The sequence below is a fragment of the Staurois parvus genome, unplaced genomic scaffold (genome assembly GCF_062004578.1).
Source record: "Staurois parvus isolate SC_StPar_1 unplaced genomic scaffold, SC_StPar_1.0 ptg000624l, whole genome shotgun sequence".
Classification (NCBI taxonomy): Eukaryota; Metazoa; Chordata; class Amphibia; order Anura; family Ranidae; genus Staurois; species Staurois parvus.
Window position 1 is genome coordinate 1,886,713 of NW_028318420.1, and position 62,331 is coordinate 1,949,043.

At 41.4% G+C, this 62,331-nt stretch overlaps 1 long non-coding RNA gene across 1 annotated transcript; it reads left to right on the top strand.

The window, feature by feature from the left end:
- The first annotated feature begins 49,802 nt into the window (after positions 1-49,802).
- On the top strand, positions 49,803-60,222 carry LOC149449372 (uncharacterized). The gene is made up of 3 exons (XR_016315415.1): positions 49,803-49,931; positions 50,571-50,639; positions 60,015-60,222. It is a non-coding gene; the product is annotated as an uncharacterized LOC149449372 (long non-coding RNA).
- The last annotated feature ends 2,109 nt before the right edge of the window (positions 60,223-62,331 follow it).

Genomic DNA, 62,331 nt, shown 5'->3' on the forward strand with positions numbered 1-62,331 from the left:
ACGACATGGAGTGTTATCTACCATTAACAGTCTATATGATCCACTTGGATTTGCAGCTCCTGTGATCATCCAAGGTAAGACTCTGCTCAGAGAGTTAACCACAGATACGTGTGATTGGGATTCGCCACTTCCCTCAGGGAAAGAAGCACTATGGATAGCATGGAGAAACTCTCTACAGGCATTATCTAACTTACATATCTATAGGCCATATGCCCACTTCTCCCCTGCAGAAGTTCAGTCTAGGCAGCTGTGCATATTTTGTGATGCTTCGGTAAAAGCAATCGCTGCAGTCGCTTACCTTAAAACTATAAACATTAAAGGTCAAGTCCAAATTGGCTTTGTAATGGGCAAGGCAAAACTGGCACCAAGCCCTGAGATTACCATACCAAGACTGGAACTTTGTGCCGCTGTTCTGGCAGTAGAGCTGGCAGATCTCATTGTGTCAGAAATAGATATAAAACTTGTCAGTACAATGTTTCATACAGACAGCAAAGTAGTATTGGGCTACATTTACAATGAGACTAGGAGATTCTATGTCTATGTTCATAACAGAGTTCAAAGAATTAGGAGGTCAACACAGCCTACCCAGTGGTGCTATGTACCAACTGACCTCAACCCAGCAGACCATGCTACAAGAGCTGTTCCAGCAGCTCACCTTAAAGATACTACGTGGTTTACAGGGCCACCATTCCTCTACAAACCTGTACTTGACACCCTGGAGAAATACTCATTTCAGCTATTAGAACCAAATGCTGATGCAGAGATTCGTCCTCATATTTCTGTACTCACCACAAGAGTTTCTCACAAAGAGCTTGGATCCAAACGATTCAACAAGTTTTCTACGTGGAAATCACTGAACAGAGCTATAGCCGGCTTGATCCACATAGCCAGATCCTTTAGTGCCACACCTACAGGATCAGATCACTGCAAAGGTTGGCATTACTGTCACAAGGCCCATACAGTGGATGAGCTCACACAGGCCAGAGACGTTATCATCCGTTGTATCCAACAAGAGGTTTATACTCAAGAATTTGAACTCATCCAAAATCAAAAGAGTGTTCCTAAAGACAGTTCCCTCAAGAGGCTTGACCCCTTCATAGATGCTAATGGACTGTTGAGAGTTGGGGGACGTATTTCAAATGCAAAGTTCGAGAGTAAAGAATGTAATCCCATAATACTTCCAAGCAATCACATTGCATCTTTACTTGTACAACACTACCATGAGAAGACTAAACATCAGGGACGTTTGTTCACTGAAGGAGCTTTACGTACAGCTGGATTTTGGGTAGTGGGAGCGAAAAGACTTGTGAGTTGTCTTATTTTCAAATGTGTCACTTGCAAAAAACTACGTGGTATGTTTCAGTCACAGAAGATGGCTAACCTCCCTGCGGACCGACTCAGTATAGAACCTCCCTTTACTAATGTTGGTCTTGACGTGTTTGGTCCCTGGTCTGTCACCACACGGCACACTAGAGGAGGCCAGGCAAACAGCAAACGCTGGGCAGTTATATTTACATGCATGAGTATCAGGGCTGTGCATATAGAAGTTATCGAGTCTTTAGACACATCCAGCTTTATAAATGCTCTCAGACGTTTCATCTCCATCAGAGGCCCAGTTAAACTAATCCGCTCTGATAGAGGTACCAACTTCGTTGGGGCCTGCAAAGAACTGCATATCCCCTCAAACATTGACAGTGACCATGTAGAGAGATATCTTGCCGCCCAAGACTGTAAATGGACATTCAACCCCCCACATGCGTCTCACATGGGAGGCTCTTGGGAGCGTATGATTGGCATAGCTCGCCGGATCCTTGATTCTGTTTTTCTACAGCTGGGAACTTCGAGGCTCACCCATGAAACCCTCTCAACCTTCATGGCCGAAGTAGTGGCGATCATGAACGCCAGACCTTTGACTTCAATATCCAGTGATCCAGAAGATCCCTTCTTGCTCACCCCTTCCATTCTTCTCACCCAAAAAGTCGGTACAGCATCGGCTCCTCCTGGAGAATTTAGTGCTAAAGACTTGTACAAGTGTCAGTGGAGACGAGTGCAGACTCTAGCAGATACCTTCTGGGATAAATGGAGAAAACAATACATCTCTACTCTACAAGTCCGGAATAAATGGCAAACCAGCAAACCCAATATGGAGGTTGGTAATGTTGTTCTTGTCAAAGACTCTCAGTCAAGAAGAAATGACTGGCCTTTGGGACTGATAACCAAGGTGTTCCCAAGTGAAGATGGGAAAGTCAGAAAAGTGGAGGTCAAGGTCTGCAGACAACAGGAGCCCAAACTCTTCCTCAGACCCGTTACTGAACTGGTTTTGTTGCTCTCTCCAGGGGTGATTTAATGTGGTATCCTTTAGATACCAGACGGGGAGTGTCATGCCTTCAGCAATTTGTTCTTTGTTAATTAGGCATTATTAGTATGCCTTATCAGTTTGTAATTCTCTGTTCATTGTGTAACTGCTCCATCTAGTGGCTGTTTGTATACACTGCATCTTTTCACAGTAGAAGTTTGACCCATTTCAGCTTCCATAGCTTGTAGCCTATTAACTCTGATTACATCATCAGCCATGCTCATAGCAGCCATTTCCTCATCACAGACTCCATTCCTGTGGTATGCTGGTAGGATCCAGCCCTCACATTCAGGTTCACAATAGCATCGTCGGTACGTCTACACACATGTCTATATCTTATGCATCTGTGTTTTATGTAACCTACATGTCTTACATGTGTTTATATGTGCATTGCCTTACTGTAATGTATAATATGCTTTGTCACATGGCAGACAGTGTTACTAAGCGCCTTATTTTCTGTTCCTCAGTTTCACCTCTTATATCTTTGCAATAAAGACAAAGTTGGACGTTGCTTCTTTGTCAACTCATTGCCGAGAAAGGTTTAGCTGTCTGTCAAGCTATGTACCTTCACACATAAGGAGGACAGAACACCAGCTGTAGTAGCTAATGCCTGTTGTTCGTGTGTGATGAAAGGAGCAAGTTGTGAGCGGAGCCCTGGGTTCTTGTTCATGTTCTGGTTATAAAGCATCCAACACTGCTGCTCACTGTAGCCCACTGTTGTAAATTACTGATACTGTCTGTAACCTTCTCTTTGTGTCCTATACACATTCCCTACAATTTGCAAAAATATCTCCCTATACAACCTGCACATTCTGTTCCTACCATGGTTTTTTCTACAATCAGAAATAATACCTTTCTGTACTGCCTGATCCCTTAGCCACAGGGAACAACGAGGAATGCTGTAAATAGGCTATGATTGATCCTATGGAGGTCCCAAAGCTCCCAGAAACATTTTGGGAATCCAAACTCTCAAAAACGTTGAAATCGGAATTTGGGTTTGGCTATCAGAATCAGTAAAATCTGACCTGAATTTAAGATTTAGATTTCAGTATCCTTTCTAATTATGGGTATCTTGTACTTTTACCATATGTTAAAAATAACTGCAGACATACCCAAGCAATAACATCTTCTACTGGGAAAACAGTGTTGTACACATAGTAGAAAACTGCTAAGCAATGCTGAACCAAAAACGTGCAGCAGGACGAATATGCAGTTATTGGTTTACTGGAAAAATATTTGATATTGCAAGTATAAACTTCTGTTTTCTAGTTTTGCTACTTACAGAGTAAGGAACTAGCTCTCCTAATGTCCATATTTCAGTTGCATACTTATAGAAGAATACATTTTCTATAATTGCTTTTTGTGATAATGGCAAAAATGCTTTATATTAACATCAATGCTTAGTATTTAATTACCATACCAAGTTGTTGTTACTAATTTTAGTAATCACTTTTTTTTCAAACCACATATCAGCATATGTCTATTTCAGAATTTTGTATGTACTAAAAAACTCAGTTCCCAAAGATTATTGCACAGGTTTATGCTTCTAAAAATATATCTTCCTGCTGACTAGTATCAGCAGTGAGTTACTATCTATTCAGAGTAGGAAAAATAGTTAAAATATTGATTGATGAGATACCAATTTGTGAGAAATATGGGCTTTTATTAGTTAATTGTTCTTTTCATGTGGAAAAATGATTCAACTTCAATGCATTTTAATTTTTTTTCAATTGAATTTTTTTATTTGCAAATTATTATTATTATTATACAGGATTTATATAGCACCAACAGTTTGTGCAGCGCTTTACAACATAAGGGCAGACAGTACAATTACAATACAAATGAATACAGGAGGGATCAGAGAGCCCTGCTCATTAGAGCTTACAATCTAAGATGATCATGATAGAAAATAATGAACACGTAAAAAACTCAATTTGTGAGAAATAGGGGCTTTTTATTTAATTTGTTAATTTCATGTGGGAAAATGATTCCACATCAATGCATTTTTTTCTAATTGAATTTTTTGATTTGCAAATGATCGTGACAGAAAATAATGAACACGTAAAATAACTCAAGCATTTTTGTAAATTTACACTATTGTGAATGCATGATACTTTGTACATAGCCAGAAATATATTGAGTCTCATGCTGTTTTCTTTGGCACTATTTATTGCTCTGGAAAAGGGTCATATCCATTTTTTATCGAGCTGCTATGAGACTGAAGGTGATAGAGCCACTCATATTCCTCCTGGCATGAAAAAAAGCACCAGAAGATGAAGTAGGAACTCATTTGCTTTGCTTTGCTGCTCAGGGAATTTACAGTACCTAAAAAAAATCAACTTGTTTCACCTGTTGCAATAGAATCCTACATTTCAAATATTACCATGTATTTACCCCCATTTCATATCAGATTTAATTTAAATTCTGTAAGTGCTAAATGTTTACAGGTGTACAAAATTAAATTCATTTACATTTTCCACATAGGAAGAAACAAATTGTGAACATTCCATATTGAGCTAAAGTACATTCAAAATACTGATTGTGTATATGTACTGTATATAGCCTTTGCATCAAAGTAGATCTAAACCCAATCATTAAAATACAGTATCATAAAAGATTTAACATGTTAATGTAATTTACAAAAGTATTTTGATATTTTTAAATTTGCAGATTTCAATAAAATATCATATTGGGGGTTATTTACTAAAACTGGAGAGTGCAAAATATGGTGCAGCTCTGCACAGAAAACAATCAGCTTCCAGGTTTTATTGACAATGTTTGACAAAGTTAGAAGCCAGTTACCACCAGATTCTGTGTGCACCAGTTTTAAGTCTTGTACACACGATGAGAATACCGGGCGAATGATCATCCAGGTTTTTTTGCATTCTAGTCTCATATCAAAAATAAAGAGGTTAATAAAGTGAAAAAAAATTTTGTACGACAGAATACAACTTCGGAAGTGATGTAATGTATTCTTTCCTTTCTGAGCATACGTGGTCTTGGCCTTCCAATTTTTTTTCATTTGAATACTGTACCGATTAAATAAAAATCAATCTTTCTGGTATTGTACAAGAAAAACTTTTGTGTTTCAGATAGTTTTTCATGAACCATCTGATTAACATATGAATTGCTTCAAAGGTGGTATTTTTCGGTACGATATTCTGATCGTGTGTACTAGGCATTAGTAAATTGTGATCCTGCCATGAAAGTCATTGTTCAGGCACTTTTGTTATGGAGTGACAACTCTGTATCCCTGTCTCCAAATTGTGCTCTTGCATTGTCTTCCTGTTACATGAGCTTCTGATGGAGATTACATGTGGTCATTTCAACATACATTATGCAGGCATGGTCCACTGCTGTTGCCTTGGTAGATTCCATGCAGTTATGGCTAGAATGCAAGCATGTAGATCAGCGGTTCTCAACCTGTGGGTCGCGACCCCTTTGGGGGTCGAACGACACTTTCACAGGGGTCGCCTAAGACCATCGGAAAACACATATTTCCGATGGTCTTAGGAACCGAGACACCGCTCCTCTATCCGTCTCCAGGTGTGGGCGGGATGACATGCCGTCCCTGTCATCTGGACACACCCCCGGGATCAATCCTCGCCGGTGATTGGCCGCCGGAACTGTAGCTCAGGAGAGGCACACAGGCGGCCAATCAGGAGGTGGAGCTTGGAGAGGAGAAGCCGAGCGGCACCGCGAAGATCGAGCGAGTGAAGAGGAGGAGAGCGGCCGGAGAAGGAAGACATCTGACCGGTAAGTGTCTGTACCATGGGAGAGGGAGGGAGCGAGCGAGCCCAGGCTGGAGCAGGGGTCAGCAAGGTAAGTATCATTGGTGTCAGTGGGAGGAATAGTGCCCCATTATTGGTGTCACTAATACCAATGATGGGGCACTATTCCTCCCCCCACTGACACCAACGATGGGGCACTATTCCTCCCCCCACTGACACCAACGATGGGGCATTATACCTCCCCCCACTGACACCAACGATAGGGCACTATTCCTCCCCCCACTGACACCAACGATGGGGCACTATTCCTCCCCCCACTGACACCAATGATGGGGCACTATTCCTCCCCCCACTGACACCAACGATGGGGCACTATTCCTCCCACTGACACCAACGATGGGGCACTATTCCTCCCACTGATACCAACGATGGGGCACTATTCCTCCCACTGACACCAATGTTGGGGCACTATTGCTCCCCCTGATACCAACGATGGGGCACTATTCCTCCCACTGACACCAACGATGGGGCACTATTCCTCCCACTGACACCAACGATGGGGCACTATTCCTCCCACTGATACCAATGATGGGGCACTATTACTCCCACTAACACCAGTGTTGGGGCACTATTCCTCCCACTGATACCAGTGATGGGACACTTTTCCTCCCACTGACATCAGTGATGGGACACTATTCCTCCCACTGACACCAGTGATGGGGCACTATTCCTCCCACTGACACCAATGATGGGGCACTATTCCCCCCACTGACACCAATGATGGGGCACTATTACTCCCACTGACACCAATGATGGGGCACTATTCCCCCCACTGACACCAATGATGGGGCACTATTCCTCCCACTGACACCAATGATGGGGCACTATTCCTCCCACTGACGCCAATGATGGGGCACTGTTCCTCCCACTGACACCAATGATGGGGCACTATTCCTCCCACTGACACCAATGATGGGGCACTATTCCTCCCACTGACACCAATGATGGGGCACTATTCCTCCCACTGACACCTATGATGGGGCACTATTCCTCCCACTGACACCAATGATGGGGCACTATTCCTACCACTGACACCAATGATGGGGCACTATTCCTACCACTGATACCAATGATGGGGCACTATTCCTCCCATTGACATCAGTGATGGGACATTATTCCTCCCACTGACACCAATGACGTGGCACTACTCCTCCCACTGCAAAATTACAGTTATGAAGTAGCAACGAAAATAATTTTATGGTTGGGGGTCACCACAACATGAGGAACTGTATTAAGGGGTCGCGGCATTAGAAAGGTTGAGAACCACTGATGTAGATAATAAATGTTTTTTGATTGTAATATGTTGTTACCGTTGTAATCCATTTGCTTTAACTACAGCCCATTAATTAATATTGGCACCTTATAATGAGTGTTGTAGCAAAGTCATCATGTATTGTCCCACCCAACCCTTGAGTCGCTTAGAAGAGGCTATGATCTTCTATGTTCTCCTGTAATTTTAACAGCCCCTTGATCTTGCTTTTACAAATCATGTCATTGGACTGACTGTCATACAACATTAGCCCTGTGCACTTAATGAGCACACACAGAATGTCCTGCTCATCAGAGGAAGATGTTCACCTCTACAACAGAGTGGCTGTGTAAACCCAAGATGGTGGAATTGAATTCAAGGGGAAGATTTTGTATTTGACAGCTCTTTTGTAGAGGCATGGTAGAAAGATGATATACAGATATTTGTTGAATATCTAATTTATTTCATTACTAGAGTTGTGGACTTTCTGTTATTTATTTATTTGTTTTTATATTCTTAACAATATACTCTACATAATCTCTTGAAAGCATCAGAGATATTATATTAAAATATCAGCCTGTCCTAAAAAAAAAAGATTCTTCAATATCCTCACATGGCAATGTGTTGTTTGAACTTAATGTTATTATGTAAAATATATGCGATAAAAAGACATAGTGCTGCAGTGCAAAGCACTATAAGCATGTTTCAGACATAGCCCTATGGCAAGGCAACAATAACTTGATAGAAACCAAGAAATCCTCCCAATTTCAAGAATTGCTTGTGATTACTGGGCTGTTTTTGTTGCGCAATGGTGCAGTAATGAGTGTTTCAGGCAGTCTTTATAGCACAGGTAGATTTTCTAACCTGCTGGAAATTTGTCTTGGGAGCAGATCTCAGTCCTTAGATAGATGAAAGAGGAAAGGATCCAACTTATTGCACGTGTGTTGATGTCAGCACCAGCTAGCGTAAAGATCACAGCTGTTTCTAACAATTATTAGAACCACGCAAAGAAAGGCTCATCTCATATTCTCAGGGAGATAACTGTGATGTCTTTATCCTTCTGCATAGCTACAGATACAGAAAACTCATTTCGGGAAAACACAGTTGACAGAGTTGGAACACATCTGGTCCACTAATACAGACAAATCATTTGTGCATAGCTTGGAAAGGTATTGAGAGCTGCTGTAGCCTTCCCTGCAAAGCTACCCCAGGTGCAGAAGCCTTACAGATAATTACTTCATTTTAAAAGGTTGCTGAGTCTAGCAATCACAAACATAAATGTCACGGACCTATCTGAGAATATTTTTTCCAGCTGGGCTTAGGGTCTGTGCATCTGCTAATCTGTCTCAGGGGATTTTGTGGTCTCTTTACACAGTTTATTAATTACATGGGTGTTTTCACCGAACCTAAGTTGCTAACCTGCACCAAATGAACATCAGATTTCTAACTATAATCCAATTCCTAGATGTTTAACCATTTCAATACCGGGCAATTTTACACCTTCCTGCCCAGGCCATTTTCCAGGTTTCAGCGCTCTCACACTTTGAATGACAATTGCGCGGTCATACAACACTGTACCCAAACTAAAATTTTATCATTTTCTTCACACAACTAGAGCTTTCTTTTGGTGATATTGAATCACCGCTGGGGTTTTTATTTTTTGCTAAATTAACAAAAAAAGACCAAAAATTTTGAAAAAAAAACACATTTTTCTTTGTTTCTGTTATAAAAGTTTACAAATAAATAATTGTTCTTCATAAATTTAGGCCGAGATGTATTCTGCTACATGTCTTTGGTGAAAATAACCCAAATTAGGATGTATTATTTAGTTTGTAGGAAAGTTATAGAGTTCACAAACTATGGTATAGATCTGAATATTGATTAATCCTGAAGTACTGACAGCCAATCTAATTTCTTGAGGTCCAAGAATGTCAGAACAGTACAGATATCCCCAAATGACCCCTTTTTGCAGAGTAGACAGTCCGACGTACTTCATAAGAGGCATGGCGAGTTTTTTGAAGTTGTATTTTTTTTGTCATAATTTTTCGGAAAATGAAAAAATTTAAAAAAATATTTTCACTATTTTTTTTTTTACATACTGTCACCAGTGCAGTACAGCGTCATCATATAACTGGCATGGCGGTGAACAGAGACACTAACTGGTGACAGTATGAAAAAAAAAAAAAAATATTTTTTTTTAATTTTTTTAAATTTTTTATTACCGTATATACTCGAGTATAAGCCGAGTTTTTCAGCACATTTTTTGTGCTGAAAAACGGCCCCCTCAGCTTATACTCGAGTCAACGTCTGCAGATGTCTAGCAGGGGGACAGAATAGAAGGGAAACTAAGTACAGGGGTGGGCAGGGGGCTGCTGTCTCTTACCTGGCTCCGGTCCCACGACGATCCACTGGATGTTCGCGCGGCTGCTCGGCTCCGCCTTCTCACCAGTGATTGGCCGCCAGAACTGTAGCTCAGGAAAGGCACACAGGCGGCCAATCACCGGCGAGGAGGCGGAGCTGAGCGGCCCCGCAAAAATCGAGTGAAGAAGATGCAGGTAAGTGTGCCGTGCTTAGGTGCTGCTGCAACCACATATGCTGGCTGCAGCAGAACCATACTGGAACAGGGGTCAGCAAGTGTCAGTGGGAGGAATAGTGCCCCATCATTGGTGTCACTGATACCAATGATGGGGCATTATTCCTCCCACTGACACCAACGATGGGGCACTTTTCCTCCCCCCCACTGACACCGATTGGGCACTATTCCTCCCCCCCCCACTGACACCAATGATGGGGCACTATTCCACCCCCCACTGACACCAATCATGGAGCACTATTCCACCCCCCACTGACACCAATCATGGGATACTATTCCTCCCCCCCACTGACACCAACGATGGGGCACTTTTCCTCCCCCCCACTGACACCAACGATGGGGCACTATTCCTCCACCCCCCCCACTGACACCAATGATGGGATACTATTCCTCCCACTGACACCAATGTTGGGACCCTATTCCTCCCACTGACACCAATGATGGGACACTATTCCTCCCACTGACACCAAAGATGGGGCACTATTCCACTGACACCAATCATGGGGTGCCTCATTTCCCACCCTCGGCTTATACTCGAGTCAATAGTTTTTCCCAGTTTTTTGTGGTAAAATTAGGTACCTCGGCTTATATTCGGGTCGGCTTATACTCGAGTATATACGGTATTTTTAATTTTTTTATTACATTTTTTTTTATTTTTTTTAAGATTATGTTTTCATATTTTACTATGACCAAAGTAGTACAATGTTACCATAGTAACATTGTACTACTTTGGGGAAGTGATCAGTATTTTTTTATTTATTTTTTTTACACAATTTGCTTATAGCAAAGAATTACTTTGCTATAAGCAAGCAGTTACGTGAATGAAATCGATTCATTCAGCTTTTTTTTTTTTTGTGCTTAGCTGTGATTTGGTCACAGCTAATCACATGACATGTGCATGTGATTAGCTGTGGCCATTCACAGCTAGGCACTAGTATACAATGGATGGCATGAATGAAGCCATCCATAGTATACAACTGTCATGTGACCTGCTGTGATTGGTCACAGCAGGTCACATGGTACCAGCAACGGGAGCCGGTACACGGATCTGTCATCGGCCGTGTCCGAGGTACACGGCGGGTGACAGATCGCGCTGCTGCGCCGCTCTGCATTAGTGCAAACTGCGCATGTGCGGGAGCACGCCAAATAGCGTGCACCCGGAATGCAGCAACACCTTTGAAGCCGCCAAACGGCCATTGGCCGGGCGGCAAATGGTTAAAGACAAAATATGGAAAAATTAGATGAACAGGCAATATATCACATAGTTTACAGTATGGCTAAAATTATTATGTCCAATTTGCACAACTGTATATCTTAGTCTCCAATGTAACAATTTATCAAGCCAGAAAATAAAACACTTTATAAATGTAGCGCCCCTCTATTTAGCTAGGGGCAGCTAGATAGGCTTTCAAAGAACAGAGGTGTACCGCTCAGGCAAACAATCCAGATCAATCCACAACAGGTGCAGGCTCCGGCTCGCCACCACACATGATGCAATAGGAAAAAGGGTCAGCGGCACACCGGAGGATAGATGAATATCAGGGGCGGACTGATCTTTTGTAAACACGGGCACTGCCCGAGGGCCTGGGGTCAGTAGGGGGCCCCATGAGATGTCCCTGACACCTTTTCATAGGCTTTTTTGAGTTTGGGCAAGGACACAGGGGCCCCATGATCCCCTATTGCCCGGGGGCCCCATGAGTTGTCAGTCCGCCCCGATGAATATAGTGTGTATTTATCTATCCATAGGTCACACAAAACACCAGGACATGAATACAGGACCTATATTCATGTCCTGGTGTTTTGTGTGTTCTATGGATCAATAAATACACACTATATTCATCTATCCTCCGGAGTGCGGCTGACCCTTTTTCCTATTTAGATAGGTTTTCAGCTAGAGGCTGGATAGCAGCCTGGTGTGAGTCAGTGTGGGATGAGTCAGCCAGGTTCAATTTAGGTCAGAGCTGAGGGCTCTGCAGGTCAGTTCCCTGATACCTCCCCCTGCTCTAGAAACTTGAGACGTTTCTAGAAGGCAGTGAGTGGGGGTGAGGAGGGGCTGATCTGCATACTTAGGGGATCTAAGCAGGATCAAGCAGGAGGCTTGGCATGGGGCCAGGACAGCCCATTAATATGAGAGATCCTGATTAGCAGAGAGTAGTGCCAGGTGGAAGATGGAATGAGAAGGCTGGAGTGTGGAGCCTGGGAGGGGGCTCAGGAAAAGGGGCCTACCTGCAGAAAGGAGCTGGAAGGGAGGATCTTTCAGTCTCAACCATTCCCTGAGAGAGGACAACCTGGGAAGCAGGGAAAGAGCCAGCCCAGCATAAGCCGGGAGGCAGCCACAGACCCACAAGCTTGGGGAGAGGACTGAGTGAGTAATCCCACACCCCCTGGGCCAGATAAGGGGAGAGGTCATTCTGGTGGGAAACCTGACTAGCCCCCTTCTGGGACTGTTGATTTAAAAGTGGCAGTTTCTGGTCCCCTTTGCTCAGGGATTCCCTCAGGCAGCTGGGTAGAGAGGATAATTCATCTGTGGTCTGAGGTGGTACACCAGGGGAGCTGGAGAGCTCTCCAAGAAGAGAATCTTTGTTTGTAGACTTGTACATAGTTGCTAAGGAGTTTTCCTCAAATTGCAGTTTCTGTGGATACCTCATACACCCCCTATCCGAGTTCAATACCCCTTAATAAAACAAAAAAAAACCAATCTCAAGAACTGTTTACTGTCTCTAGTGTGTATGGTCTGAAGAAAATGTGTGTTACCTGGCTGTGGAGGATTACAGGGGGACCCAAAACTTACAACTCCTAAGGAGGTAGTACTACATACACATTTCTGTTATTATTACATGATATTTTTTTTTCTATGTCACTAAGCTGTGAACATTTCCATTATGTTTCATGGCCGGTTCACATCAGATACAGTCCAGTGCATTTTCTTTCTGCATCAAAAATGCATGGACAGTAGATTATATGGGTTCCAATGGCATTGTTCACACCAGTACAGTCAGTTATAGTGTGTTTCAGTGCAGAAAAAAATGTAGAACATGCTTAATTTTCTCTGCACAAATCTGTACTGGAACATTGCAAAACTCATCAAAAACATACCGGAATGCACATGAACGCACCTAAACACATCAAAAATACACCGGAACACATTGCATTAAAAAAAAGAAAAACAAAAAGAGAAAAAATGCACTAGAATGCATTGAAACAAATAAAAAATGTGCATGTAGAAATGCATCTGGAGTGAGTTTTTGTGGTGTGAAAAAAACACCTTAAAAATAACCTACCTTAGACATACTGTATATTGTAGCAATACACAACTCAGAAGCAGCCAATACGTAGCTTAAAGAATATGTAAACATAACTTTTCATATCCTTGGTAGGTGCCTGCTGTACCATGTACTTGTATGAAAAAGTATCCTGTTCTCTTTGTATTGCTTCCTTTGTGTGAAATCCCTGATGTTCCTGCCAGTCCCCCTGCTTTCCTATTAAAAACTGACCACACTAGACATGAGGGCACAGCATGGTCAGCATGGTGCTTGATCTCCTCCAATGACCACACTTGTCCGCCCCCTTTACAGCCCTTCACTGTGAATATCACCGTACTGATGTTTCTCCACCCACAGCTTTCTATGAGAAAAAAGTATATATAATATTTGTTTCTATCTATACACAAATGTGTTGCCTTTCATTTCTGTTTTAAACTGAATGGGTTGTTGTACAAGGTAAGTTTACAAACACCTTAACCACATCCCGACGGACCATAGCAGATATACTGCTACAGGGCGGCAGGGGTGCGCAAAATCACGTATATACATGATTTTGTATGTTCGTGGCCGCGGCTGTCAATCATCGGGTCCCGGCCGGTGATTCTCCGCCAGCGCCCGGTGATTACCAAGCATCTCTGATGGGGAGGAGGACTGCTTTGTGTTCTAACAATCCTCCTCTCTGTCGGCTCAGGCACATTGCTCGGGATGGTTGTGCACAGCACAGCCATCCAGAGCAGTGTGCTTACAGTGAAGCACACTGACACCGCCCCCTAGTAAAACACTCCCAGCACACAGTTAAGCCTTTGATCACCCCACAGGTTAACCCCTTCCTGCCCAGTGCCATTAGTACAGTGTCAGTGCTTTTTATTATATAACTGTAGTGATATCACTGGGGATACCAGTGACACCAAGTCAGTTCCCCCCCAGTGTCAGAATGCCCGCGCAGTCCTGCAGTCCCGCTATAAGTCACTGATCACTGCCATTACTAATAAAAAAAAAATTTAAAAGTTCCTGCATCTATACTACCATTTGTAAACGCTATAACTTTCACGTAAAGCAATTAATTTACATGTATTGGGATTTTTTTTTTTAGCAAAGACATGTAGCAGAAAACATTTTGGTGTAAATATATGCCGAAATTTGATTTTTTAATTTTTTTTACTGGACATGTTTAATAGCAAAAAGTCAAAAATATATATTTTTTCTCAAAATTGTCAGTCTTTTTTTATAGCGCAAAAAATAAAAACCGCATAAAAGAAAGCTCAATTCATGGGGAAAAAAAGGTTGTAAATTTCATTTGGGTGCAGCGTTGCATGACCGCGCAATTGTCAGTTAAAGTAACGCAAAAAACGGCCTGGTCAGGAAGGGGGATAAATCCTCAGGAGGGCAAGTGGCTAATGTTCTTTTTTTTTTTTATAAATATTATTTATTTTCAAGTCTTATACATGTCATTTCAACATTTCTATCATTATAATTATCAAAACAATAATTTATATACTTTATTTAACCATATATATAACTTCCTTTTCTTACCATCCCCCCTCCCAAACTCCCCCTCCCCTCCCCACCATCCCTCTCCCACCCACGCTCCACTTTCCTTTTTCTCTCATTAACTCCATGTCTTTCTGTTATTCCTAAACTCTGTTCTAATTCCACTTCCAGGAATGTTATCTCATCATATATTTCCCCTTTACTTTATATTCTTCCCAGACTTTCCATTTATTATTATACAACTCCAACTTGTCCTCGTACGTATAATACAATCTTTCTGTCCCGGATAGCTGATTTACTCTACTTATCCAATCCTCCTCAGTTGGCACCTCTCTTTTCTTCCAGAACCTGGGGATCAGACTCTTTGCTGCGGTAAACTAATGCCATATCCCGGAACTCTTATATACTTTCGTAGAGAGCTCCGAGACATGGAGGAGGCATAGTTCTGGATCCAATCCTATATTGATTTTAGTAATTTTCCCTATTAAATAAATAATCTTCCGCCAAAACACCTGTATTTCTGAACACTCCCACCACATGTGATACCACGTGCCAACCTCACCACATCCTCTCCAACACATCCGTGACAACTCCGTATTCATCTTGTGCTCTACATTAGGGGTAATGTGCCATCTATTCAAACACTTATAATTTATTTCTACTTCCCTCATACTAATATTTTCATGAATTAATGTGAACATTTTCCTCTTCTTCTCCTCCTCTATTTTTCTTCCTATGTCTCTTTCCCATTTCTCTATGTGCATTAATTTTGTGTCAGTGTCAATCTCCAATAATATCTTGTGTATTTTTGCCATTCCGTGTCTACCATTTCCCCGTGACTCAAATAATCTCTCGAATGGGTTCCAATCTTTTCTAGTTCTTATGGGCTTTGAGAGACTCTCAAAAAAGTACTTCAGTTGGTAATATCTTAATCTATCCATCTTGTTTAAAACTTCTCCCGTTCTGTCTTCCATATCCTTATATGACCCAATTTCCTCCCCTACCATTATATCTCTCAATTGCGCCTCCTGTTTTATGATCCATTTCCCTGCTATACTATCCATACCTGGGATGAAATATTTTGTGTTCCTAAGTGGTATTAATTGTGAATTAAAAACCCACCCCTTTTGTCTGTGTAGTAAATCCCATTCTTTTAAAACATTCAAAGTATACTTACTGGTGCTCTCCTCTAATTCCCTATATTGTGCTGGTACCCAAATACTTTTACTTAAACTTATTCCACTCAGTGCTTTTTCAATTTTAACCCAACTTTAGTTGGTCAAAAATTCTCGCAATAATCCCCGCTCTATAATATCTCCTGAAATCTGGTACTCCCAATCCTCCTCTCTCTTTACTTCTAGTCAATATCTCGTAACCTATTCTAGGTTTTTTAGTTCTCCATATATATTTTATCATCATTTTCCTAAGTTCTTTAAAATATGTCACTGGGAGTTTAATTGGGATCATTTGAAATTTGTATAATACTTTAGGGACAATTATCATCTTTATCAGGTTTATGCGTGCCATCCACGATGGATTTATATTTCCCACCCTCCTCAGCTCCGCCTTTATCTCATTTAATAGTGCTATATAATTGGCTTTATATAAGTTCGTGGTTGAGGCTGATAATTTTTATCCTAAATATTTTAAATCTTTATCTCTCCAAAGGAAAGGGAATTCCTCTTTTAGTTTTTCCTTTTCACCATTTTTTAGGTTGATATTTAAAATTTTAGTCTTTGTCGGGTTTATTTTCAGATTCGACAGTTTTCCATACTCTCTCAATGCTTTCATTAGATTTGGAAGTGATGTTCTGGGATTTCCTACATAGAACATCAAATCATCCGCATACGCCGCTACCTTATTTTCTCTATCTCCTATCTTTATTCCTTTTATGTCTATATTCTTCCTAATCCTAGACAGCAAGGGCTCCAGTGATAACACATATAACAGTGGAGACAATGGACATCCCTGTCTTGTACCATTTGACATCTTAAAATACTCTGATCTTCCTCCATTTACCATTATGGTGGCGGTAGGCCCTCTATATAACTCTCCAATCCACCCTCTTATTCTATCTCCCATTCCTAACGCTTCCAGGGTGTCCATCATAAAACCCCAGCTTACTCTGTCGAATGCCTTCTCGGCATCTATCGACATCAGTATCATTGGGGTTTTCCCTTTCTTACCCTCTTGTATAAGCAGCAGTGATCTCAGAGCGTTATGTCTACCCTCTCTTCCTGGAACAAACCCCATCTGATCTCTATGTATCCACTTCGGCATCAGTTCTTTTAGTCTATTTGCCAACACCTTTGCAAATATTTTAGTGTCTACATTCAATAGCGCTATTGGTCGATAACTCGCACATTGCGAGGGATCTTTATCTTCCTTCTGAATCAATACTATATTAGCCTGTAACGATTCTCCCCTCATCTCCATCCCATTCCCCAAGGCGTTCATATAACTCTTCATCTTGGGTATTAAAAGCTCTATATATATACCGTGCAATTGTCAGTTAAAGTAACGCAAAAAACGGCCTGGTCAGGAAGGGGGATAAATCCTCAGGAGGGCAAGTGGCTAATGTTCAAAAGCAACACAAATAATCTGAGCACTTGCTTGTAACATGTTTAACTGAATGTGCACTATTTTGAGATATCTGGGGAATTCAATAGTTTTCTGGAGGCTCCCTTTAGAACTACCTGCGTCTATTTCAGGCAAGTATTTGCACCAGTTTCAGTAACATTACTGATATGGGTGACAATCAGGTAGTTCTAACTACCACTACTTTAAAAACCTGTTGCTAGGGTGGTGAGAGATTCTACTGTAATTTCACTGATTAGGAAACTGGAGGTAATTAAGACCAGCTCTGACCAGGTGTCCAGAGGTACACCAGTGTTCAGAGAGGGGCATATCTGTGCTGGGAAGCTGTCATGTGCTTTCAGCACAGGGCTCTAGCCCCATGCAGCTGAATGTAAACAAACAGGCTGGGGATAGTGGGGATGTCAATAACCATATATGGCAATGACCACATTTTGGAATTGTCTTGTGTCACTGTGTAGGTGAAGTCTGATGGGGAATTGAGATTCTAGTTCTTTATCAGGTCCATATTATTTTTGATTGACAATTTATAGTGGTGGGCAGATTTGAAAGGCGCTATTGGACTTGCTGTCAATCCTTATAAGAAACTAGGCTCACACTTTATGAATTTGCCCCCTTATGTGGTGGCAGGTTTAGTTATAGCATGATCAAGATGATGATGGCCATCTTTCTTTTCTCATACTACTAGTGGTAAAATAATACATAGGACATATGATACACTTAAAACAAAGTGGTAGAAAATGAGCTAAAGCTGAATTGTTTTTCCCTTACTTATTTCCCAAATTCAAAAAACCTAAAGAAATGTATATAAAACCAAAATACAGAATTTGAGTCCAGTAAGGATCGCTGATGTAATGTATCAACTCAAATTTATAAGTGATATATTTATTTTTGATAATTTTGTTTGCTTTATTGTATATTTATACATACAGCATATTATTATAATACTATTCTTTTTGTAGATGGATTGACAAAACTTTTTTTGTCAATCATTCATTTGACTTTGGGATTCATGTTAGAGAATGGTACAGTTTTCACAGACAGTGATATTAACAATGCATTCTGGCATCACATATTATGAATGTATAAAAATAGATTTTTGAACTTTTACTCTACATTTAGCTTAGCTTAGAGCAGAACTAAAGGTATTAATACTCACCTTTCCAACGGTCCCTTGCCGACACCTGTGTGCCGATTTTCAGCCATCTTCATTGGCCGCGGTAGAATGATGTCACACCCACAGTGGCTACTATCCAGCCACTCTTACTTTGGAAAGAATACCATCCCAGCCCTCAGCTGCCAAATTTATAATGTTTGCTGCAATGTTAATCCTGCTTTGTGTCTCAAAGTTTGTGGCAGCTGAAGGCATCATCCCGATATAACAGCTCAAAACTCCAGCGACATCTGGAGCTGAAGTGGTTAAATACAGAAGAACCTAATTTGGGAAACAAAGCTTGTTTATGCTTCCCAGAAAATGTCTCCAGTTAACTAAACCAAACACAAAAGGCTTCTGTGAATGTAGTCTAAGGGCCATGTCACATATTAGGTTTTGGTTTGAACCACATCCAATCCGCATGATCTGTGAAATAACATTGCTTCCTATGATGCCTGTTCACATATGTCCGGTGCACTGACGGGGTGGATTCAGTGCAGATTAAAAAAGAGTCATGTCCGATTTCTGAGCAGTGCGGTCCTGTTCAGATTACAGGCTATTGACTTCTATGGGAGCTGTTTCTAAACCACACATGTCATCAGTTGTGAAAAGGATAAAATCCTGACCTGAACCTGATCTAAACATGACCTGAACCGCTGAACAACTACTGTGTCAACTGGCTGTGAAACCTGAGCTTCAATCCACACCACACATGTGTGAATCTACACTAACTGAGGATACGGTGATAGGAGGGGGATCAGGGGATGTTGTGTTGTAGTTTTTATGTGTTTTTGTGCACTCTGTTTTGATTATTTATTAAACTGATAAGACATTGCAGTGTGTTACTGTGAAAAATTAAGCTCACAAACTATTGCCACTGGACAATTTGTAAGTTGTGAGCACTAAACATGTGCAATTAGTTTTGTTTCAAATCAAAATTCAGATGGAATTTTAATTATTATGAAACAAATGAATACAAATGAATTTGAATTAATTGAATTTGAATTTGGAGACTCAGACACATCAGAATCTCCAAATCGCAATAGTAATGACTTTCAACAAATCCCCCCAAAAAATATAATTAAAGCAACAAATTAATTTGTACTCCTTCGTTTCATTTATTTGCGACTTCAGAGGGTTTTGTAAGTTCAATAACATGTGTCACACTCTGTACTGTTGGCCTAAGTTGCAAGCAAGTTGCACCGAAGTCACAATCAAGTCGCATCAAAGTCTCAAGCAAATTGTACGGAAGTTGCAAGCAACTTGTCAAAATAATATAGTGCCATAATGAATAAATCAGAATCAATTCAGAACAACGAATATACAAAACAAATCCAAATATACAAAAGTAATTCCAAAAACGAATCATTATAACATAACAAACATGATTAAGCCAAATGATTGACTTAACGAATGAATCCAAAACAAAACACATTTTGTTCGGGGAGCACATCTCTAGTGAGCATTAGCTTTATAAAAGTAGAACTTTTCTATAGCTTTTAGATCTTTTGTAGCTGCTACTTCTATTTGTCACTTTATGGCAGTTATGATTTGATAAAAATTAGGAGTAGCAATCAAAACTACCTAAAAGAGGCTTTTTTTAAAGTTGAAATTAATTAGATTGGGGGAGCTACTGCTGTAATTCAGTCGAGCTAAATCTAAAAATTATAAAATCAATTACAAATCCAAAATATGTGATGCCAAAATGCAGTGTTGACAATATTGTCTGTGAAAGTTGTACTGTTTTGTAACACCTCAAAAAGGTTAAAGACATCTCCAAAACATGAAATTTAATGAATTGGTGTCTTTTTGCATGTCGCCATCAAAGTTGCATTAAAAAGACAGCTCCCATCCGTATGGTAAATGTTTTTTCCTTTGTTAAATAGCCCCCATGGCAGTGACCAACGTCCCCCCTCCTTTCTTAATAGATTGCCTATTAGCCTTGAAAATGGACAGAATTTAGCATCAAGATTCACCCTCCATAGACATCAATGGGGCTGGTTCCTAAGTTGGGGTCTTGCAAAGTTGCAGCTTGCTATGGGGGCACCTGCTGCTCCGTGTGTCCATTCACACACAGAGCCCTGCCCTCTCCTCATTGGCTGACTGGCTGCAGCAGGAGCCAATGGCTCCTGCTTGCTGTCTCAGCTAATGAGGAGGCAGAGACCCGGGACAGCTGAGGTTGTAAGTATTGAGGGGCCGGGTGCATTGCGGCACACAGAAGGTTTTTTACCTTCATGCATAGAATGCTTCACAACCACTTTAAGCCTCCTGATCTGATTTGCATCAGCCATAATAGCTAAAGTGACTAAAGCATACATCTGGAAATGATTAAAATATATGTTAATTAATAACCACTTGGCTGTTTTTCCCTTATGTGTTTGTTTATGCTTCATGACAGCATCTTTTTTGTGCGCTAAAATTATGTTATACCACGTCAACACTGTGAAAGCCACACTACTCAAGGCTTTACAGCTTAAACAACTTTCTTTCCTCCTACTCAATTTATTACTCATCTTGGAGTCTAGCAAATGTACAGTTGAATGCCAGTAATTTAATTGTAAGGATGAATTTTCCAGTAAATGTTCTTCTTATGCTCTTTTATTACTAAGCATAACCTGTAATTTTCATCATGGGTACACTTTGCTTTCTGCTGTTAAATGTCAGGAGAACAAGTAAAGCATGTAAAACCTAGCTAATTAAGTACTTGTATGTGAATCAATAGTCAAGAGAGTTAGCACCAAAAACTTATATCTTACAAATCAGAGCAATTTAGGTCTTATGTAAAAGTAATGTAACAGAAAATTATATTTATTTTATCCAGACCAAGGTAGCTCCTGGTCACTTACCCTCCTTAAAAAAACAAAACAAAACAGAGCAAGGAGCAATTTGGCAACATGTGGTACCCTATAGTAACCAGTCAAAATGCACTCTAATTTTGAAATAAAGGACTATACTAAGTGGCATCCCGAGGCAGGTGCAGGGGGTGCGCGCCGCACTGGGTCACTCCGACCGCACGGGGTGACACTGGACCCGCTCCACGGAAAGGTAAGTTGTAAAGCAAGCCGACGATCCACACAGGATGGTTCGGATCTGCGGATTGGGGAGCATAATGGATCGGACTCCGATCCATTATGCTCAATCCACAGATCCGAACCATCCTGCGGGGATCGTCGGCATGCAACCTATATGGGGTGACACCGGACCAGGGGCACTGCCCGAGGGCTCGAGGTCAGTAGGGGGCCCCATGAAATGCCCCTGGTACCGTTTATAGGCTTTTTTTGAGTGTGGGCAAGGACACAGGGGCCCTGTGATCCCCTATTGCCCAGGGGCCCCATGAGTTGTCAGTCCACCCCTGCACCGAACCCGCTCCACGAAAAGGTACGTTGCAAAGAAAGCCGATGATCCCCGCAGGATGGATCAGATCTGTGGATTGAGCATAATGGATCGGAGTCCAATCCATTATTCTCAATCTGCAGATACGATCCATTCTGTGGGGATCGTCTGAGGGGGTGTCACCAAGTGTTATCGCACCAGGTGACACCAACCCTAGGGACGCCCCTGACTATACTCTTTGCCAGCAGCTATGCCTTTAGAGTATTTTTATGATTACTTCATTCTAACTAGTCCCTGATACCATCATTTTTTACAGACAGAATACTTCACTTTCTGTAAGAACATACAAGCATACATTTTTAAAAATGATATTGTGCATGTGTATGGTAAGTAGCATGGCAACTGTTCTATATTATTTGCCACCAGAAAAACAGCACTTTGGCATTAAAGTACTTCTACTATCTAAACCTTTTTATTGTGGATAAAGGTGGTCCAAATCACTCAAAAGTTTTTTTTTTTTGGTGACTGTTTCCCATTGCTGAGAATTTTCCTTACTTCCATTCTCAAAGGTACATCTAGCGAAAGGAAATCAAAATCAAACAAAGGGCATGAGGAGCTAGACAATGCTCTTAGGAGCATGTTTCAGTGGAAAAATAATTTTTAAAAATACAGTTCAATAGGGGGTAGCTATTTTAATAATGCTTAAGGAGAAAAATTAAAAATAGAAAAATAACAGGTTTGAGAGAGACAATAAACCTGCATATGAAGTGGTGCACTTGTAGAATGTACTACAAAAAAGTGACATTTTAGAAAGAAAAGAAATTGCAACTAAATGCCATAGCCCTGCCACTTTGTTTAACCACTTGATCTCCAGAAGGTTTTACCCCCTTCATGACCAGGGCATTTATTCAGCACTTAGCTACTTTAACTGGCAATTGTGTGACCATGCAACACTGTACCCAAATGAAATTTATATAATTTTTGAACACAAGTAGATCTTCTTTTTGGTGGTATTTGGTCACCTCTGGGTTTTTAATTTTTTTATTATATAAACGAAAAAAGACCAAAAAATTTGAAAACTACTTTCTATGTTTCATCATAAATTTAGGCCAAAAAGAATTCTGCTACATGACTTTGTTAAAAAATCCCAATAAGTGTATATTAAGCGTACACAAACTATGGTATATACAGTATACTGGAATTTATGCAGCTATGACACTATACTGGTAATGGCCGTGATCAGGGACTTATAGTGGGACTGTGATAACACATGTGGCGGGCAATCTGGCATTAATAGACTCTCGCTGGGAGGTGCACCAACTGACACTGATGACACTAATACAGTGATTAGATATAATACCGTATGCCGTCACTGTACTAACGACACTGGCTGGCAAGGGATTAATATCAAGGGGTTGACTCTGTGCCCAACAAGTGTAATGTGTGTAATACGTGCTACATTTATTTCAAAATCTGGCTGTTTTTACTCCCCGCTTTTCAGTAGGGAGAAAAAACAGCCAGATTGCGGTCTGTTTACAGAATCCTATGTGTTTGTAGATACAGGACCCTGTTCTATGATTGGCCACACCCGATCAGCTGATATACAGCCAAAATCATTGACTGTAATCGGCTGACTGACTTGTGCTGTAACCAATCACAGCACAGATCGGCAGGGGAAGCGCACATGCCCTCCAAACCCAGAATTTGTTATGTTACAGCCTTATTACAGAGTGGATTAAATTCGTTTTTTTCCTCAACATTTTACAAACAATACCCCATAATGACAACGTGAAAGAAGCTAGTTTTGAAATCTTTGCAATTTATTAAAAATAAAGCATGAAAAAACCCACATGTACATAAGTATTTACAGCCTTTGCCATGACACTCAAAATTGAGCTCTGGTGCATCCTGTTCCCACTGTTCATCTTTGAGATGTTTCCACAACTTGATTGGAGTCCACCTGTGGGAAATTCAGTTGATTGGACATGATTAGGAAAGGCATAAACCTGTCTACATAAGGTCCCACAGTTAACAGTGCATGTCAGAGCACAAACCAAGCCATGCAGTCCAAGGAATTGTCTATAGACCTCCGAGACAGGATTGTATCAATGCACAGATCTGGGAAGGGTACAGAAAAATGTCTGCAGCATTGAAGGTCCCAATGAGCACAGTGGCCTCCATCATCCGTAAATGGAAGAAGTTTGGAACCACCAGGAATCTTCCTAGAGCAGGCCAAGGGAGAAGGGCCTTAGCCAGGGAGGTAACCAAGAACCCAATGGTCACTCTGAAAGAGCTCCAGCGTTTCTTTGTAGAGAGAGGAGAACCTTCCAGAAGAACAACCATCTCTGCAGCACTTCACCAATTAGGCCTGTATGGTAGAGTGGCCAGACAGAAGCCACTCCTCAGTAAAAGGCAAAAGGCACTCCGCCTGGAGTTTGCCAAAAGGCACCTGAGGGACTCTCAGACCATGAGACACAAAACTCTTTGGTTCAAAGGAAAGATGAATGCATCAATGTACAGAAACATCCTTGATGAGAACCTGTTCCAGAGTGCTCTGGACCTTAGACTGGGGCGACAGTTCATCTTTCAACAGAACAACAGCCTTAAGCACACAGCCCACATAATATAGGACTGGCTATGGTCCAACTCTGTGAATGTCCTGGAGTGACACAGCCAGAGCCCAGACTTGAACCCGATTGAACATCTCTGGAGAGATCTGAAAATGGCTCTGCACCGATGCTCCCCATCAAACCTGATGGAGCTTGAGGGGTACTGCAAAAAAGAATGGGTGAAATTGCCCAAAAATAGGTGTGCCAAGCTTGTAGCATCATACTCAAAACGACTTGAGGCTGTAATTGGTGTCAAAAGTGCTTCAACAAAGTATTGAGCAAAGGCTGTGAATACTTATGTACAGGTGCTTTTTTTCATTTTTTTTTTTTAATAAATTGCAAAAATTTTAAAATGAACTTCTTTCATGTCATTATGAGGTATTGTTTGTAGAATGTTGAGGAGAAAAATGAATTTAATCCATTTTGGAATAAGGCTGCAACCTAACAAAATGTGGCAAAAGTTAAGCGGTGTGAATACTTTCTGGATGCACGCTACATATATGTTGCAGAGCCTGCACTTGCTGCCCACTCGTAGTAGATTTACTGTGAGCAGGTTGCAAACGGTAAAAAATAAAAATAAATGGAATAACCCCCTTCTCAAAATGCATATCAAACCCTTTTCCTTTATGAGGGCCTAGTATAAATTTTAATGGGAATTTCATAAAGAAAACCCTTATTTAAACATGTACCCTGGCAGGCCAGGAAAGGAGGGTGGTGAGCATTCACCCCCATGCTTATATCTGGTCAATGACATCAGCCAGGATCCACCCCCCCCCACTTTGTTTACATTCAGCTGTCAGCCAGGGACAGTTGCCAGCCAGCGAATCACCAGCTGGCAGTTGAATGGGGCTGGGGATGCATCATTGGTTGCTAGTATGCATGCGGCCACCAACATCCCACTAACTAATGAGGGCCCTGAGTGGGAAGTTGTTACATTTAGTGGCAGTAGTAATACTGCCACTAAATTAACGACTTCCTGCACAGCTGGAGGTTTGGTTCAACAGATGAGGGCAGACAGTGGGTGTGGCTAAAAACTCCAACCTTATTCCTAATCAAAATAGGGAGCTTGTTTTTAACTTGATATGAAAATGACCTGATTTTTTCTTCAAAATCAGTAGTATGAAATAAAACATAGTAAGAGCAATCATTCTGGCTTACAGCAGAAAAATAGCAATTCAGATGTAACATTTTCTTTGGATTTTCATACATTTCCAGTAAACTGGGACACTAACTATTAAGTAGGACAAAGCATTGGCTCAAATCAGCAGTGTAAAAGCTTTCAGATTTTGTACTTTCACCTCCCAAGTTTATTTTAGAAATATAAATAAATAAAGCTCACCAAGTTTAATGAGGTTCCTCAAAGATAATATATAACATCCTAGAGCATAACCTATTTATTTTTTTTAAATGTTGTCTAAAATATATAAAACAAACCACATTGTGCATATAATATATAATATTATATATATATATATATATATATATATATATATTCAACAATGGGAGTTACTATGACCAGTTTAGATCTAGCAACAAGGGAAAAGGTGTAAGTAGACAGAGCAATTTACAAACAATTCAAAAGTTCTCAAGCACTGCATTGCTATAGCTATTTTAATGATTTTAATAGCCTATATAAGAAGAAAATTTTAATTCTAATGCTAATTAACTTGTGCAACTGGTTCAAAACCTATGGTTAGACAGGAGGCAATGTTGACAGGAAATGGAGGAAGGCAAGAAATGAGATCACACAGTCATGTGCTGAAGGGACACATAATGTATAGCTGGAGACTGGAAGAAAAGGACCAGCACTGACTGTGCTCCCTGACCAACTGAGGAGATCATGATCATTGCAGAAACATGCATAAACCACAAGATTTGATTAAAGACATTATTTGAAGTCAAGTAACAAATAACTGAGTATTGTATTGTTACACAATGTATGTTTAAAATAAGGTAAATAGATAGTTTATGCTGGTTTCACACTGGTACTCTTTGTCTACAATGCAGGTGTCCCTGAGGTTTTCATGTCGTTAACCTATGTTTTCCGAAAGACTTTTTATTAGATTGTGCATTTTCTGAAGGCGCACCAAAAGTCCTGCATGCTGCATCTTTGATGTACTTTCAGAAAATGCATCAAAAATGCTTGATCTATTAGAATGTGTATGGGAAATCGCGGGTACATGAAAACCTCAGGTACACCTGCGTTGCAACCAAACCATAGTGCAGTGTGAAACTGACCTTAGGGTTGGCTGCTCATGTATGCATGTGTACAGAGCAGGGGCGGACTGACCATTTGGAAACTCTGGCACTGCCCGAGGGACCGGGGTCAGTAGGGGGGCCCATGAGATGCCCCTGGTACCTTTTTCATAGGCTTTTTTGAGTTTGGGCAAGGACACAGGGGCCCCATGATCCCCTATTGCCCGAGGGCCCCATGACTTGTCAGTCCGCCCCTGGTACAGAGTCACTGGTTTCCTATGTATCTTCAAAACTATTTAATTTTCTGTGCATATTTTTACATCTTTAGTGCAGTACAGATACCATTTTGACACCATATTTTATGTAAATGCCTATATTTCCTTGAAGATAGCTGTACAATCTGATGCACTGTATATATATATAAAACAAGCACACTTTCCAGCTAGCCTAAACAAACTAAAGTGCTTCAACTACTCAAGATTTTGTTGCCAATACAACTAAAGCCACACTGCCACATCAAGATACCACTGAAAAGTGTGGGCCCTTACTGGAAACTTCTGCACCTTTAGGAGGGCCAGAGCTGCCTCTATTTTTGTGGAGGCTAAGGCCTATTAACATCTGCTGGACACTGCTGAAGATGTTTTATGAGTCTGTAGTAGCCAGTGCACTCTTGTATGCAGTGGCACACTGGGGAAGCAGGCTTACCAACAGACTCAACAAACTGATTCAATAGGATGTTGTTGGATTGGAGTTGGAGTCTTTAAACACAGTGTTGGAGAGGAGAATGTTGTTCAATACGCTGGTCAGTCTGAGGAGTACCATCAGTGACAGATTTTTACAACCACCATGCACCACAGAGTGACACAGGAAACTTTGCCTGTGGCCATTAAATTATATATTTTTTCTCTGAGTGCTGGATGTGAGGATTTAATCTGGTCTATGATCCAGATTTGTATGTAGTTTTTACACTGCTCAAAAAATTAAAGGAACACTTTTTAATCAGAGTATAACATCAGAGAACATTATGCTGCCTGTAACATCATCCAGTATGACCATTTTGGTGGTGGGTCAGTGATGGTCTGGGGAGGCATATCCATGGAGGGACACACAGACCTCTGCAGGCTAGACAATGGCATCCTGACTGCCATTAGGTATCGGGATGAAATCCTTGAACCCATTGTCAGACCCTACACTGGTGCAGTGGGTCCTGGGTTCATCCTGGTGCATGACAATGCCCGGTCTCATGTGGCAAGAGTATGCAGGCAGTTCCTGGAGGATGAAGGAATTGATACCATTGAATGACCCCCCATGCTAACCTGACCTAAATCCAATAGTACACCTCTGGGATATCATGTTTCGGTCCATCTGTTGCCGCCAGGTTGCATCTCAGACTGTCCAGGAGCCCAGTGATGCCCTGGTCCATATCTGGGAGGAAATACCTCAGGACACCATCTGTCGTCTCATTAGGAGCATACCCCAATGTTGTCAGGCATGCATACAAGCACGTGGAGGCCATACCATTTTGAGTTGCTGCAATGACTTTTCAGCAAAATGGACTAGCCTGCTGCATCATTTTTTCACTTTGATTTTCGGTGTGTCTTTGAATTCAGTCCTCTGTAGGTTGATAATTTTCATTTCCATCAAACGATGGGGCATCCTTAGATTCCTAACACATTACGCAGTCCATATCAGTATAGATATCCAGCATGATATTTTTCACCATTGAGATCTGATGTGTTGTCAAAGTGTTTCTTTAATTTTTTTAAGCAGTGTATATTATTCTGGCATTAGATTACCAATGATTTTTGGGTAATGCTAGAGAAAGTGGTGTAATATTTGTATTTTGGTAGTTTAATTTTCTGTTATTTTTCAGTCTGTGTTATTTATTCTATGTGGTTTATTAGAGTATAAAATGAATTTAGCTTTATTTGGTGTTAATTGCTGTTATTGCTAATTTTATTGTTGTTATTGTGTCTTGTTTCCATTCGCTATTGTGACTTTGTGTTGTCTTTGCTAAATGTAACTGTATCTTAAAGCGGTTTTCCAGTCTCCTGTGAAAAAAAATGAAAAATCAGCAGCTACAAAAACTGTAAAAAAAAAACAGCCACTCATCTGTCCCACGATCCAGTGATGTGCTCACCACAGCCAGGTTCACCTGCCGTCTTCTGTCTCTGGTGACTGCATCTTAACTGTGGGCACCTGGCTGTGACAGCTTGCAGCTTCACAGCTGGGTGCCCACTGCAAATGCATGAGAAGCACTGTGCTTTGTGAATGGTCCCGCAGTCTTCTGGGACTTCTCACGTGTCCTGGAAGACTGCAGGGAGAGAGGGACGATAACTTCTGTTTTCGATCGCCTAGGTGGTTGGAGCTGAAGTGGGATCGGGTCAAAATCGGGTACTTGCTCTCTTAGTTTGTGCAGTGCTCTACAAAATTAAGGAAAACAGTAAAGGTATAATACAATTCAATACAGGAGGATTTCTAGAGCCCTTCTCCTGAGTGATTACAATCTAAAGAGAGTAATAGGTTGTAGAAGGACTAGGTGTCGGGAACCATGAACCAGGCATAGACAGAAAGTGTAGTTAAAATAACACCTTTAATGAAATAGCAAATATAACATAGATCAGGAATGTAGTCAAAGCAGAAACCAGGGTTTGGATGCTAGAGCAGGTAATCAGATGAGCCGGAGTCCGGAAACCAGAAGTCAGCGTAGTCAGGAGCCAAATACAAGGAACAGGAATCAGTAGAGAAGTCAGCCAGACTGAGCTGTACACAGGAACACAGGCAGGAACACACTGGAGATCATAGACTACGCAAGGGCAAGGAGGTAATGAGCTAGGCTGCTAAAATAGTAAAAAGGGCTGGCTGTAGGCTGGACTAATGAGGCAGATAATGGTATCCAGGTGAGTCACTGTGGAGACAATGAGTGGCTGGTAATTAACCGACAGCTGAGCAGCTTCTGAGCACTGAAAGAAAAGAGCCGCTTGTTAAGTAGCAGGAGCCCAGCCCTGACAGTAGGTCAAGTGTAACACTTCAGTAGATACTGAAAGCAGTGTGAACAGAGCTATGCCCTCCCTTGTCACATTGTACCTTGGAGGTGTTTTCATTGATCCTTGCCACAGCCTCCAGGTCTCAGTACATGGCTGTGCCTGTATCCTGAATAACAGCGTCTCCCTCAGCTAGCTGTGCTCACTGATCTGGCTCATCACCATACCTGCTCCAACCTTTTTATTGTCCCACTGGAGATTGACCCCAGGCCCTTGGGCAGTGCCCAAGTTTCCAAATGGTCAGTCCGCCCCTGCACTGTACAATTGTCAAAACCTGTTGGAGTGGTGGCTGCATGTAGAGAAAGGAAGGGGAGGGTTCAGCAACAGGTGTCAGAGAAGGAATGTATCTAGACAACGGGGAACAGAAGTGGAGTGTTGAGGAGAGGGGAAAAAAAGAAATTGTACCTGCATGCATGGCCTGTCTATAGCCATCTATGTCACATGCATTGCCCAACCCTTCTCTGTTGGATGCAGTGCCTTATTTCCCTCTTCTACTCCTTGCCACATTCCTTTTCATTACATGCCATGATACACATTTCTCAATTACACATATTGGTCTATGGCTATATAATGGTTATATAATACATAGTGTGCTTCTCTTTAAGATGCCGGGTGTCAGGGAAGAAGAATGTCACAGCTGCGCACACGTGCATGTGCTGACGTGCACAGGTGGGCTATTTAAACCCCTGCTACAAACAGAATGGTGCCTCCTGGTCTACTACTTCCTGTTTCCTGTATCCTGACTTCTGTGATCCACTTGCTTAACTCTGACAACGATTAAACTCCACCTGCACTAACCCGGCTCTCCCTTTGACTATCCGCTTTCCTGCTCTTCTGTACCTGATCCGTCCGATTGATCCTGACCCGGCCTGCCTGACTATTCTACACTGCCTGTGACTATCCTTGGCTACCAGCTGTCATGGTCATCTGCATCTCAACTACACCTCTCTGCTGCACCTGCTTACCTGCATCCCGCTACCTGCATCCTGGTATTCCGGGTCTTCACCTACCAGCTGTCACCGCAGACCCGTCAGGCACTCGTGCCCTTCCCAGCTCATTACTTCCTGTCTGCCCTATCAGGGGTCCCGAACTGGAGTGGTAAGAGGACACCCTCTCTCCACATCAGGCTCCACCACCAGGTACGTTACACTGGGGCACATTTCTGTCTTTTACCTGCCAAAACTCACATCTCTTTTTTAACCACCCCCCTATCAGTTGTTGTATTTAAATGGTCAGTAGATGGACCAGTTTTTCTGAGAGACACATACATGTACAATGATACTGGTCTTACTATTATTAGACAGGGGAGGCCATAGACAAATGACCACCAATGATTGTGAGTTTGTTGTGGGACATTATAAAATGCCACTGGCCCCCAAAGATTGTGGGCTTGTTTTGTGGTGTTTTAACATTTTCCAGGTTTATCCATGACATCTTGCCTTTGCACACAATGCAATTTCATCTTACATGGAACTTTCTTCCAGTAATAATGGAAGACTTGCACTGGGTTTCAATAGATGAATTTCAATGGCTTTGCAAACTCTTTTCTTTCATCTTTCATCATTCCATTATTTTCAGTGTCTGTTAAACACAGTGCTTCATGCATCTTTTAGCTGATGTCCCCTCTTTCTCCTATGTCACACTCACTACTTTCTATACTCAGTGCCTCATGCTTCCCTGTTTCACACTTCTTTCTTAAGTGCAGTGTTCACACTATGAAGCTGTGATAGTCCTGGCACTGTTGTTGCTCACAGTAGAGCACATGAGTACATCACAAAGGGAAGGCCAGTGAAAAAACTGTATGTAAAAATAAAGACATTGTGAGACGTGTTTTTCCCCCTCTGGTTTTGTCTTCATGATCATCAACATTTATACCTGATCTACGGAACATAGATGGGGATGAACCTTAGTAAAAAAAATTTTATCTGCAAATCCATAACTTTCGAAAAATTAATTAGACCTGTTTAGGGTCTGTTTTAAAAATAATGGGAAAATAACATAGTGCCCATAGTGTCCATTTGGACATAGTGTCCATTTGTCCAATTAGATTCCCTTTTTATTCTGCAGGAAATGAAACCAAGAATCTGATTGGTTTTCATGGTCAATAGCTTTGCGTTTGTCCCCCTTTTTCCTTTATTTTATATAAGTAGGCCCTGTAGTGTTACATCATTCATTGTCATCAGCCTTAGCAGCCTGATGATACTGATGCTGCTATGGTATTTCTATTTTATTCTATTCTATTCCCTTCTTTATTGTTATTAGTTATCATTGACTGGGGTCTTGGCACTTCTTTTGCTAACTTATTGTAATTCTGAAGAAGTATCATCACAATTGCTGCCATCTCATCGCTTTCTCTCACAAACGGAAAGCCTGATGTGTGAAAATGGCAGTTCTAAGTCTAGCTGAGCTGCGGAAACACTAATCAGATTTAAACTTAACTTGGAATTAAAAAGGAAAGTATAAGAACGTTAAAGCAAGGATAAGAGATAAAGACTTGCCAGGAGGGAGGAGTAGGCAGGGATATTCAGTCCGCCTCCACCATTGGTGCACATAGATGGCTGATAGAGTAAGGGCCATGAACTAACTCTAGTAAGGATTTTTATTCTACAGATGTATGAAACGTCATCCTAGGGAAAAAGGTATTTTGAAAGACACTTAAAGGATTCTGGAGGGATAACATGATGCTTTTCCTGAGCTGATCTTTAATAAAAGAGACATCCGCACAGTTAAACAACCTAGGACTTCATCTGGGACTTTCACTAAATGCTTTAGGAGCAATCATTTGTACTTGTCTAAGAATAAATGACTAAGGTAAAATGACTTGGAAGAATGAACCTGATTGATGTTACATGAAACAGAGAGCTGGCCAGAAACATAACACAGATAAAACTCTAAGCACAAAAGCTTGGTATGTATGCAAACTTCTAGAAAAATCTCCTGGCATGTTAGATATAGTGTAATCAGTTTTTTTCAATGCTTGGGTACTTTATGAGTACTTTATGAGACCAGGATTTTATTATGAACTAGGTTTTTACTCCAGGAACAAGCAATTTAAGATGGTGCTGTCACGATTTCTGCAGTTGGTAAAGCTAAATTTAGGTAAGATATAAAATACACTAATTAATGCTTTAATATAATAATAAATATATAATATAATGTGTCTATTCTAAGTAGTGTAGATACTTGAATTTGACTTGGTATCAAGAGAGAGATAAGCAGCACAAAGAGCCAATCAGTTCATGTGCTGACAAGAAGCATGCTTATAGGAGAAGAGTACAGAGTGACAGAAAGATGTCCCATCACTGTGCTCCTTTCACTGTCTAATCATAGCTAAGGGCAGGTCCAGGGCTACCTTGGCTTAAAAGAAATAGGAAATAGGATGAATGATGCACGTCATCAGACTGGGCACAACTAGTGCCAAAAAATGTACTGTAGGAGAAATATTTGTAATGCAGGCAAATTTTGCATCAAGAGTTGGTTTTGTTATTTCATCTTTTAATGGTCTATACATTGTTATCTTGTTATTGTTGGCTGGTTTCTGATTTAAAGTTACCATCTTGAGCATTTAGAGCTTTTATATTTTACTTTTTGAACCTGATACGTGGGAATTCTCTGGAATCTGACTAAAGGGAATTGTATAAAATTCAGGTTCATATAAAGAGCGTGAGCCTCCTAACTTTATCACAGCAGTAGTACCTCCTGCTTATCAAAATCAGTTCACTAACTGATTTCCCTTGCTGTCAGGGATTAATGTTTAACCTCCCTAGCGGTCTGATTATGTCCATATTTCTGTGCTCAAAGCAGTACTTTTTTTGCATGGAAATATGTCGTTTTTTTATTGTAGGCTTGTAATTTTTAGGAATAACTCACTGAAATCTGTCCGAATAAGAGTCTAGTAAACATTCCGGTAGAATAAAACTTGAGACACAAAATCATAAATTATAATTTAATAAATAATCAAAAAAAAATATAATAATAATGAATTTAATTCAATAATATAATCAAACCAAAAACACTGACATTTGAAATATAGCGCCAAGTTTGCACATCACTGAGCAAAGTCGCAAAATCATTTCAGTGTCTGATGACGAATTTCCCCACAAATCATTATCACTCAATTCTGCAAGTAGTTCTGATTTACTATCGCTGTTCTCTAGCTGGTATAAAGCCGCTTTTGACCTAAAGGGACGCTTTTGGATGCCATGGACTTTTCTAAGTTTCCAGGCAGAAAGAACAGTAAAAATGTAGGCAGGGCACAAGACAAAGCAATAGGGACAAAATGTATGTGAAATGGTTTGAAACAGTAATGTTTTACTATGTTATTTTAGTTTATTAGAAAATGACATTTTTTTTCATTTTTAAATTTGCCACCGGTTCTGGCCCCCGTACGTCCCGACGCTTGCAGGGACCGGAACACGGAAGCCGGATGCCGGCATCGGCCGGAGGAGATGGCCGGGGATGCTGCAGGGGACGCATCGCGGGAGCGAAGGACAAGCAACGCCGCATGGTAAACCCAAGTGTAGCTCGGGGTTACCGCTTGTGGTACTGAAACTTTACCCCAAGCTACACACGGGAATACCACTAGGGAGGTTAATATAATCTTTTGTTTCTAAATATAGCATGGGGGGATGTTGGGAGGGCGTGACCAGCACCCGAGAAGATGCCAGCTAGTTATGGAGGTTCTGGGAGATAGATCTTGGATTGAGGGCTATAGAGCGACACAGGGCAGCAACCAGTGACGTGTCCAGTGGGTGGCCTCCCGCACCCTTGCCAGTAGAGATGGGGAAAAATTAAACAAGAGTAGGGCTAAGCTAACATACTTCTTATCATCTGCCAGCACCTCTCCCTTTCAAGATGGTGCCCAATTGGGTCGGTCTCCAGTTTCTGTCACTGGCGGCTCACTGAACAGAGAGCTTTAAAAAGTACTGGGGACAGGATAAGCCATGTAGAAAATAAAATGGGTGAATTCACTGCAGCTCATAATGAATTAGTGGATGCCCATATTGACACTGAGGAGGAGTTGAAGATTCTTAAAGCTAAATTAGCAGATCATGAGGTCTGCTCAAGCAGCAATAATAGCTCAGACTGTTCTTCCAGCTGACTTAAAGCGCTAATTGCAACAGATGATCTCTACCCTACTCCCCTCTGTTCCAGCGAGAGAGATTGTGATGGACCTTGCTCACATATTGCCGAAACCGTCACATCTACCAGATAGGGTCCCTAGAGATGTGACTGCCTAGATACACTTCTTTCATGTAAAAGACCAACTCATGCACTTAGCTAGACAGATCTATTGCAGCATACGATTCAGACCCGCAAGCAGCTTCTCATTGTCATTAAAACTCTGAGCAACAGTGAAGTACCATATAAGTGGGGTTTTCCTACTATCAAAAAGGATAACAAAACCCATGTTGTGGCTTCTGTGGAGGAAGGCATGGGTCTCATAAAAAAATAGGGCTGAACAGCAATCTTTTAAATTTCCTCCAGGCCGTATCTCACCAACCTGGGAGACCGTATAGGATACCTATTTTTCCTGTTTTCTGTAGTTTGTTGCAAAATACTGCTGGTTTTACATCTCTTTCTTCTACTAAAACCTGAGAGATAAGCTACTAAAAGTGAATTCCCATGGTTATTAAAGGTGGCGATGCTGCTCAGTGAGGATACTCACTATTTTTTTTTTATGTTTGCTGTTTTGTTTGAAGTTACTTGTTTTGGTTTACTTTTTGTACACCACTGTACTGACAAAAGCTAAAAGGTGATTACTATGAATTCAAAAACTGCACCTGTATGCTGGAGTCTGCATCTTTATTCCCTTCTGTTGGCATGGACTATCCTGGTAATGACTATCCTCATCTGTTTTTCTTCTTAATTAAATGCCCTGCTTCAATATCATTTTTTTTCTTCCTGATGGGGACTAAATTGGTCTTATTAAATGCACTTGGGCTTACAAGAGAAGAGCTATGTGGTAAGAAGCCAAGAAACAGCAAGGGGATGTGCTTTTTAATCCAGGAAACTCAACTCCATATCCACAAACTGCCCAAATGTACAAACAAACTCCTGTGTTTTTATGACCAATACTAAGATAATAAATAAAGTGACTCTTATCTCTTTTAAACCTTCTGTTTCTTTCACATTACATAACTCTACCTACATGATAGTGAAACTGTATGCCCCTTACCCTGGCGAAGTAGCATTTTTATGTAATGTTATAAAACAAGCTAAAAAAAAATCTCAAGAAGGTCAACTCCCTTGTAATTTGAAATTTTGATACCCCAGCTTGTAATCCTGTGGTGAGGTATCCTCTTATGCCTCTTCTCTGTGAACAGGATTATATAATCCCAGATGTTGCATCCATTCTTCCAAAAAGGACTTTACTTTCTTCTTCATCGCATAAAATGTATTCAAGGATAGACCTTTTTCTTACAGATCTTCAATCGTTGCATAAGGTGTCTCAAGCAGATATATACACAAGTATAATATCACATGGTCGGATCATACACCTATCTCTTTGTATTTACTTGAGAAGTATTTTGTTGAGCATTCCTTTATGTAGCATAACAACACATTTCTCTTACCCTATCGGCAGCACCAGGATAACCCGAAGGCTCACTTACATGAGTTTGTTCAGCTGAATTCTACTCCGGGGTCTAATGGATTTTCTGTGTGGTGCTCTCACAAAACATATAGAAGAGGGCTATTAAATTATTATCAGCAAGGGAGAAAAATTTAGAACGCAGCCTATACACTCCATTGTCTAAAATTAGATATCTGGAGACACAACATAAAAAATCTACCACCCCCATGATCACTGCTGAACTAGAGTGGTGTAGGAATAAACTAAGGCTTCTGCAAATCTCTGATTATGAAAAATGCTTGAAAAAGCTTAAACCTATGTACTACTTATAGGGCAACAGGGCTGAAAAGCTCTTAGCTAACCAATTTAAAACTCAACAGTTGTGAGCACAATAATCTTTGTCAAAAGCAGACAAGCTACAGATGGCACTATACAGTTTAACCTCATAAAATCTGTAGGGTCAGGTAAATCACCCACCATTATTTGACCTTGGATACTGAAAAAGCATTATAAAGGGTGTATTGGGGTATTTGCATGCCACCGTATGCAAGTTTGGAATACAGGGGTGTACACTTGGCCATATCAGCCTATAAACCAAGACCTTAACCCGTGTTGATACTTCTAATGTACAGGCTGATCATTTGATAATTAGTATAGGGATCTGCCAGGGCTGCCCTCTTTCCGGTCTTATTTTTTTTTTCTTTAATTATGGAACCCTTGGTGAAGGCAATGAGAACCCATCCTTCGATTTCAGGGATTGATATAGCCAATCATTCACATAAAATTGGACTCTTTGTGAATGATGTGATTCTTACATTATCTAACCCAGCTCCTTCCTTGTGTGCGGTGTAGATGGTGATTGATCTTTTAGTGTCTTATTAGAAGTTGAATGTATCAAATATTCTATTTCATCAATTAGTATTGACTGTAATATGAAGTGAAGTCCCTTGGAAAAATAATTTTCTTATGAATTGGGATGTCACACCCCCTCTGCCAGAACATATGATGCCAATTTTCCTACACTATTGCACAATAATAAACAACAGATGCAACACATAGAAAAATTGTATATATCCTGTGTGGGTCATATAGCGATATTTTAAATGTTACTCTTGCACAAAATACTATATTATTCCAGAACCTATTATTTTTCATGCTCCTGATGCTTCTCTCTGTCATTTAATTTGGCAGGGAAAAAAAGCTAGATTTTTGTACTCGATCTTTTATTAGTCCTTGTGCACACTGGACGTTTTTACATCTGCTGTTTTTGACTTTTGGCATTTTTTTCTACAGCCAGTAAACTGCCCAGCATGTTATCCTATGTGTCCATGCATACATTTGCTTTATTCAGCGTTTTTTGGCAGGGGCGTTTTTTGTCTGGAAAAAAAACCCTATAATTAGTGGGTTTCTAGAGGGGTTTTTTAGCTGAAAAAATGCTCTAACGCTGGTAAAAGTGGCAAAACGCAGTAAAACACGGCAAAGAAGCTCTTTGGGGCATTTTTGAGCCAAAATTGTATTTATTTTTTGTCCAAAGAAATTCTAAAGAATGCTAACACGAAAAAATGTGACTAAACGCTAATGCAAAAACACGAAAAAACTGGGAAAAACTTTTTAACGTGACTACTGGCATTTTTAAAATGCCCAGTGTGCATGAGGACTTAAGCATAAATCTGCTGAAGGATTAGGAATTCTGGTACTAAAGAATTACTAGAGAGCTGCATTACTGCTTTAAAAATCCTCTATAGAGGGTATGTGACTCCCTTTCGATGGTCTAAAATATTCCCAGAAACATCAGCACTATGCTGGAGTCAAAGCCGGAAAGTGGGCACTGTTTTCTATATACTTTCCATATACTTTGGGATTGTAAAAGTGTAATGAACTTCTGGAGTGCAGTGTTTTCCATGTTATACAAGGTGACTGAGATGCTTATGCTACCTTCTCCACAACTAGCGATCTTATAACTATAGCTGTATACCCTGTCAAGTACAAAACTATTGTCACACATACAGTATTAAAATTTCCAGCAAGGCTAACAGTCGTCAATAGAGAGAAGGAAACCACTGCTCCTAATATCTCGGAGGTTATACATAGAGTAGAGTGAACATTCAATGTAGCTACAAGAAATTCTTGGCATACAATAACAAAGGCACCCATACCTTTCAATCTAAATGGTCTGAATGCCTACGATTATACTATAGCCCATATACTGTATGTGATGATTGATGCAACTTTTATGTCAAATAATATGATGTGCTTATCCAGGATTAACCGCCCTATAGCAGAAATATTGCTACATGGTGGCACGGCTGCACGAAATTATATATATATATATATATATAAGTGTGATTTTGCATTTCCGGGAAGCCATTGGCGGCTTCAGCTGTCGATCACCAGGTCCTGGCCGAACGCCGAGTATCACTGACGGGGAAGAGGTCTGTATGTAAACAATACAGATATCTCCCCTGTCAGCTCCAGCACGATGCTTGGTATTGCTCTGCATAGTAGAGCAACACAAAGCAGCATGCTTACACTGTAAAACAGCACACAGTTAACCTTTTGATTGCCCCAGATATTAACCCCTTCCTGCCCAGTGTCATTAGTACAGTACCAGTGCTTTTTATTAGCACTGATCACTGTGACAGTTAGTCAGTTCCCCCCAATGTCAGAGTGCCCGCCGCAGTCCCGCTATAAGTTGCTGATCGCCGCCATTACTAGTAGAAATTTTTTTTTCCAGTATATATACCGCCATTTGTAGATGGTATAACCTTCATGTAAACCAATTAATTTACACGTATAGAGATTTTGTTCAGCAAAGACATGTAGCAGAGTACATTTTGGCCTAAATTTATGATGAAATTTGATTTTTTTTATTTTTTTACTGGACATGTGTAATAGCAAAAAGTCAAAATATAGTTTTTTTCTCAAAATTGTCAGTCTTTTTTTGTTTATAATGCAAAAAATAAAAACCGCACAGGCAATCAAATATCACTAAAAGAAAGCCCCATTTGTTGGAAAAAAGGTCGTAAATTTAATTTGGGTGCAGTGTTGCATGACCGCACAATTGTCAGTTAAAGTAATGCAGCACTGCATCACAACAAATGGCCTGGTCAGGAAGGGGGGTAAATCCTGTGGAGGGCAGGTGGTTAAAGGTGCATGTTTGTCTTGTTTATTTAGTTTCAACTGTACTTGTGTGTTTTCTTTATAAACTTTATACCTTTGTATTTTCACATTTGCTTTACGAGATTGGATGGTATTCTTGAGTCTTGTACTGGAATATATAACAAAGTGGAACAACCGTATATACCGTGTTTGATATTGTTACTGTCATTGTGTAAATCTGTGAGCATGAATAAAAATTATTGAAATATATATAGCACCAACATTAAAAACATGAATAATGCAGGGCTAATTGTCTAATACTGTATGCACAATACTTATAAATTTACTTTGGAAGGATATATATTTCCAATGCACCCTGAAGCAATGTTACATGGCTGGCATATCTGTATGCTCTTACAGCAATGCACTTTAATGGATACAAAATAATTCTAACTAACTAGCTGGTATAATTAGAGCGTACATTATTTTTATGAACAGTTATAATATTCAGCATCTGTTCTCATTTGTAAACTGCTATTGTTTATAAGGCAATTAATATTGGAGACAAAGAAGCAATTATCATAAAGTATATTAGATATCACTTGACAAATATTGCTGTTTTGTGTTTTAAAGTCTAATTTTATAATCTTAACTATAGTGCTTTCCTTTTCTTAGTTTTTTTAATCTAGCTGTGCATAAATGATGTTTTGTTGGATAGAAATTCGCCTGTTATAGCATTTATATTCACAGAGCTGAATACTGAAGAGATTTGTACTCACATCCAAGTGCTTTAAATCATATGTTTAATTCAACATTGACGCAACTTTGTATTCCCTGTTTCTATGCGTATTTTAAATGGAATGTTATCCTGAAGCTCTCTTTTTCTCTTTCATAGATAGACACAGTTTTTATAACCGTCTGACTGTTTTTTTTTTATAATGGCTGTGTTAGTTAATTGGTTTGGGTACAGCTTTTCTCCAGCAAAAAAATGCTTTCAACCAGAGCAGAAGAAATGGTCTGATCTATTTTTTTAGCCAGTAAAAATCAAATTGCTTGCACTGCAAACTAGAATGGTTTTCAGATTAATTTTCTGATTCAGTAGTATGGAAAATCTACTTATTAATCATGTCTGCAATTTATTCCAGAGATGCTTATTTCTGGAGTTTTTTTTTTTTTTTAAGATTTATTTTTACCAATTTCAGTGTATTATGTGATGCCAGCACCAGCTATTTGGTCAACCATTTTTCAATAGTTCACAACACAGTAATTACCCACAGTAATAATTACCATTTTTTGTTTTGCATAATAAAAAGATGTTTGAGTTTTGATTAAATAAACCCAAAAAATATCAAGCCTTAAAATTGTGCCTGCAAAATGGGAAAAGTGATGCTACTTAAAGCGGAGTTCCACCTGAAAAAAAAAAAAGTCAGCAGCTACAAAAACTGTAGCTGCTGACTTTTAAAATACAGCCACTTACCTGTCCCTAGGTCCAGCGGTGTCCTCACCACCACTGGTTTCACTGCCCATCTTCTCTCCCTGGTACCGACATCTTCAGTGTGGGCATCCAGCTGTGTTAGCTTGAGACTTCACAGCCGGATGCCCACTGCGCAGGCGCAAGAAGCGCTGTGCTTTGTGAATGACTCCGTAGTCTTCTGAGACCTGTCACGTGTCCCAGAAGACTATGGGGTGGGAGGGGGGAGGACGACTTCTGCTTCCGATGGCCTAGGTGATCGCAGCAGAAGTGGGAGCGGGTATCTGTCAAATTCGGGTACCCCCCCCCCCTGCTCCTTAATGGGGACTTCCCCTTTGTGGTGGAGCTCCACTTTAAACAGGTAACACTCTTTAACTTCTTCAGTACTGGGCACTTTCATCCCCTTCTTGCCCATGCCACTTTTTAGCTTTGATCACTGTTGCACTTTGAATGAAGACTGCATGGACTTGCAGCACTGTACCCATATGCAAGTTCAAGACAGATAGACTTTTCTTTTGGTGGTATTTAATCACCACTGGGTTTATTATTTGTTTGCTAAACAAATTAAAGACCACAAATTTTGGAGAAAAAATGTTTTTCTTCATTTCTGTTATAAAATTTTGCAAATAAGTAATTTTTTTCCTTCACTGGTGTGTGCTGATGAGGCTGCACTGACGGGCAGTGGTGAGGCTGACTGACGGGCAGTGGTGAGGCTGCACTGATGGGCACTGATGAGACTGCGCTGATGGGCACTGATGAGGAGGCACTGATGAGGCTGCACTGATAAGTGGCACTGATGGGCACTGATAGGTGGCACTGATGGGCACTAATAGGCAGCACTGGTGAGGAGGCACTGATGGGCACTAATGGGGCTGCCCTGCTAAGTGATAAGTGCCCTGATTATTAATGTCAATATCCCCTGTCAGAATTGGCAGTTACTGGCTTTCCTCTCCTCACACTGTGTGAGGAAAGGGCTGCTGTGATTGGCCATTTATCGTGATCTGTGATCAGCTGTGTCTGAAGGACACAGCGATTACAGAGCACACTGGATGTGTGCCCCAGTGGGTGTGTGGGGGGTGTGGTTCTGTGAGGGCATCTATAGATGCCCTTCCAGAACTAGCCGATTGCACTGTAGCCAACTTTTGGATATAGCTAGGGCCAGGTCTAACGTGTCTAATCTGGGGGTGCAGTAATAATTGTCATGGGAGGTCAGCAGGGCAGTGTACAAGCGGTCAGCAGGGCAGAGGATAGGGTCATCAGTTTGTAAAGCAGTGAACACAGGCCATTAACTTGTAGGGTGTTGTACAGGGGTATGCAGGGCAAAGAACAGGGGTCAGCAAGAACTAGGACAGGGGTCACTGCTAGCAGGGCAGAAGACAGGGGTCACTGCTAGCAGGGCAGAGGGCACGGGTCATTGCTGCCAGGGCAGAGGACAGGGGTCACTCCTGGCTGGGCAGAGGACAGGAGTCACTGCTGACAGGGCAGAGGACAGGGGTCACTGCTGGCAGGGCACTCAGCAGAGGACAGGGGTCACTGCTGGCAGGGCACTCAGCAGAGCTCCTTCTCCCATCCCTGCACTGCACACAGCCTTGGCACAGGCAGCAAATAATTTCTTTACCACACACTACACATGGCTGAGATTGAATTTCCTTACACACAGCCACGATCTGCACAGTGTCTATCTGGCTACTTTAGCTGTGCTACCTTTCCAACCAGGGAATCTCGCAGGTCAGAACTACAACATAACAGACAGCTACACATTGTGTTGATTGAGGTCCTGTATAAGGGAATCTGAATCTGAAGCTATGTGCTGTGTGTCGAGCAGGAGATCTGCTGCCTTTGCCAAAGCTGTGTGCAGTGCATAGATAAGAGAAGGAGCTCAGCATAGTTGCCAACATTTTAAAAACATTTCCAGGGTCACATTTTTTCGCTGTGCATCTTTGTAGAAGGGGAATGTACTTTAATTAGGGATGTGGCATTAATTTAAAACAGGCAAGGTTTTGCAAGCAGCATATCATTAACCTAATGCTATACTTTAATCAAACATAAATAAGAGAGCTGTAGTTATGCTAGTGCAACATAGTGGCAGGCTAGAGCAGTATAGTGACAGTATAGCGGCAGGTAAGGGCAGTATAGTGGCAGGTATGGGCAGTATAGTGGCAGGTTAGAGCAGTATAGTGGCAGGTATGGGCAGTATAGTGGCAGGTTAGAGCAGTATAGTGGCAGGTTAGAGCAGTATAGTGGCAGGTTAGAGCAGTATAGTGGCAGGTATGGGCAGTATAGTGGCAGGTAAGGGCAGTATAGTGGCAGGTTAGAGCAGTATAGTGGCAGGCTGGGCAGTATAGTGGAAGGTTAGAGCAGTATAGTGGCAGGTATGGGCAGTATAGTGGCAGGTTAGAGCAGTATAGTGGCAGGTTAGAGCAGTATAGTGGCAGGCTGGGCAGTATAGTGGCAGGCTGGGATGTATAGTGCCAGATAAGGGCAGTATAGTGGCAGGTTATGGAAGTATAGTGGCAGTACAGTGGCAGGTAAGGGCAGTATAGTGGCAGGTTAGAGCAGTATAGTGCCAGGTAAGGGCAGTATAGTGGCAGGTTAGAGCAGTATATTGGCAGAATGGGCAGTATCGTGGCACGTTAGAACAGTATAGTGGCAGGCTGAGGAACTATAACGGAAGGCTGGGTCAGTATAGTGGCAGGTAAGGGCAGTATAGTGGCAGGCTGAGGAAGTATAACGGAAGGCTGGGTCAGTATAGTGGCAGGTAAGGGAAGTATAGTGGCAGGCTGAAGAAGTATAACGGAAGGCTGGGTCAGTATAGTGGCAGTGCATTGGCAGGTTAAAGCAGTATAGTGGCATTTTAGAGCAGTATTGTTGCAGACTGGGGCAGTAGAGTGGCAGGTTAGGGTAGTACAGTGACAGGTGAGAGCAGTAGAGTGGCAGGTTAGGGTAGTACAGTGACAGGTCAGAGCAGTATAGTGGCAGGCTAGGCTGTATAGTGGCAATGTAGCAGCAGGTTAGGACAGTATAGTGGCAATTTAGTGCAGTATAGTGGCAATATAGTGGAAGGTTAGAGCAGTATAGTGGACGTATAGTGGCAGGCTGGAGCAGTATAGTGGCAGGCTTGGGCTGTATGTAGTGATAGTGTGCTCAGCCACTTACTGCATGGCTGGAGATGAAGACTCCCCGGGGCTGGGCTGCTTTGTCCACTTCTCTTTTACCTTCTTGAGCTGTGAGATCAGTGTGAGTAAAGGAGTCTGTGGGAGGTGTGGAGGTGGCAGCCACACCTCTGGCCCTGCCCACCAACTATGGCTGCCTCGGGAGATAGTGAAGATTCCCAAGGGGCAGTTAAACCATATTAGATGACAAGGGAGAGGTATAGGCAGCCTCCCCCACCCCGCTGCCCCCCCTGCTGACCGGATGATCAACTTAGTTGGGTAGTACATTTACTGTGTTTATAAAGCTGCAAAGACAGGGAAAGTGCAGTCTGAATTACAGTGTGGAGGAGGGCAGAAGTTAGCTTGAGGTGAGGAAGCACCTGAATCTGGGGTGCGTAGCCCACCCTACAACCCCCTAAATCCCGCCATGGTTATAGCGCAGTCGACAAGTGGTTAAACCTTTCCAGCATATAATTTTAGAGTTAGCCGTAATTATTGGAGCTAGAATGATCCCTCTCACTAACCAATGTGCACTGTCATATCTAATATGTGTTACCAGATCTGTGTTTACAATTAAACATGTGTCCTAGTTGCACATACACATGCATATTTGCATGCCTGGTGAGGGTCCTTTAAACGCTTCCCACCCAGTCTATATCAAAATGACTGCCGAGCAGGAGCCTTCTCATCCTGGGTGGAAGTCATATGACATGCTTCCAGTTGCACACCTCCTGTGCAACCTAGCAGCCGCACTGCGACTGGATCTCTCACCTGCTGTGTCTACGAGATATATGATGATGTTGTACTGCTAAGGTGACAGTATGTAAAAAAAACTGTGAAAATTATTTTTAAAAACTCACCATGCCCCTTACTAAATATCTCAGACTGTCTGCTTTCCTAAAAGGGGTCATTTGGGAGATTGTTGTACTGTTCTGGCATTTTAGAACCTCAAGAAATTATATAGGCCATCACTACATCAGGAATGATCTGTTTTCAAATATATATATATACAGTCAGGTCCATAAATATTGGGACATTGACACAATGCTAACATTTTTGGCTCTATACACCACCACAATCCACCACAATGGATTTGAAATGAAACGAACAAGATGTGCTTTAACTGAAGACTGTGAGCTTTAATTTAAGGGTATTTACATCCAAATCAGGTGAACGGTGTAGGAATTACAACAGTTTGCATATGTGCCTCCCACTTGTTAAAGGACCAAAAGTAATGGGACAATTGGGGCAGCACAGTGGCTAAATGGTTAGCACTTCCGCCTGGCAGCACTAGGTTCATTGGTTCAAATCCCAGCCACGGCACCACCTGCCTGGAGTTTGCATGTTCTCCCTGTGCCTGCGTGGGTTTCCTCCGGGTACTCCGGTTTCCTCGCACACTCCAAAGACATGCTGGTAGGTGAATTGGATCCTGTCTAAATTGGCCCTAGTATGTGTATGTATGAATGTAAGTTAGGGACCTTAGATTGTACGCCCCTTGAGGGTTAGGGACTGATGTGAATGTACAATATATATATGTAAAGCGCTGCACAAATTGACAGCGCTATATAAGTACCTGAAATAAATAAATAAATTGGCTTCTCAGCTGTTCCATGGTCAGGTGTGTGTTATTCCCTCATTATCACAATGAGCAGATAAAAGGTCCAGAGTTCATTTCAAGTGTGCTATTTGCAATTGGAATCTGTTGCATTCAACTCTCAAGATGAGATCCAAAGAGCTGTCACTATCAGTGAAGCAAGCCATCATTAGGCTGAAAAAACAAAACAAACCCATCAGAGAGATAGCAAAAACATTAGGCGTGGCCAAAACAACTGTTTGGAACATTCTTAAAAAGAAGGAACGCACCGGTGAGTTCAGCAACACCAAGAGACCCGGAAGACCACGGAAAACAACTGTGATGGATGACCGAAGAATTCTTTCCCTGGTGATGAAAACACCCTTCACAACAGTTGGCGAGATCAAGAACACTCTCCAGGAGGTAGGTGTATGTGTGTCAAAGTCAACAATCAAGAGAAGACTTCACCAGAGTGAATACAGAGGGTTCACCACAAGATGTGAGCCTCAAAAACAGGAAGGCCAGATTAGAGTTTGCCAAACGACATCTAAAAAAGCCTTCACAGTTCTGGAACAACATCCTATGGACAGATGAGACCAAGATCAACTTGTACCAGAGTGATGGGAAGAGAAGAGTATGGAGAAGGAAAGGAACTGCTCATGATCCTAAGCATACCACCTCATCAGTGAAGCATGGTGGTGGTAGTGTCATGGCATGGGCATGTATGGCTGCCAATGGAACTAGTTCTCTTGTATTTATTGATGATGTGACTGCTGACAAAAGCAGCAGGATGAATTCTGAAGTGTTTCGGGCAATATTATCTGCTCATATTCAGCCAAATGCTTCAGAACTCATTGGACGCGGCTTCACAGTGCAGATGGACAATGACCCAAAGCATACTGCAAAAGCAACCAAAGAGTTTTTTAAGGGAAAAAAGTGGAATGTTATGCAATGGCCAAGTCAATCACCTGACCTGAATCCGATTGAGCATGCATTTCACTTGCTGAAGACAAAACTGAATCGAAAATGCCCCAAGAACAAGCAGGAACTGAAGACAGTTGCAGTAGAGGCCTGGCAGAGCATCACCAGGGATGAAACCCAGCGTCTGGTGATGTCTATACGTTCCAGACTTCAGGCTGTATTTGACTGCAAATGATTTGCAACCAAGTATTAAAAAGTGAAAGTTTAATTTATGATTATTATTCCGTCCCATTACTTTTGGTCCCTTAACAAGCGGGAGGCACATATGCAAACTGTTGTAATTCCTCAACCGTTCACCTGATTTGGATATAAATACCCTCAAATTAAAGCTGACAGTCTGCAGTTAAAGCACATCTTGTTTGTTTCATTTCAAATCCATTGTAGTGGTGTATAGAGCCAAAAATGTTAGAATTGTGTCGATGTCCCAATATTTATGGACCTGACTGTGTATATATATATATATATATATATATACCATAGTTTGTAGACTCTATAACATTAACACAGACTAAATAATATACACTGATTTGGATTATATATTTACCACAAAAGAAAATGTACCAGAACACATTTTGGCCTGAATTTAGGAAAGATTGTTATTAAATTTTATAACAGAAACAAGAAAAAATGTGGGTGTTTTTTCAAAATTTTCTGTATATTTTCGTTTATATAGCAAACAAATAAAAAAAAACCCAGTGGTGATTAAATACCACCAAAAAAAGCTATATCTGTCTAAAAAAATGATTAAAAATTAATTTAATTAGATTTTTATATAACAACTTTTTTTTAAAGTTTAGCTCCTGGCCAGGGACGGACTGACAACTCATGGGGCCCCCTGGGCAATAGGGGATCATGGGGCCCCTGTGTCCTTGCCCAAACTCAAAAAAGCCTATGAAAATGGTACCAGGGGCATCTCATGGGGCCCCCTACTGACCCCGGGCCCTCGGGCAGTGCCCGTGTTTCCAAATGGTCAGTCCGCCTCTGCTCCTGGCAGATATAAAAGACTCAAATAGTGCATCTCTGTGATCATGAACACAAATCTATAGTTTAAATGCAAGCAGTGTGTGTACCTGAATCTGATTTGGTGTCAAGCTCTGGTAGCCAGCCAGTATATGACAGTCAAAAACCTAGTAGTGATCAAAGCAGAGCACTTCTAGTATCACAGCACAGAGGGAAGGTTGGTAAAGGAATATTTACCAATTCTCTTCCATTTGCTATCTGGAATAATTTCAGTCCCAATGGCTTTAACCCAAAGCATTATTTGAGCTTGAAATTCTATGTAAAAAATAGTCAACCATTTCTACCTAGAATTCCAGGCCTGGGTAATGCTTGGTGTCAACGTAAAAGGTTTAATAGGAATATTAAAAAAAAATTCTTAAAGTAACCTTAAGGATAATCATATATAGCGCCCTCCTAGGTAAGTGCTAGGATTAGGTAGATAGCATTAGTTATGTTTTCGATAAGTAAATTTAGGCTACATTCACACTGAGCTGAGCGTTTTTCTGGCGTTTTTTCAATTGTTTTTCAAGGTGTTTTTGAGCCTTTTGTATTTTATCAGATTTGCAAATATAATACCATTTTTTTTAGGTACTTTTCATTTAGGAGTTTTTGCTGTTTGAGCTGAAAATAATTGAAAATCCGCTTGAAAAAAAACCACTCATTTCCACTGTTCAGGCTTTTCCGTTCAAGTCTATGGGGACAAAATGCCAAGATCTGCCTGAAAAGTACTTTTTTGAGCTATAGACGTTTTGCTACAGGTGACAGAACGCTCAAGTGTGAATAGGGGCCATTGGAAATAATGGGATTTTACTTGTCAAACGTTTCTGAGGTATCGAGCTTCGAGTTGAAAACCACTGAATTGTGAACGGGGCCTTAGTTGTCACTCTGTAGGCAGAGTGGCTGCAATTGTTGCTACGTAAAAGTATAGTTAGCTCACTGTACTGAGTGTGCTGTGATCATTTATTGAGGTCTGCTCTGTGTGCTCAGGTGCTGCTAGTTTGCCTAGCTTCCTCTGTACCCAGGACACTGCAGAGGTTTCTGGCTGGAGGCGTGGAGCTATGCAGATAGCAGCATGAATATTGATCCTGCCTCAGCCTATCCCAGAGAGAGGGGCTCTAGGGCATGCTAGTAACTGTATATATACAGTGAGCACACAGGGTTTGGGGTGTTTCCTGGCTAGGATTGCCCAAACACGTTGTCCTCCCAGGCAGGTGCTGCCATAGGCCTCAAGTGGCCTACTTGAGGGCCTGGTTTGCTGAAACCCAGGTTCTGCTACGTTGACTGAGGGGCGTCCAATGTCTCATTGGTCTTGTGAGTACAAACATCCCTAATAATCTTAGAGACTGTGTGCTGTTTAACTCCTTCTGGTGCTAGGAAATCAGCTGCTGGTGTTCGAACAGCTCTGTTCACCTGTCCACCACTACTTAAAGGGACACTGCTCTGGGACTCTAAAGAAGTTACTGCTGTCACTGCTACTACTTGTTGCTGTTACCTTAGGCTGAAGTCTACTGTGTGATTCAAGCAAGGACTCCATTACAGTTTGCCCTACATATTAGACATAGTTTCTAATTTGGAGTATCCCACTCATCTCCCTCATTCCTATCCCAATTCTTCAAAAATAAAAACAACAAAAAACAACACCCCTAGACGTATTGGAGAAACAAGTAAATGAGCTTATGTGCCTGGCTGAAGGGCAAAGTATTTGGGGAGGATCTGAACTATATTCCTGCTGCTCCTAGGGGGAGTAGTGCAACACATTCACCAATAGTTTTAATTCTTTACTCATTTTTTTTTATAGATTTTGTTAAATAAGAGACTGAATCACCAGCTTTATGCAGTTGTTCATAACTGGACTAGGAAGCAATGGCATGACAAATGTCAGCCTGGATTATTTTACTTCTATTGTACTGTCAAGTTCAGCAGGCTCAGATGTAGTACCTGTCATTTTTTTTACAAAAATACGCAGGATGAATTCACACATGTGGTTAAGACAAAGGATGTGGAACACAAAGCAACCCATCAGTATTCTCTTCACACTAGCATTTCTGGCAAAGGCCAACGTTGTCACACTGTCAGCCAGAATGTTTCTGTCTATCCTCACAGATATTAGCTTTGCCTTGGTTTCCCTTTTCATGTACTTTTCAACTTTAGAGCTGAAATGTTACGAGTTTTCATCCACCTGGGCATTTTGTTACACTGTAGCCTATTGAAAGTGGATTCAAAATGCAATGCTTATTTCATGACATTTTCAATATATTGAAAATCTATATCTTTGTTTTAAAAGACGCAGAAGCAGGATGATGCACTGTTGGAAGGCTGGCGCTGATATCAGGCATCCTCGCTAGGGGAGTTGGAGATGGAGGAGCATATGCCACCATGTTAAGGGTGATGTGAAGAACGGACAAGAAAGTTAGTATTGGGTGAACATGGTCATTATTATTAAGCACATATTTTGCCTTTTGTCCCTGAATCATCTCATAAGAAATAGTGGGATTGGGATTTTTGAACATTTATTGGAGTTATATTTCCAGTGGGGAATACTTTTGTATATATTATGTGCATTACCTTTGTGAGCCACATGATTGAAAAGGCTTCTAGGTGTGTTTTTTAACAGACCGTGGCATTGCATCCAATACCTCTGGCAGGAACACTTTAAAGGATTGTATCCATACAGCAGTTTGAGGCACACTAAACCCAGGGGGTATTACTGTGTCAGTACAAAATTGGCTCCTAATGTTATATTATATTATATTATATTATATTATATTAATAGGTAATTTAAAATAGATATGGAGTCTTATGCAGTTCACTGCAATATATTTTTATTATTATTATTATTATTATTCCTTTAGATATAGTTATCCCTTTGATTTTATCTAATAGCCCTGTGAATACCAACATTCATCACAAGTAGATTCCCCTGAGTAGGTCGGTAGTTTTTTAGTTGATCCTAGTTGAATGGTTGACAATGTGGTCAGTGTGCTTATGTATCCATGCTTTCTCTGCTAACTTCCATTTCTACTTGTGCTCCCCCATGTCTGCCCCCAGGGTGACAGAGCGGACCTGTATGCTGTGTTTGATGGTGGGGTTCCGCTAGTGCTGGACACATCTGAATAGGTTAGTACATTATTGTTGTGTATTTTATGAACAACCGTGTTACATGTTAGAAAATGTTGTTGTATATTTTATGAACAACCATGTTACATAATGTAAGAAAACCAGGACCACTAGGGTTTCTGGTTCATCTCCACCATCAGCAGCTCCATCTCCACTTAAGTCACTGACTCTGTACATCTGATGAGCCCCTGTCACCTGCCAGGGGTCACCTTAGCAAATATACTTTCTTTTGGTCAAATTATTGACTATCACTTTACCTATCATCATTTATTTTCTATTATCTTTAAAAAAGGTAACTTTTCTGCAGTGTTCTTATTAAATCTTAGTACTGTATACATTTTAAAATGATGTCACTGTTATTGGATATTTGTAGCGTTTTCACAGACTACTTTAATCTGCAGCGCACAGCAGGAAATACTGGAACTTTAAAATCAATAACAAGCTATACTTGGCTCTTTGGAAGCATACATGTTGCTGTACAAGAAATAATATCTCATTACCTAAAGCTAATGATGCCTCAAATCTACTATTTATCCATAATTACGCTGCTAACAATAGGCATAATGATGATGATGATGTTATTATGCAGGTCTGCATTCCACAACAAATTTAACCTAATTTTCTTCTATTATCCTTAGCCAGAATACACAAAATGAATGTAAGTTGTAATTTAAATGCAGTGACGATCAATGTAGTAAGCAATCTATTTGTGAGATTTCCGTGGTAGGGAGAAATTATGGTTTAATTTTGTATATTCCATACGCAATGTCAGAGAATGGTGTCCTGGGGACTTGAACAGCATGGGTTAGGATTTAGATTGTGTGCCTGCCAGTTAAATGATCATCTTTAGTTGATATACTGCAGAATTTAGTGCTCCCAGGGAGAAATGTCCATGCTGTGGGGTAAAAGTAGCTGACATAAATTTGTATGACTCAATGCCCTATTCCTAATTCCAGAACATATTCTATAACCTTTGTCATTAATTACATGACAATATTTATAATATTAATAATAATACAATTTTTTGAACTCTTCAGTCTGTTGCTGTTGGAGAAATTGGTGTAACATGATTGAGATTATTCAAAAACAGTACATTAATTAAAGTAAAATTGCAGCAACCCATGGTAATCTATCTAAATTCACTTTAAAGTAGGCCTTGCATCAAATGCAAGGTCCAGTGAATACAGTATATAGTTGCCCACCTTCTCTTCTAAAACACTACTTTCACCCATAATAAAATCACCTATGAGAAAAAATGTGTGGATTTTATTGCTTAGTTACAGTATCTCACAGAAGTGAGTACACCCCTCACATTTTTGTAAATATTTTATTCTATATTTTCATGTGACAACACTGAAGAAATTACACTTTGCTACAATGTAAAGTAGTGAGTGTACAGCTTGTATAACAGTGTACATTTGTTGTCCCCTTAGAATAACTCAACACACAGCCATTAGTGTCTAAACCTCTGCCAACAAAAGTGGGTACACCCCTAAGTGAAAATGTTCAAATTGGGCCCAATTAGCCATTTTCCCTCCCCAATGTCATGTGACTCTTTAGTGTTTCAAGGTCTCAGGTGTGAATGGGGAGCAGGTGTATTAAATTTGGTGTTATCACTCTCACTCTCTCATACTGGTCACTGGAAGTTCATCATGGCACCTCATGGAAAAGAACTCTCTAAGGATCTGAAAAAAAGAATTGTTCCTCTACATAAAGATGACCTAGGCTTTAAGAAGATTGCCAAGACCCTGAAACTGAGCTGCAGCCTGGTGGCCAAGACCATACAGTGGTTTAAACGGACAGATTCCACTCAGAACAGGCCTTGCCATGGTCGACCAAAGACGTTGAGTGCACTTGCTCAGCGTCATATCCAGAGGTTGTCTTTGGGAAATAGATGTATGAGTCCTATGCAGCATTTCTGCACAGGTTGAAGGGGTGGAGGGTCAGCCTGTCAGTGCTCAGACCATACGCCGCCCACTGCATCAAACTGATCTGCATTGCTGTCAAGATGATGCACAAGAAAGCCTGCAAACAGTTTGCTGAAGACAAGCAGACTAAAACATGGATTACTGGAACCATGTCCTGTGGTCTGATGAGACCAAGATAAGCTTATTTGGTTCAGATGGTGCCAAGCATGTGTGGTAGCAACCAGGTGAGGAGTACAAAGACAAGTGTGTCTTGCCTACAGTCAAGCATGATGGTGGGAGTGTCATGGTCTGGGGCTGCATGAGTGCTGCCGACACTGGGGAGCTACAGTTCATTGAGGGAACCATGAATGCCAACATGTACTGTGACATACTGAAGCAAAGCATGATCCCCTCCCTTCAGATAGTGGGCCGCAGGGCAGTATTCCAACATGAAAACGACCCCAAACACACCTCCAAGACGACCACTGCCTTGCTAAAGAAACTGGGGGTAAAGGTGATGGACTGGCCAAGCATGTCTCCAGACCTCCAGAGCGTCTGTGAGGCATCCTCAAATGGAAGGTGGAGGAGCGCAAGGTCTCTAACATCCACAAGCTACATGATGTCGTCACGTGAGTGGAAGAGGACTCCATTGGCAACCTGTGAAGTTCTGGTGAGCTCCATGCCCAAAAGAGTTAAGGCAGTGCTGGAAAAAATTTGTGGCCACACAAAATATTGACACTTTGGACCCAATTTGGACATTTTCACTTAGGGGTGTACTCACTTTTGTTGCCAGCTGTGTGTTGAGTTATTTTGAGGGGACAGCAAATTTACAAGCTGTACACTCACTACTTTACATTTTAGCAAAGTGTCATTTCTTCAATGTTGTCACATGAAAAGTTGTAATAAAATATTTAAATAAATGTGAGGGGTGTACTCACTTCTGTGAGATACCGTATATATACACAATTATTTCAGTTAAATACTAATTTACACAATCCTCTAACAGTGTCTCCATCTATCTTTAGAAAATGTGTATTATTCATATTTATTTATTTATATTACCTTTAATAATAACAATGGGTCCAGTTGACTAACTCAGCTCCTCATCTCAATAATATGTATAGTATAAACCAAAAGAAGAAGAATGAGATTTTAACTGTATGCTAAACCTTCACTCAGAAAAAAAATCATAAAAACTTAACCATAAAAAAATATTATAATATATTAAACTAGAAAAGCTACAATTTCTGGGGAAATTATGTGAAGTGTTCTTGCCTCCACCAGTAGTCTACAACTGGAGTGGGCGGAGTAACTGGGTGGAGTGGCTTGAGTTACTGTTGTGTGGTTGGAGTGGCTGGAGTAACTGTGAAAAGGTTGGACTGGGCAGAGTAACTTTATGGAGTGGGCAGAGTAACTGTGTAGAGTGTTTGGAGTGAGTAAAGATAGTAAACATTACACTAACCAATCGATTGATCAAATTTAAAAAGTGCACATGGCAAGCTTGATAGAGTGGGAAATGCATTTCAACTTTTAATTATTTATATAGCACTTTTAATTGCAATGTTGCTGCCCAAAGTGCTTCACAGTTACATTAAAACATACATTTATAAAAACATTAGCAGCATTATCACCTCAAATACTCTCTACTGTATAAAACTTATTTCCAAACCTTTAACCAGAAGCCGGCCAAACTGTCACGAATTCAAAATTAGATTTCAAATAGGGCAGAGAAGAGCGGTTAAAAACAAACTGCTCCAACTTGCTCACTTCACTGGCATCTTCAAATGGTCGTAGTTTTAAAAACTATAAATCCTACAGTGAAGAGCTTTATATTGTGAGAATCACAAGACCCAGACCTACATTTTGATGCATAGTATGTCTCTGAAATATTAAAAATGAAGGCACAGTCACAGTTTAGAAATTGCCCTTCAAATTTGAGGTGGCTAGAGTGGAGTTTCAATGAATGTCAATAGGCGGCATGAGTTGCAAACAAATGGTCGTATTGTGAAAACTATCAGGACTATGGCTTAGCCGTGGACATTTTTTAGTGGCAGCAGGAATAGCTGAACATTTTGATATAAGATTTGTGTAGGTGGGCTTGAAAATGAGGGAGTGGTGGCAGTTTAGAAATCATGTCCTGATTTTTCAGCTCACACTCTAGCTTTTGTCAGCTCCTACTCTAGTTTTGAACATTCTGCCATTCATTCCTATGGGACCAATTTCACCACAAAAACGCCAATATTTCGTGAATCATTTGGCGAAACGTTCCACAAAGTAATAGCACACCAATCGGGAACAATCCGCACGTTTCGGTTTATTACTGTCTATGTAGTGTAAAAACGTAAATATCTTGGGGTAAGATCCCCTAAAAGCATATATAAAGAAAAAGCAGCGCAGCCACTTGCCAACATTGTCTTCCACCACACAGAATATGAATCATATAGTATTTCAATGTAGATAAATTGCAAAACCAAGAAAATCATAAAAGGTGGGGGAGAAGAGCAGAATGATGTAGCAGCTGTTGACCCATTGGATCATCATTTTGGGGATAGTGCACAAGGGTGGTAGGTGAGTAATTTTCAACAACAGACACAGCTGTTTGGATATGTGCTGGTGACCCCTGATGGATTTCAGTAGACGCTTGCCGACCCCCCTATAGCAGTTTTATTGCTACAGTGTGGTATATATACATGATTGTGCATTTCCAGGTAGAATGCACAGGTGACCATCTACCTGTGCTTTCATTAGCTCCTGTAGATGTCAATCACCTTAGCTACCAATCTGTTATTTCAGAACTGAGGCCATTTTTCTGAGGCCTTTTTGGGCTTCCCCCATTAAAAATGGTAGTGAAACCTCTGCCTACTGCTTCTGGGGTAGCGTCTCACATTCCACAACTAGGCAGGACTCAACATCTTCCAGAGGCAATTTCCATAAAATTCTCTGTAGCAGTTGTCAATGTATAGATTTCAGCCATCTGCCTCTCTGACAGGGCCTGTATCTGCTGCTATAGAGACAAGTTCACTTGCTGTTTTGCCTTTAAAGAAGCCTGGTGGACATCATTCAGTTGTTGCATTTGTCAGTCAGTAAAGTGGTTCACCTCTTGCAATAGTTAGGTAGTCTTCTGTTGGTTATTGTCTGCCAATCAAAGCTGTTTTACAAGTTTCTCCATTGTATTTGACATTAGGGGGTTTATTTACTAAAGCTGGAGAGTGCAAAATCAGACTCACTTCTGCATAGAAACCAATCAGCTTCCAGGTTTCATTGCCAAAGCTTCATTGAACAAGCTGAGGTTAGAAGCTGATTGGTTTCTATGCAGAAGGGAGTCTGATTTTGGACTCTCCAGCTTTAGTAAATAAAACCCTAGGTGTCTTTTTCTTTATGGCACTTTCCACAAAGTTTAGGAGATTGGGAATTTTTTTTACAAAACTCCTAAACTCAACTCCATAAAAGCCTGCGGGGGAGATTTACTAACACTGGAGAGTGCAAAATCTGGTGCAGCTGTGCATGGTAGCCAATCAGCTTCTAACTTCAGCTTGTCCAATTAACCTTTGCCAATAAAAACTGGAGCTGATTGGTTTCTATGCAGAGCTGCACCAGATTTTGCACCATGCAGTTATAGTAAATAAAGCCCTATGTGCACATAGGCTTTTAGCAGCGTTTAGGTGGTGCCACTTATTTTTAAATATAATAAGGTCATTGTAACATATATATTTACATATATTTGTAAATCCATTCCAAAAATGTAGATTTGTATTTTTAAAGACATACAGTATATTTGAAATATATTTTTAAAAATATTTTTCATATATTTTGTAATAAAAATGCATTTCAACATGCAGTATATACCGTTTCCCCAAAAATAAGACAGTGTCTTATATTAATTTTTGCTCCCAAAGATGCGCTAGGTCTTATTTTCAGGGGATGTCTTATTTTGTCATTGTGTGTCATTTTGATTGCCCCCTCTGATCCTCCTGTGTCATTTTGATTGTCCCCTCTGATCCTCCTGTGTCATTTTGATTGCCCCCTCTGATCCTCCTGTGTCATTTTGATTGCCCCCTCTGATCCTCCTGTGTCATTTTAAGTGATCCCCCTCCCCCCACCCCTGTGCCACTGAACACCTTCACCAGACATCCCCCCCACCCCTTTATCAGACATTTCCCCCCTGGGGCCTGCCTGGGGACTGTCACTGGGCTGGCTGGGGCCTGGACCTGGGCTGGAGCAGGGTCTGCCACTGACTGAGAACCTTCAGTCATCATGAGGGCGGTGTCACCAGAGACAGACCAGCACTCACCACCTTCGCCGCGTCCTCCTGTTCTTCTACACGCATCTCTCTCCCGCTCACTCCGACCTCCGCTCCACCTCCACACAGCAGTGACGTCACTGGTTGCTAGACGCCAGTCGGGGCGGCCCTAGCAACCAGTTTATGGTAAATTAATTTTCATTACGAGACAGAGCCTAGGGGGGCCTTATTTTCGGGGGGATGCCTTATATTTCACCCAGAAGGAAACCTGTAAGTAGGTCTTATTTTCGGGGAAACACGGTATATATATATATATATATATATATATATATATATATATATATAAAAGTATATTTTGAAATATATTGAGTATGGCCAAAATTGTAGCATTTCAAATATATGTCAATATATTTGGGAAGAATATTTTTAAAGTATATTTCAAATATATTTTTCTTCCATATGGGCTGTAACACTGGGTTATAAGTCATATGCTAGCTTTATACAGGCTAAACAGTTTGAAAAGCAATTGAAGTACCATGGGATTTTGCAAAAGTGTAACAAGACTGACAAGGGTAGGAAAGTAAAACACAGGTATTTTCCAAGGCACCATGCATTTATTAAAATAGTTTCTCTGAACAGTTGCCTGAATGCACTTTAAACATTATGCAGGATAATTTTAAAAAAATAGCATATTTTTTAAAAGTTTGAAGTGGAAACTGGTGCATTTTATGGTAAACTTAATTTTTTGGTTCACTTTACACTTTAGCAAATAAAAAAAAGATAGAAAATGGTTCTTTCTCTGAAGAGCCTGAGATATTACAAGTGAAGTGTAATGAGGTAACCCTGTGTTCAACCATGGCCCAGAGAAACTAAATTTGTTTAGAATACTGTGAACTTAATCAGATGTTATTGTTCACTTCACCTCACATCACACTTTAGCAAATCAGGCCTTAAGATCTTAACAGAAAGATTCTTTAATTTTTGCTTACCTGGAACAGTAAGATTTCAGCTTTTACCAGTTTAAATTACTCCGAATAATGAAATATATTTTTAATGGGTAACTGCTCTTTGCAGATCCATTTTAGCCATTTTCTGTGCTAAATACACTCTTAACAAGTGAAAACTGTTTCTGATAGAATTGGTTGTCTACATTTATTTGTGTTATCATTGATGGGACTTCAGTTTGATATTTGACTATGTAACTTGTATAGCCTGGCTGTCGGTCTTTTAGGGCCGGTTCACACTATAGAAAAGCAGTCCAGATGAGTTCTGGATGCATTTATGCATGCAAGTTTTTGATGCATTTGTGGTGCATTTTTGATGCGTTTTACCACGTTCCAGTACAGTGCTGTGCAGAAAAAAATGCAGCATGTTCTATTTTTTTTCTGCAACCGGATCACACTGGAACTGCAATCACTGATGTGAACTGTGACATTAACAACCATATAACCTACTTTCTGTGTGTTTTGGATGCAGAAAAAAAGCAACTGAAACACATGTAGTGTGAACTGGCCCTTAAACCATACATCAGAACATTTTCCCCGGCTGCAGATCACAGCTCCCACTCTACAGGTGCAGCCTGGGACTACAGCTCACCCCTAGCAACAAAGAGAGAGAAAGACTCCCATTGGTTGCCAGCTGGACACGTAGCCCCAACCAATTGAGGGCTAAGCAGAGTGGGTACAGAGGCTGCTGGAGGATGTAGTTCCGTGGTTGGTGCAGTTAGGGTTGTTTGAACTCCCAGAGTGCCCAGAGCTGGGGTAAGGATCTAATCAGTCAGTGCTGTGGGGGGCTACACTGAGAAAGTAGTGTGTGGTTGGGGGTGCGCTGTCCAGAGACAACATGCTGCTGAGAGTAGGTCTAATACTCTGCTTCCACCAGAGATAGAGATGTGCCATGGAGTGGGGGGCCTAGCTGTTGAGATCATGCACTGAGTTGCTACACAGGCTTGCTACGCTGTGTTTTAGAGTGCTTTTGTGTGCTGCTTGCAGACTAAACTATGTTCCAGAAAGATACTGTTTTGGAGAGACGGCAACTATTTCTAACCCTCCATAGAGAGAGAGGGTCCTTTCACATGGGCGTTCTGTTTTTTTCATCAGTTCAGTCACTTTTTTTTCACAGAAAAAACGGTTGAGTTTACATCCATTTTTCATCCGTTTACATCCGTTTTTGCATCCGATTTTAGTCATCAGCTGTCAGCGGGGTAAAAAAAAAAATTGCCGGCAGTTAAAAAATAATGTAAAAAATGGCGTGGGGTCCCCCCTCTCATCCATACCAAGCTCTTCGGATCTGGTTTGGATTTTGAGGGGGACCCCACTCCAAAATAAAAAATTGGAATGGGGTCCCCCCAAAATCCATACCAGACCCTTATCCGAACATACAGCCCAGCAGGTCAGGAAAGGGGGGAGATGAGAAAGCACCCCCTCCCTGCTCCTGAACCATACCAGGCCACATGCCCTCAACATGGGGGGGTGCTTTGGGGCAATAGGCTCCCCCACAAAGCACCTTGACCCCATGTTGATGAGGACAAGGACCTCTTCCTCACAACCCTGGACTGTGGTTGTGGGGGTCTGCAGGCAGGGGGCTTAACGGAATCTGGTGAGTTTACATCCATTTTTTCATCCATTTACATCCGTTTTTTAGTCATCAGCTTTCAGCGGGGTTCCCCATGGACAGCTGAATGTAAAAAACAAAAATTGCCAGCAATTAAAAAATGCCACTTGCTCTTTTCTGACCTCTGACCTACTGGGCTGCATACAATCCGTTGACGTTGCAGGTTTTTTTGCAGAATAAAATTAGAGTTTTCTTCCATTAAAAAAATGGATGTTAACGGATGCGGACATTAATGGATGTAAAAAGATGTTCATCCGTTTACACCCACAAGTCCATAGAAATACATGGGGGTCCATTTTTCATCCGTAAACGGACAGATAAAAAATGGACATACGGAACGCCTATATGAAAGGATCCAGAGAGAGGGGATTGAGAGCAGAAAATAGATGTTGAATTTTAACATTCTTTATTATGGCAGTAGGGTGGCATTTAGCCTGGCGGTCTTTGCACAGTATGACATATAGGAAATTATGCTTCCCCCGCATGATAAGACATCTTCTTTTGGAGTATCAATGATAAATTGTGGGTATGTAAGTTTTTACCAAACGTAATTTATTTATTTTGTGAAATATGACATTTTGTAAACTAGATTGTAAATCACTGTTTATGTTCCAGAGTGGTATCCTGTCCCTGAAGAAGATAATTTGTGTAACATTTTCAAAACACATTGGATTTCCTCTGAATAAACCAACAATCAAAAAAATACAACTGTGAGATGAAATTCAGCTGTAGGGGATACCACTGGACCTGTGTTGTATCTTGTTAAAAGTCTCAATAAGTGATATTGAAAAATCCTCCATCATTTGTTGTTTGGAATCTATAATGGAGATTGTGATTTCTTTTTTATGCATTTGGTTTAATGTTTAGTTTGTATAAATAAATATTGTTATCTTAATGAAAATATGTGTTAGTAGGTAGCCTTCAAAATCCCATCATGAGTACAATTGTTTGGTGTTTACACAATATAGGGATGGTGGCAACTACACCCTGAGTTACAGACTGGAGTTGTAGGATGCCAGCTTGGGGGGCATCGTCTCCCCCCACCCTTACTCTTTCTCCCATTCCACCCTCCTCTCTCCCCTCATTTGCTCTCTCTCTCCATTCTTTTCACTTTTCTTATCTCTCTCCCCTCTTTTTCCCCCTCTCTTTCCCTCCCCCCCCCCTTGCTCTCCTCCTCTTCAAACCCCCACCCACACACCCAACACACACACACAAACACCTCCCCCCACACACCTCCACCCCCCCACACAAACCAAACACACCCCACCAACACCCCAAAACAACACCCCCAAACAAAGCACCCCACACACAAACAAACCCACACCAACACACCCCCACCACCCAAAAACACCACCCACACACTTCCCCCACACTACACTCTCTCTCCCCCCCCATTCTCTTTCTCCCCCCTTTCATCTACCCCTTTCTCTCTATCCATCCTCACCCTTCCCCCTCACTTCTCCCTCCCCCATTCTCTTTTCTCTCTCTCCCTTTTCCCCCCCCTTCCCATTTTTTCCTTCCCCTCCCCCCCCCTTGCCCTCTTTCTTCTTCACCCCCCTCTCTCTCTCTCTCCCTCACCCCTCTCTCTCTTTCTCCCCCCCCCCTCTCTCCCCTCCCCCCTCTCTTTCTTTCTCTCCCCTCATTCTCCTTTCTCCTCCTCTCCCTTTCTCTCCCCTCTCTCTTTCTTTCCCTCTCATTTCTCTCCCCTCATACCTTTTTCTCCTCCCTCTCTCTTTCTCCCCTCCTCTCCACTCTCTCCCCCCCATCTCTTTCTCCCCCTTTCATCCACCCCTTTCTCTCTATCCCTTCATCCCCTCACCCTTTCTCCCCTCTCATCTATCTCCCTTCCTCCCATTCTTCTTTTTCTCTCTCCTTCCCTTTCTTTTCTATCTCTCTCTCACTCCCCCCCCTTCCTCCCTCCCTCTCTCCCTCCCTCCCTCCCTATCTTTCTCCTCTCTCTCTTTATCCCTCCCTCCCTTTCTCCTCCATTTCTCCTCTCTCCCTCCTCTCTCTCTCCCTTCCTTTCTCCTTTCTCTCCCTCCCTCCCTTTCCCCCCCTCTCGCTCTCTCTCTCTCCCTCCCTCCCTCCGTTTCTCCTCTCTCCCTCCTTTTCTCTAGGCTCAGGTTGTAACAATAGCAACCATTTGCCACAGTGTGCACCCCCCCTTTCTCCTCTCTCTCTCTCGCTCTCTCTTTCTCCCCCCCTCTCTCTTTCCCCCCCCTCAATAATTTTGTCCTACTTTCTCTTTCTTCCCCCTCACCCCCCCCTCATCCCCTCACCCCCTTCTCTCTCTCTCTCTCTCCCTTTCTTCTCTTTCTCTCTCTCTTCCTTTTAACTCTCTCTCTCTCTCTCTCTCTCTCTCTCTCTCCTCGCTCTCCTCTTTCTCCCCTTTCTCCCCCCTCTCTCTCTCCCTCCCTTTCCCTCCCTCCCTCCCTTTCTCCTCTCCCCCCCCTTCTCCTCTCTCTCTCTCCCTCCCTTTTCTCCTCCCTCTTTCCTCCCTTTTGCCTCCCCCTCTCTCTCTCCCTCTCTCCTTTCTCTCTCCCACCCTTTCTCCTTTCTCTCCATCCCTCCCTCCCTGTCTCTCTCTCTCTCTCTTTCTCTCTGTCTCCCTCCCTTCCCCCCTCTCTCTCCCTCTCCCCCTCTCCCCCCCCTCTCTCTCCCCCCCTCTCTCTCCCTCTCCTCCCCCCCTTTCCCCTCTCTCTTTCCCACCCCATCTCCTTTCTCTCCATCCCTCCCTTTCTCCTCTTTCTATCTCTCTCCTCTCTTACTCCTCCCTCCCTCCCACCCTTTCTCCTCTCTCTGTCCTTCCCTTTCTCCTCTCACCTCTCTCTCTCTCCATTTCTCTCCTTCCTCCCCCCCCCCTCTCCCTTTCTCCTCTCTCTCCTCCCCCCTTTCTCCTCTCTCTCCCTTTCTCCTCTTTCTATCTCCGTCC